At 35.1% G+C, this 72,089-nt stretch overlaps 1 pseudogene; it reads left to right on the top strand.

Annotated features, from left to right (window-relative positions):
* The first annotated feature begins 35,874 nt into the window (after positions 1–35,874).
* LOC118729670 lies at positions 35,875–58,297 on the top strand (annotated as a pseudogene).
* The last annotated feature ends 13,792 nt before the right edge of the window (positions 58,298–72,089 follow it).

Here is a 72,089-nt window from a genome sequence, read left to right as displayed (position 1 = left end):
AGTGTTTAATTTTTTAGATGTATATGACAAGGGAAATTCCACTGGCAATATTTAACCCCGCTATTGTATTACTTTATCAAGGTCCACCTCTTTTTCTTTAAAAAGTTTAATTAGTAGATAACAAATGCCCAAGACCTCTGCTGCTTTTCTCTTTGGAGTTCTGCCTTAAGATTTTTTAAAAATAACTTCAAATTACATCTGTAATTACCCACATACATTGCATATTATTTCAGTGAGCTTTCATTTAGCTGGCTTCTGAAGTGAAAAGAGAAATTTGGTATAATTACTGGAATAGTACAATCAGATGACACACATAAAAATAATAACCTCCTGGACCGGTTTAAAAGTTAAGCTGGTTGCTTGTTTCACGATTGTGCAATGAGTCTTCACCTAACTTGAAATCTATGTGGGTAATATAGATACATTTTATTGGATGTCAAATCTTGTTATTTATGTTGGGTGTGTGAAACCTCAAAGCAATTCAATATCACTTATATGGCACTCAATGAATTGATTAACATCAAAAGACACATCGATAGTGAATGGCTAGACATATAAGAAAAGCATTTTCAAGTAGCAGGAACTTGAATAGACTTTTATCTTACAGATTTTACTTTCCCACATGACAAGATGATAAATAATTTCTAGCATTTTCCCAGAAAGTCGGAGGTGAGGACTCCAAGGTTTGTGACACTGGGTCTCTCGGCTTTTCCCTTCTGACTACAAAGGGACTGTAGAGTTATAGCAATGTTAAATATTTTCTACTTGTTTCACATTGAACAACAGATAGAGGGGTCCCAAGGGGGAGGAAGCACTTTGTTTCCTAATATTTAATGATGCCATGACACTCTTTATTCTGAATGCATTTTGTTTTTTGAGATCCTATCTTTGGTTCCACATTATAATTTAAACAAATTGTGAGACATTTCTGGATAATTGTTATATATTCTTTGAATCCAAAATTGGATATTTCTCAAATGCTTCCTCTCCCCTCTTCCCTGACCATTACTTTTTTCATGTAACATATTTGCACCAAGTTTCTTTTCATTTCACTCATATTTGCACATCTTCCAGATCTCCAATTTGCTGATATGGTAGGAATGTTTCATAAATCCCCAACTATTTTAATCTCTTAACTTTTATTAAAAGCTACTGTTTGCTATGCTGTATATTTTAGATATTTTTCTTGATATTCTAAGTGGAGAAGGGAAAGCAGAGCTTTATTGGTAGTGTATCCTTTGTTAGCATATCTGGGCTGTTGCTTCCTAAGTGATGTGAAGTACATTGAGTACCTGTTAATTCCACTTAATTGTTGTATATAATAATATTCACAAAACGTAGTGCTCAGTCTATATTCCATTCATTCATTTAACAAGCAGAATACAGCAGTCTTATTTTTCTAGGTCCCAATTTATTTTATTATTCTCCAGAAGCTCTTTTCAATATTAAAATATATATATATATATAACAGCAAAATATTAGATTGCAACCAAATTTATTTTGCTCTCTAACTGGAAGTAGTAGAGAAAAATTCAAATATTCTAAAATTCAATATTTTGGCCTGTAATGTTATGGAGCACACAATCACTAATTAAAGGCTATTAAATTAAATTAGTGTCCAACTACTATTTGATAGTTACAAAATATTCTCTCTTCTCTACATTTCTATCTCTCTCTCTCTCTTTTATTCTGTTGCTCTCATACTTAATTTTACTTCCATCATTCTACCTCAATATGGTATTTTATTGAATTCTAAGGACATGATGATTCATTCTCACTCTAGCTAATTAAAAAACAACAACAAAATAAGTGATCAAAACTCACCATATAATGAGAAGCAATGCTGCCTGTATCAGTTGGGACAAATAGAAATAATGTAAAAGACTTACAATGGGCCATTTTTTTTTTATTTTCTTCCTCCAATTATGAATACACAAGAGTAAGAATTCTAATATCTATACTAATAAAAGAGAAACATGCAAGTTGACCATCCCTCTGCTACATCCACCAGCCAATCAGAGTGAGTATGCAAATTAACCCCCCAAAAAGATGACAGTTAATTTGCATATGCAAGCACTAAGTGAAGATTGAAGACATTGTAGAAAGAAGCTAAGCATTGCAGAAGGGAGCAAAGCTGCAGAGAAGCAAGCAGGGCTGTGGAGAAGCGAGGGAAGCTTTGCTCTGGCTGCAGGAAGTCCTATTCTTGCAGCAATATTTCTGCAATGGGCTTCTAGTTTGGTATAACATATAAAACTTTATAAATACTATTAAATAATACTTTTGTTCTTCTAGCATTTATAAGATTATGAATAACTTTGAGACTAAGATGTCTTATTCCTTTGCTCTCTAAACATTTTAGAGAATTCTAAAGTCCTGAAATTTTGGTCCCCATGTTGTCTTTTCTAATTTATTTTTGCTTTCATATTAGGGGGCCAGTGCCTTTTCAACAGGAGACACATTTGTCATAAGTACAAGCTGATCCAGTTTGGAGAAGAGTAGAGTTTTTGAGTCTAGAGAAGAGAAAACGCTTTTATATTTCCACGAGGTCAATGCTTTTTGAGAAAAGATGTGACTTGAGTCCAAGGACAAGCCTAAAATGTTATGGATGCTGATTAGATATTGAGATACCTTCAAGAGAGGTTCACTTTAGGTAATAAGTATATACAGGGTGCCCCCCCCCCCAAAGAAAAAACAACTATCAATATATACAGTTTAACAGCTGATAGCTCAAATTGAAAATGAAATTTATTTTAGTAAATAGAGCCTTTATAATCATTAAAAGTGGCTGTATTCATTTTTGGGGACAGCCTATGTTTGTATTTCAAAGGGGATAAACTTCTAGGAATAAACACTTCCCATGGAGACATTTATTTATATACCATTGTCCTTCACCTTTCCTACTCCAGGAAGACATGATTACATTAAGAAAATTAGGTTCTTGTCCTTTTCTAGGGAGGGAAGGGGACAATTATTCTCTATCATTGTATAATAGAAATTCATTTTCTATATTATAGCTATCAGTGCCTGAAGGGTGACATCTGGTGTCACTGAATCTTCCCAAATGGGGAATAATCAAGGCAAAAAGGAACCAATGTATTATGATTTTAAGTAACAAAATCTCTGATATCTGCCTCAGAAAATACATTTGCATTCAAGATAGTAAGAAAATACATTTGCATTCAAGATAGTAAAACACAGATATTAAAAATTATTTCATAAGAATGAGAGAATTAATTTTTTAAACTCTATTATTAAAATACAATGTTCAAATTTTGTAGCTTTCAAAATATTTTACTTTAATTTATTTGTATAGAAACAGATATGTAGATTAAGGGAAGAGGTTTTGCCTAATAATCTACAGAGCATTGAAGAAGATAAATGCCATGAATGGAACTCTGAAATAGAAAGAATTCTGAGCAGAGAACAGTTAGGAGTGGTGCCCCTTTACTTCTCGAAAGGTTATGTGAACTACATCTATTTTCTCTTAATGATTTCAAAATTGTGATGAAGGATACAGATAAATAATTAGCATTTATTATGAGGTAAGTGCTTAGATCATGTCTTAATTATCACACTAAAAGTAAAATGTGGTTATTATATTGCAGATCTAAAAATATCAAAATAATGAAATGACATTTAAAGAGATCAGTAAATTTGGTAAAACAGAGTGCCCTGACTAGTATTTGTTTCACAGTTCACATTTGTACTTGACTTTAATATTTGAAAAATGCAACATTTCATCTCTTTAGAACTGTTCACTTTCTTCTTCAGAGATCTGAAATTGTCTTTATATTTAAGAAAAAAATGTAATTTTGGAAATTTTATTTTCATAATTTAAATAATCTTTAAAGGATCTATTCAGCATCTATTAATTGTTGGATGCATCTAAGTTTATAAAAATAGAGGGGAAATAGTTCAAAACAATAGGAAAATATTTCTTTACACAGAGTTCATTTTTTTCTTTTCTTCTATGTGAAAATGAATATTTTATTAGAGTGTATATCTATTGGAATGTGACAGTAAAAAGTTTTATATGAAATAATGAGAAAATATTTTAAATTGAATTACTTCAATTGGATAGAAATTATTTTATCTGGAAGTAAATGCATATATTTGGTAGACAAAATGTTTGTGTCTATCATATCTATTTTCATTATTTCTTCTTTTCTATCATTCTGAAATTACTCATAATTTTAACAAGTAAAACATATGAAAACATAAACATCCTTTCACTCACTAATTTATTCTGCTGTTAAGTGGATAATTCCCTCAAAAATATATATGATTTATAATATAAATGATATGTATATATTATAACTTGTATTTCATTTATAATATTACTCGTATTGTTATAAGTCTAACTTATATTGTGTATATTTTATTTTCCTAAGAAAAGCACAATCATATTTTACTTTCTTATTTTATTTCCTGTGATATGCTATTAAGTCTATCCACTACTTTTCACTGAAATATTATACATTGGTAAATATCTTTAAAGCATTTCATATGTCCATGTACTTGTAACTATAACATTTAGGACACCTTTTCTCTTATTTAGTCAATACACTTGATCTTAGCCAAAAGGCCGAGTAGCAATTATTTCATCAATTATATACTTGGAAGTGGGATTACAGAGATTATGAAGGTTTATTTGCCCTTAAATTGAAAAAGTCTAACTGATTAAGCATACATCCATATAAAAATTTTAATATAGTTTGATTACTAAGAATATATCAGTATGGTGTTTGAATAGAGGGTGTTGTGGCTAATCTGATGAGGAACCTTAAAGAACTCTTCCCTGAGTAGGTTATCCTTGATCTGCCTTATGAAGAGAAGAAATCAAAGATTTAGCGAGTAAACGAGTATGAAAAGCATGACTCAGCTTAGCTATATCATGGAAATGTACCTCGTTCAGAAATAGTAAAGGTGAGTGGCAGAGTGATCGTGGTTACACAATGCCAGATGATAAATCTTCCAGTATATTATGACAAAATGTTCAGTGTTTATTGGATAGGCTCTTATGAGCAAAATGAAAGACATGGGCAGACTGTAATTTATGAAGCTTTGTGGGGGATGCCTTCGAGATGAAAGGAAATGGAGAGAAATGAGAGATGCTATTTTAATAATCCAAGTGAGTTACAATAAGGATATAAATGAATGGTGTTATGAAGAAGGAAACAATCTACTCTAAGGAAAGTCAACAATAACGAATCCAAGTATGATCAATTGGTTTCTAGTTGGTGCAGGTACGTGAAAGCAGAGAAAAAGCATTAGACATTGTGGGACTTATGAGAGGAAATACTATTATAATGTAACCTATGGAGTTTGACAACTAATTAGACAAATGAACTAACAAATAAATAGTTGGCTTAAGACCACTTAGTATAATTATAGAATTTGAATACCCAAGGAGATAAAAACCAAAAACATGAAAAAAAAATTGTGAAGTAAAAGAGGTAACCAAGAATTAACAATTTACACTATAGAATTTTATGAGATAATAAAAATAAAATAAAAAAACTAAAATAAAAACAGACCTTAGCAAAGTGTGTATGGAATTTTTCATTAATACAATAGAAATGGTCAAATACGTTTTTTGAAATAAGAAGTGGAAACAATTATGAGAAGGTAAGTATAATTGTAAATTCAAGTAAGATAAAAGTAATATGATGATAAAAAACATATAACATACAATTTTCCATCTTTTTTTCCATTATAAATCACATTAAATAGTATTCTGTATTAGTTTCAGTTGCACAACATAGTGGTTAAACAATTATATAACCTACAGAGTGGTCCCCATTAATATTTCATCATAATAAAAAAAAGTGATGTAATCACTCATTTGATAAAATAATTTCTTTATAAATTTTTAGCAGATAAATTGTTAGGGACTCTGGAACAGATGGATTATTGGTATGATCTGAGGAGCGATTGCTGCATTGAAGAGGAGACTCAGCAAGTACAGACTATTTAAGAGAATGACTAAAGAGAAATTAAGCAACATTTTTGTAAATGATTCAGTTTGTCTCTGGGTGTAAAGGGAGTAGACTTTTTTGCTTATTAGGTAGAGAGAGAGAAAGTATGTAATAATTATGCTAATATTACTTATCAAAAGCAGATTCAAGTGTAACTTGTGAAGAAAAAAGTCTCCATACATTACTATACTAAGCAAAAATATTGGCAACTATTTATTTTATAGATCAGGGAAAATTAAAGCATTTTATGTCCCATTATACATCTTCAGCTTTGAAGAGTGCATCATGATGTTAATCTAACTCTCTCTATGAATTCCATAAAGGACATATTTCTTAGTACACTGAGACAGTGAAGAAGCAATATCCTACTGCCTTTGTAATGGTGCCAACGCACAGAGTGTTTATCTCCAGGATGAGAGCTGCTGCTGCTATTTGTTCTGTTGTGATTTCAGCGAGGTGAACTGCCTGAGTGAGCACTTAAATACCATATGGTTTCATTATGTTGACAAGAACAACTGCTTCTTCACCGCTTTAAGCCCTGTACACCGGAGGAACCATTGCATTATAGAAAGTGAATGGATTAGTTTTTTTGTATTCACTACATGTTTAGGATGCAATATTCAAAAGAAAATAGCATCTTTGATTCATAATTCTGTTAAATAGCCATCAACAAAACAGAGATATCATGTTATGACAGTTGCTTTATGTGGGTTATCTGATTATGCAATTTTAAAGAATTGTACTCTGAGGACCTATAACTAAGATTCCTCCTTTATTTCAAATTTATATAAAAGTGGTATGATGTTAAGATGAAGTAGATTTTTATTTGTTGTAGAATACATTCTGTAAATATCAGAGAATTCAGTTACTTTTATTCAGGAAACTTTGGTTAATGTTTTATTCTACCTTATTTATCAAAATTATACTCAGTTGAACATGTGGAATACTTTTTTAAATAGTATCTAGCAATCTATATGTTTATGTTGACCAATGTCACGCCAATAATTTTAATAAAAAATAATGTCTAGCTTTATGATTCTCACAGTACATTGTTATCTAAATAAGTCATAACTTTAAAAAGCATTGGGTAAAGGAACCAGTAAGTTCAGGGAAAATAAGAAAGAAAACAAGAATGGAATACTTAATTTAAAATCTATAGCAAGAGCCCTAGCCTATGTGGCTCAGTGGCGGAGTATGGGTTCACATACCAAAGGTTCATGTGTTCAATTCCCTTCAAGTAGAGGTACCTGGGTTGCAGACTTGTTTCTGGTGGGTAGGGGCACATGCAAAGGCAACAGATAGATGTGTCTCTTCACATGGATATTTCTTTCTCTCTCTTTCTCTCTGTCTCTCTCCCCTCTCTCTCTTCCTCTGTCCTTCCCTTCCTTTCCCCTTATACTCTCTCTCTCTCTCTCTCTCTCTCTCAAAAATAAATAAATAAATAAATAAATAAATAAATAAATAAATAAATAAATCCAATGGTAAAAATATCCTCAGGTGAGGAGTATTAAAAAATAAAAAATAAGAAGAAGATAGCCCTAACCTGTTTGGCTTAGTGATAGAGCGCTGGCCTGAGGACTGAAGGGTCCAGGCTCAATTCTGATCACCGGCATGTACCTTGGTTGCGGGCACATACCCAGTAGGAAGTGTGCAAGAGGCAGCCGACCAATGTTTCTTCTCATCATTGATGTTTATAACACTCTATCCTTCTCCCTTCCTCTCTGTAAACAAACAAACAAACAAAAATAAATAAAATATTTAAAAAAAAAAAAGAAAGAAAGACATAAGACATTCCTTTTTTATACCCTCCATCTCATATTGGTTTTTCTGTTCTAGAACTCCAGTGCTTGTCTACATGCTCTTTATAGTTTAATAATATGTTATATTATTCAGGAATTTTCTTGGAAATTGTATGTGTTTCTTCTAATCTCTCAAGGAAATAGCTATATTTGTATCTCTCACTCTAGGAAATATGGTAATGTATATACATTTATTTTTTATAGAGAATTATTTGTTTCTTCTGTGTATTCAAAGGACACATTCTTAGGCCCAAATAGAGAACATTAAAAACAACAACAAAATCAATTTCACTGAGTTTCCTCCACTGTAAATAAAGCTCTTTGGACAAAGGAGGGGAAATTAAAATATGTCCACCTTCATGTAAACACTTTTTTACTTGTCTTACTCATTTTGTTTGCTTTTTTAAGGTAGAAAAAATAGTGGCTATTAAAAATGTATCTAAATGTTACATAAGTCTTGCAATTAAAGCATTATAATTTAAATGAAAAGCAAAGTCCAGGAAATGATTCAGTTTTGTGATAATTCATATTATTTTTATGTGGTAAAGGAAGCATGAAAGGAACAGCTGTTTGGCCCCAGAATTTTTAGAAGAAATGTTTATGTTCATGGTAGATTAATAGTGGTTAAATGGAATAGAATATGGTGGACAGATGTGAGTTGTTTTTCTTCTCTGCAAGATGCAATATGTCTTAAAATATTTTGTAAGACAATTTGGATAAACAAGTAAAGATGGAAAATATATCAGTACTTCTGAAACATAACATTTTAATTTTAAAGGAAAAAGAAGAGGTGATTCTGTTTTTAATGCACTACTCCTACCACTTTTCCATAGTGATATTAAAAATGGAAATAGCCCCAACTGGTTTGGCTCAATGGATAGAGCTGTGGACTGAAGGATCTCAGATTCAATCCCTGTCAAGGGCATGTACTTTGGTTGCGGGCACATACCCAGTAGGGGGTGTGCAGGAGGCACCTGATCGATGTTTCTCTCTCATCAATGTTTCTAACTCTATCCTTCTCCCTTCCTTTTTGTAAAAAAAAAAAAAAAAAACCAATAAAATATATTTTAAGAAATGAAAGTAAAATTGACTAACTTTTTGAATACTTTGACTCATTATTATGGTTTACCTGATCAAAAATATAATTTTGACACACATTTGTAATGTTATTTTACTAGTTTTGGAATAATTATATATGATAATGCATCTGAAACTTTTATCAATATTAGTCATATTCTGCATTTAACTTAGCTTTTATAATAACATACTGTTGAGTAAAAATATATGCTGCTATAGTTTCTGTATTATAAAATGTGCAGTGATTGATAAGATAGTCAGCCTATAACAAAGACTTACAAGTATATAACTAATTAAACAAAAGTGTTTAATGGGGCTACTTAAATGTTCTTCTTTCCTTTGGGCACGTGTGCACACACACACACACACACACACACATACACACACACCAGTTAAGTATGAAAGTGAGCAAAACTCATTTACAGCAAAACCATGATATTCCACATCAGATGAAAGATTGCTTCTCTCCCTATGATAGCAAATTATAAGTGGAACTCCCTATTGGCTTTATTAGCTGAATTCATGTCTGGATGTGCTCCTTTGCTATTTTCTCTCTACATGGAGCAGTTTAGATCGGATGTTTCATTTACATAATCAAAGATTCCTATGGCTCAGTTCTACACTCAGAACAGCTCTGTGGGGATGTGCTGAAGTGCCGTGCAAGTGAACAGAGAAGTAAATAACACAGAAAAACAAGTCTAAATTCTCCTAAACTCTGCCATGAACACATATTAGAAAGTACACACAAACACACACACACACACACAGGCACACACACACACATACACAACACTCTTTCATGCCATGAACAAATTTCTCTGTGACTTTCTAGGTGGCTTTCTTATCTAATGGAATAAGCCTGGTTCTGAAGCCTTTGGTTTCAGATCCTGCTCAGACCATTTTCTGTGTAATCATAAAGAAGTTATTTAAGTTTACTAATATTACATATTTAAACGATCTCCCAATTTTATTATTTTCATCAGATCATCAGAGAAATTCAGGGTTTGTACTGCCTGTCTCTGTTTTACATTTGAGGAAATTAAATTTCAAATTAGTTCTGCAAACTGACTGTGATCCCACATCAAACAAGTGACTCATCTAGCGTGAGACAATTTCTTCATGTCCCCTAGTTAATGTGACCCTGCAGCTCTAGCGTTTTAATAAAATTGATTTTGTAATGACACTTTTTTTTTCACATATGGGGAAGGCTGGCTTGCAGTTTTACAAAGCTTCCCTAAGTTATAAGTCTAAGAACACATTGCTACCTCCTGATCAATAATATTTAGCAACTCTGTAGCATATATACATTTTTATTTTTATTTTTATTTTTATTTTTATTTTTATTTTTTACCTACAGAGGAAGGTATCTGATTATGAATGTCAGCAGTGAATCCAACTGTAAAATTGCAATATTTTGCTAATACATATTCTATGCCTGAGTATTTCCTTATATTAAATTAGATTTATGAAAGAACTAAACTACTTCCCTTTACCTTTCATTTTGCCCACAGACAAAGCACTTTTGGAAATGACTACCTGACCAGCATGGAGCATATGAACAACAAAGATGGAAAGGGAAAACCAGAATGGGGTCAGAGAGATGTTGAGTGGAACAAACAAACAGGAACCAAACACGGTCCGTTCTCCAGCTGTGCATATCATCTCCATGGGGCCCAGTTGGGCCCTTTGGCTGGCAGAGACCTTGCCTCAGAACAGAAAGTACAATGTAATAATATAAGCTTTGGTTTTGCTTTTATTGAAAAAATTGAGAACATTACAATATTAAAGGAGACATATTTGACTTGGTATGTGTTTCCATAAAAGGCGCTGGATAAGAGGATGATTAACCTTCAGAATTTCACTTTCCTGGCACGAAAGGACACTTGCACTGATAGAACTTGTGTCCTGTTGTTGATTTTGTGCCAGAGCAGTTGAGATTGATCTCAGCATGCTCTGTGACTTTAACTTAACTGGTGGCAATGCTCTTTGAAAACCTCAGAATGTATCTATTGTACTGAGTCCTAAGCTTTATTCTATTAACCTTTAATGAAATCAATGAATCATAAAGTTCTGAAATTATTGTCACAAAGAAACTATTCTGTATCTAAAGCTATTATGTAGGTCCATGCATTATTCTTGCTGGCACACACACACACACACAAATAATTTTGTTTTTATGTATTGCGAGCATGTGAATATTTAATAAATGCATAAGAGGACAATTTATCTTTAAGCCATCTGGGTCTTAAATGTGACCCAAAATATATTTCTTGTTCATCTCCTTTCCAAGATTTCAAAATAATTTTCTATTAATATATTTTATCAAGATCTACTGTGAAAAACTTGATTTTGAGCAAAACTTACTTATAAAAAAACAGAGCAAAAAATTTAATATTTTATATTAAAAACTCATTATTAAATATAGATCTAAAAATACTGTTAGGTAGAAACTTGAGAAAACTTGCCAATAATTCAGTCCTCAATTTATTTTGTTGAGGATTGCTTAGTTAACATGGAGGTTAGTTTACATGACCTCCCTGCTGTGTTTTCCTTGGTAAATTTATTTCTTAAGATTAGTCACTTTAAATTTTTGTTTTAACATTCTTTTTATATGAAGTATATTCATCTATACTAATAGTAGACAGATATGTAAGTTGACTGTACCTCTGCGGCACCCACAGTCAATCAGGAGTATGCAAATTAACCCGACAAAGACGGGGGGCCTGTGGCCAGTGCATGCGAGCTCCAGTGCTGAGCAGCCGGGGTCCCACGGATGCCACTTGAGTATCTTATCCTGTCAGCCCAGCCTAAGGGTGGCTGGAGTTCGCAGTCCTTTTGGTTTCTGCAGCCCCTTTACCAGAAGCCGAAGCCAAGAGTGCAGGGAGCACTAGGAATGCTGGGAATCATTGTTCTGTTGGCAGATGTGTTGTGGGATCTCCTAGACACTAGAGCAGAGTGAGCCTGGAGCAAGTTACTGTTGTGGGTGGGGGTGGAGGGAAAGCAAAGGTGAGAGACATAAGTAAAGTCAGTGTCACAGAAAAATTAAAAGGAAAATATCCTGCAACTTCTAGGAAATCTCCACCAATGGAGCAAAGAACAACAACAACAAAAAGACCTCTATTATTCTGTGAGCACCAAATCAAACTGGGTTGGGGTCTTAGACAATTCGCTCATGTGATTGCAAAGATAGACAGAAATTCCCGGATTGGAGAGGGCTTCCATGAGGGCTTCCAGATTGGAGAGGGTGCAGGTTGTGCTGAAGGACCCACCCCACCATGCACGAATTTTGTGCACCAGGCCTCTAGTTTATGTGTAAGGATTAACATGTAATTTTCTCGATAGGGGAGCTTATAGATTAAATAAAATATATTTGAAACTATAAAACCACAGTGAAAGCACATTGGATATGTAATTTAGTTTGGTGTTCTTTCCACCCTCACATTTGTCTGCAAGTTTAAAAGAAGCAGAGACAATCAGAGGTTACTTAAACAGTGTTCTAAGTTTCTTCCTCTCTCATCCTCTAACACTTTGAACCTCTAACAAACTCGCCTAGGACTCATTTCCTCTTTATTTTATGGAGGTAGTTGTTTTGTAAGATGAGTAGTCTTCGTTTCTGAAAAGTTTACTTTTATTCTTACCTTGTGTACTAGGTATTGTAGGAAAAGAGAAGAAGAATTTTTAATTTTATTCAATTTATCTTCCTATCACATTCAACTTATAAATAACTGCCTTAACTTTTTATTTTACCCTGGAGGCTCTGGTGTGGTCCCTTGGGGTGGCTCAGCCTCCCAGCCCTGCATCCTTGCCTGGTACCCCATCATGGCCTGGCACTGCCCCCTCATCTGCTCTGCCATCCCGCCTGCAGAGCCATCAATGGGACTGGCCCCCCACCCAGTTCCCTCAGTGTCTGGGAGCTTGGCGGCAGCCCTGCTCCCCCCATCACTGCTGGTTGCTGTCTATGGGGTGATCAGCCCCCACTCGCACCCACCTTGGCCTGGCACCGCCGTTCACCTGGTCCACCATTCCACTGCAGTCCTGCTCTTGTCAGGCCCATCTCGGAGGCAGCGCCTCCACTGCTGCCTGCTGCCAGCTCTGCATCACTGATTCCCACTGTATTCCGTGCAGCCCCCTGGTGGTCAGTGCACATCATAGCAAGCAGTGGAACTCCTGGTTGAACACCTGAGGGGACAATTATCATATTAGGCTTTTATTATATAAGATATAAACCAGGGATTTTCTGACAATTGCCATGGAATTTACATTTAGTTAGAACAGCTGTAGAAAGAAAGATGGGGGTAAAAGACAGGAAGACATTTGCCATGGGCGCTGCAACAGATAGTTCAGCTTGTGAAAAAACCCTACTGCAATATTTATACCTCCTCCACAAGTGTCACTTTTTTCTATGCAGTCATCGAAGTATCTGTCCGAGTTCAGGTAGGAAAGTAGAGACAATATATGTAATGAAGGAATGATAAAAATTAAACCCTGAAAAACAATGGGAGAATCTGTTGGAATGAAGAGCCACAGAGAAACTGGACCTGAAGATTTCCAGAAGCAATAGAATTGAAGAGTGTGAGTTACTCAAAACTTACAGGAAATTTGAGAAACAAACACATTGAATGGTAAAATTTTACCTGGCCACTTTTCTTTTTTTCTATTTTGTTTTCTAATGTCACCTCTTCAGGCAAGTGTTTCTTGATAATATTATTTAATATCAATCCCCTCAGCCATTATATTTTATTATATTTAACCTAAATTTAAATTGAAAACACTATATTGATCTAAAATTATGTTGCAAGTAAGAATGTTGCACTTTCTTACTTGCTGAAAGCTCTACAATAATTAAGCTCTTTATAGGGCAGGATTCCTTACACTTATTTGCTGTATATCTTATGCCTAGAAATGTACATGTAACTATCTTATCTAATAAAAGATAATACACAAATTTACCATATCTCCTCCGCTACACCAACCAGCCACATTCACCAGCCAATCAGAGCAAGTATGCAAATAAATCCAACCAAGATGGCTACAGCCACAGTGAGCAGGAGGGAGGCTTGGGTTTCTCTGTCAATGGAAGAAGCCAAGCTTTCTGCCAGCCCTTGCCAGCCAAGCCTCCACTCAAGACTACAAAGTTTCAATCATAGAAGGTAAACAAATCCAAACAAAAATGGTGGCAGGCAAGGAGCAAGCAGAAGGCTTGGCTCTGCTCCAGGCTACAAAATTTCAATTGTAGAAGGTAAATAAAGTCTAGATATCAGGGCCTCTCTTGGGTACCCAGGGTCGTGCTGGCCTGAAAACTACCACAGGCCCCTCACCCAGGTCACCTCACACCCCAAAGGAACCCCCACCCTGATCTGGGACATCCTTCAGGGCAAACCAGCTGGCCCCCACCCATGCACCAAGCCTCTATCCTATCTAATAAAAGAGTACTATGCAGATTGACCATCACTTTAACACACAAGATGGCTGCCCCCATATGGTCAAAGATCCTGTCCCCATGTGGACACAAGATGGCCACCACAAGATGGCCAGCAGGTGAGGGCAATTGGGAGGGGCCAGGCCTGCAAGGGAGGGCAGTTGAGGTTGATCAACCCTTCAGGGGAGGGCAGTTAGGGATGACCAGACTGGCAGAGGAGGGAAGTTGGGGGCAAACAGTCTGGCAGGGGAGCTGTTAGACATCAATCAGGCTGATATAAGAGTGGTTAGGGGGTGATCAGGCTGGCAGGCAGAAGCAGGTAGGGGCAATCAGGAAGGCAGGCAGGTGAGCAGTTGGAAGCCAGCAATCCTGGATTGTAAGAGAGATGTCCAACTGCCTGTTTAGGCCCAATCCCAGTGGGCAGTCGGGCATCACAGTCGGAGATGGTGCAGGCTGGTCTGAGGGACACCCCTCTCCTCTGTGCATGAATTTCGTGCACCAGGCGTCTAGTTAGAGCATAAATATTGAAGTTTAATAGAACATCTTTTTAAAAATCTATAGATATGCATGACTTAGATAATAAAAATGAAAGGGAAATCCTAGATTCCAAAGATGACATATGTGAAGTATTATACATTAGTGGGGAAAAAATGAATAGTAAAAATCTTCTGACTGAAAAAAGTAGTTTGTTTTCTCTTTTAAACATCTTTATTGAAAAAAAATTGACCTACAATAAATTGTACATGTTATATTGTATATAAAATATAGTATAATAAAAGTAATAAAAACAGAAAATAAAAAATTGTCACTAAAATCAAAATTTTTCCTCTGTTACTTGAAACTAGCAAGATTTTTTTTTAAAAAAACGTTCATTTACCTGTGGTATCCTGACTCTGAGGTTGCTTCATTTTACCAATAGCATTTCTGTTGAACAGGCTATTAATGAAAACAGTACTCATTTTTCAGAAAATGTTGATGACGAATTTAAGCAAGTATGCTAAAGTATCAAGCTTACACCTATCAATTAGAAAATAAACAAATTTTAACATACACATGGGGCATGTGCAATATTCACCTATACTGAGGCATAATGCACACTTAAAAGTACTTAACAAAATGTACCATACAGACATTATCTTACCATAATTCCATTAAGTTCATATATATATGTTTTTTCTCTCTTTTTCAAACAGATTTTTGTGATCTTCTGGGAACTAAACTATGAAAATATTAAGTACAAAAAAGTTATAATTTTTAATTAAACAAAGATGTTATCAAATATTTAAATACAGTAGTTACAAAAATATTTTAAAGTAAAAAAGCCCTCAATTTTTCTTATTGTTTTTATTTAAACAATATTTAATATGATGATGAATTCCGTTGTCAGAGCAATACAAACATGTACTAATTTACTATTTCTTCTGGTGTATTTTTATAATCTAGATGCAAATTGCTAACTAGGTTTTAAATATAACTTGGTATTTTTCTATTCAATTCTAGAAAAGTTATTGAGTCATAGCCAGTGTGGTTCAGTTGCTTTAGCCTTGTCTTTTGAATCAAATCATCACCACTTTGATTCATGGTCAGGTCACATGCCTGAGTTGTGGCTTTGATCCCCAGTAGGGGACTTGAAGGAGGTAGCCCATGGATATTTCTCCCCTGCATTATTGTTTCTCTCTCTCTCTCTCTCTCTCTCTCTCTCTCTCTCTCTCTCTCTCTCTCTCTCTCTCCCTCCCTCCCTCCCTCAAGCATATATCTTTTAAAAAGGTATTGCATTCTCACTAGGTAACATACTATACAATACACTAATGAAGATAAAATGAAATAAAGCTTTGACTTTCAAGAAACATACTGACTTCTTGAAGCATGGGCAATTATATCAGAAATGTGAAAAATGACAATAATGTAATAATAATAATAATAATATATTAACAATAATTTTTAGTAGATCCTATGATGAATAAAAATTCATAGTGCTTGGAATTATATAGAATATGCACCAAATAAGTATGTTGGATAATAATGTGCTATGTCAGCCATTGGTAGAAAATAAAGTATAAGTAATAACTAACATATACAAAATATGTTCCCGATCTCTTCTTTTTTACAGATAACTTACTAAGCAGATAGGGAAAAACATAGCCCAAATAGAGGTGTTTATAGGGGTTTTTGTTATCTCACCAGTATTGTTTTGTTTTGTTTTTCTACCATGATTACTCTTACAATTATCTTAAAGGATATGTAAAAATATTCTACAAAAATATATATAATGACTTGTCATTCTACAAGTTGGGCTGGACAATACAGAGCAAATGAATGAGGTTTTTGTTTGTTTGTTTGTTTGTTTGTTTGATTTGCATTTATTTTTAAGGGTAAATTCAATGTGGGATATGGAGGTGTCTGCTTTTGATGCTTTGGACTTATTAGTGAAAGGTTCCACCAATATAATATACTTAACTGGTGGGCCATTTTTAAAATGTATCTTTCTGAGTTTAATTCTGAAATCTTGTTCAGGTCTGAGAAAGCAATGGGCAGCATTCTTTAATTATAGATAGCACTGTTTCCTGGACTCAGGAAATGACTTGGATATCAAAAGCATCTTCAGTACAAAGTTCAGCATTTCTGTCTGCTTCTTTCTGTGCATTTTTTAAAGCTGATTTCTGGGTTCCAAGAATAAGATTAAAAAAAAATGTCAAGACAACATAATACTGAAAAGGAATCTGAAATAAGCTGTAGGTTACCTAACTGAGCTAATACTTGTAAGACTCACTCATACTTATATAATAGAAATATTTTCTATGTTTCTTTTTTTCGAATGGATTTCCAACTTGAAATGTAAATTGTCCTGCCAATCATTATTATGGTACTGGTGATCACTTTTTGCTTTAATGCTGTCAGTAAAATATTTTCAATGATATCTGTGTCATGAAAGCTGAAAAGATTACTTTGAAGAGTGGTAGAACTTTGTTGCAAAGATATTATAAATAACAAGAGAAACTTAGCATCACCAAATTTTAATTTTAAGTGACTAGTATAACAGATATTTCCATATTCTGTTGTGAAAAGGACACATAATTAAGCATAGACGTCTCAAAAAATTCAACTATTTTCTCTTAGTTTCATTTTTCAACCTCTTCCCCATTCCATTACATTAACTCATAATTTTATGATTTTTTTTTGTTGGGTAAAACCTATACCATTTTATTACAGGATGGCAAGAAATATTCATGAAATAATAAAGGGTAACAAAATGGACTATGAACCAGCAGTCAGTAAGGAATTCATAAAATAATATTCTAGAGAGAGAGAAAAAAATTTGCATAGTAGTGAACTGTTCATTCTTTGCCTCTTTAATGTGTGAACATTTCTGCATCTATAATATTCCAGGAAGATAGGCTAATAAATTTATAAAAAATGTAGCAGAGGTGTTGGAAGTCTGAAATTGTTGGAGAGAGAGAATTAGAACATAGGAACCTCTGAAAGGAAGGGCAATGGTGAACAGCATAAATTGCCTGTTGAGGCTCTTAAAGGATTACATCATACCTGTGAAGGCCAATCAAAAAACATGTTCTTAAGACTTTTTGAAACACATTGAGAACTAATTTTTGAATTGAGGATATCTGAATATTATATATAAACAGTGGGGCAAATTTAGTTTAACAGTGGAAAATAATACAATGGTTGTAATGAAAATAATATAACAATTAATATATTATAACTAGAGGCCCAGTGCATGAAATTTGTGCAAAGGGGTGTGTGTCCCTCAGTCCAATCTGCACCCTCTCCACCCCCTCTGCAGGAGGCAATCTAGCTGATCAGGAGAAGGCACCACCCCCATCACCTCATTGTTGCTGCCACTGCTGGCCACTGTAGCCACCAAGGTGTTTTCATCAACATGGACTCCAGTCCCTTCACCACAAAAAAAAAGACAATTTTCTTTAGGCATTTTCAAGATGTCTCTTTCATAGGATATGACATTTCTTTCTTTTTTATTTTTTATCCTCACCTGAAGATATGTCTCTATTGATTTTTAGAGAGCTTGGAAGAGAGGGAAAGACAGAGAGAAATATCAATGTGAGAGGAACACTTTGATTGGTTGCCTCCTGCATGAGCCTTGTCCTGGGCCCCTGCCAGGGAGAAGCCTGCAACCTAGGTAGATGCCCTTGACCAGAATCGAACCTGGACATTGCAGTCAGCAGGTTGAGGTTCTATCCACTGAGGCAAACTAGCTAGGGCAGGATATGACATTTCCTAGCCCCTCCAGCATCAGACCTTCATTTTTTCCTCCAGGAGTATGGTGAAAAAAACCTAGCTCATCTTCTTGGATTCTTATTAGGAAAGTTACCAAGAACACTGCGAGTGGTGTTCCAAAAGCTTAGCCAATGGGTGCTCAGAAAAACGGTTTCCTCTGCAGCTCACTTACAGAGGCAGGAATGCCTGTGTGGCCTGGCTGGCAGGCCCTGTTGTCTGCAGACAGGGCCTGTTCTCTGCTCTGTGCAGGCCTGTCCGCTTGCTACTGCCACCACAGCTGGCAGGCAGGCCCCTGCTCCCTGCTTTCCGTGGGCCTGTTCCACCCTGCTCTCTGTGGGCCTGCATCATCTGTGTCTTGCCTCACCACGCAGCAGTCCCCTCCTGCCCATCTGCGTACACAGCCTCTCCTGAGCTGTCATGACTGTTATGATGTCCTGGCTAATTTGTATATTACCTCTTTTTAGATAGATATGGATATGATATGGATATGGATATGGATATGGATATAGATATAGATATAGATATAGATATAGATATAGATATAGATATAGATATAGATATAGAGATATATAGATATCTAATATCTAATCAATTCTGTGTTTTCTATACTCACAACTGTAAGTCTACTTTTGCCCACCCTGTATGCTTGTTAAAGCATAGGGTCAGTGTTACCGTAAGGAAGAGAAATCTAGAGGCTCTGTAATTTCTCATGGCATTCCATGAAAAACTCCCAGGGATCAGTATCTACCAGTTAGGCAATAAACCAGAGGCTCGTAGGACCCCGTTCTAAGAGTTGTCAGATATGGACTTTTAAATAACTATAACAAACTTTTGTAACAACATAGAATAAAATTTTACCAGAAACAGAATAAAAGGTTAGAAATAAATATAATGAAAAATCCTATAAATTATAGAAATTAAAAAGAACATGACTGAAATACATTAATAAAATATGTAAAATTGCTAACGTGAGTACTAATTGACTGGAAAATGGGAAGCTAGAATAAAGCAAGGAGGTGGGGGCAGAGGAAAGTCCTTAAAAGAGGTGCATATAAAACTCAGAGCAAAGCTCTATTATGTGTCTGTTGGATTTCCAAAAGAAGAGATAAAGAGAATGGAGACAGAAATAATAATTGGGGAAATAACTGAAGAGTTTTCAAAACTGATGAACTACCTTAAGTCAGAGATGCCACAAGTGCTATGACCCCCCCACAAGGTAAGATAAATATAAAGAAAATCTCATTGAGATGTTGCAATATAATTACTGAAAAACAAAGCCAAGATAAAATGCTGAAAGGTGCCAGTGTTTCATTGCTTACAAAGGAGCAACGATAAGACTGACATTTAACTTTCCAACAGCAATCGGAATTAAAATATAGTGAATGGCATTATTAAAGCAATTAAATCATTTAACTGGCTACTTACATATTGCATATATTCTCTAAGATTGAAAATGAATTAATGAAAGAAGATTTAAGAGCAATGAAAATGATAATTTTATAGATATTAAAAAGATCAAAGATTAATTATGAACTACTTTGTATCAGTAATTTTAAAATATGTAGGAAATATACAATAAACATAATTTAACAAATGCTAGAAGTAATGGAAATTTAATTATATATAGAAACAAAATACAGGTAGTCCTCCGGTTATGTGTGTTGTTTCATTGTTACACATACTCAATATATGTATATTGTTTCATGGTTACGTCTCCATCTCCTATTTATTTCTAAAAAAAAGTTCTGTCATTTTGACGTATGTACATATGTTCTTTATGTTTTTTATTATTATTTATTTACCACAAGTAAAGGTCAAGAATTGTTATATTTTACTTTTTTAATATAGTTTATTATTAATTTTCCAAAGAGAGGAAGAGAGAGGGATAGAGAGCTAGAAACGTCGATGAGATAAAAACACCGACCAGCTGCTTCCTGCACACCCCCCACCAGAGATGTGCCCGCAACTAATGTACATGCCCTTGTCCGGAATCGAACCTGGGACCTTTCAATCTGCAGACCAATGCTCTATCCACTGAGCCAAACCGGTTTCGGCTATTTTAATTTTTTTAGTGTTTCACTTCATTAGTTCTGTGTATGTGCTCCATGTGAATGACGTAGGTGCTTATGTAGGTGGGTTCCAATTTACGCAAACATTGCATTATGTTGCACCATAGGAACAGATCTCCAATGTAACCTGAGAACCTACTGAATGTAATACTTTTTCCCCCCGTAATTTATTTCCTACCCTTTGGCACGCAATTGTTTTAAATATATATATATATATATATATATATATATATATATATATATATATATATATATATAATTTGTTTTGGGATCACACAGTCAAATCAAGTTAATATTATAAAAGTAATGGACCAGAATATTATTCTGCAACAGGAAAGGTTTTCAAAATATCTGTATACTAGACTATAACCTAGAGCTGGAAAACTGATACACTGTTAAGGTACAACAGTGAAAGCATACTGCTGGCCTTGCCAGCTGAAAGTGAATTGTTCTGGTGGCTTTTTAAAAGAGGTATAGAGAAAATGAATCCCCCAGATCAATAAACAAGTGTTGTGATATATAATGATTTGCTCTGACAATGAAATCATACCAAGAACAGCCACTTCAATTGGAGTCACCACCTGGTCAAGTTTTCAATAAGGCACTGTCATCTTCTGAGACCCAGTTGTCTTCTGCAAAGGCCAGCACAGGTAAATTGAATCAGAATGTGATAGGAATCATCACTTCTGCCTCTCCCAAATTCTTGATGTGACGTTAATCTCCATAAACCCTTCTGATAAAGTTATGTTACTTTTGGTTTACCTATTTCCTGAGTAGAAGCAGTTCTAATGGCTTTCATTTAGGCTTACCTGTTTGGACTACAGTGAGGCAAGCAAGACACCGAGAGACAAATTTTACGAGTGACACATATTTCTCCTTAAATATCAGGCCCTTGGCCTCCTACTTGCCTTACTCTAATCCTGGCCCTTCATAAAGCCTTTCTTCCATGGCCCAGATGATAAACATCCGTGTGAAGGATGCTTATTTCAGGTAGGCATTTGTAACTGCAGAAATACTACAGGCAAGTCCTGAGGAATAATTTTTTCATATGAGAGACCCAAGTTAGAATTATACTGATCACCTTATCTCCACAAGGCCCCTTTCAGACTTGCGGACCCTTAGCCTCATTTGAATATCCATAACTAGGGTCAGTTCAATGTCCAAGCCCAGAAATCCTCAAAAGGCTGATTATTTTCCATTCACCAATGTGCCAGACTAAGGTACAACCTTGGAAAATGGCTGCAGATACATTTCTGAAATTCTGAGAGGAAGACAGTATAAAGTGTTGGCAGTGTAGAAGGTCCTTTCTCACATGGAGACACAGCCTTCCCTTCAGTCAAGATTCTTTGGGTCTGTGAACTGATGATCATGTCTGAGAAATCAGGGTTATGGCTCAATGTTTTGATAAATTAAGTGAGACTCCTTTCATTAGACCTGGAGATTTTCTGCTTATGAAGATCAAATAAGGCTTTTTTAGATTTGCATTCTACTTTAGTTCTTCAGACACCATGAATCAATTAGCCAACACTAATCTCAATGAATCAGAGAATTATTTTTTTCATTCATTTGCATCGATAATCTATTATAGTAACCATATCCACTGTAACTGCAGGAATTAGTTGACAACAATTGGCCCCTTTCACCTAGTCATCCAGTTATCTGAATAAATAATAATTATTATAAGTAATAATAATTATTAACTTTACTGAAATATAAATGCCTAGTTAAATATTTAATGTTAAGAGCCATAGGTCACAGTTCCTTTCTTTTTTTCATGCCATACATCAGAATTTGTCCCCACAGAAAATACAGAAGAAATACCACCTGCTTAATATTTAGGCAAAGGTTCACCAATCTGTATCAATCTGGAAAAGTCTGCTGTGTGTTTGTGAAAAACCTCAATTAGAAATCCTTTGGGAAACAAGCTTGTTTTATTGTTTTACTTCAAATAAAACAACTACAACAAATACACTATTCTGCTGACTTTTAGTGATCCTTAAGTGACTTCATTTTAATTATAGATAAAAATGTTTATTTTCCCATATAACAATAACTTTTGTATTATTTTACTGTGTTTTTTTTTAATGCATCATATATTACATGTGTGCATCCACATGCTTAACACAGTAAAGTTGCATAAAGCTGACAGGAAATGACCACCTTCACTAAAGTTCGGCTATACATGCATACATAACCTTTTTATACGTATGACCTTTTTATAGCTAAATTATAGAAGCAGAGAAATGTTAACAACTGCAAATTTAATGAAACATATGGGAATGTTTTCCTTGGAGTGAAACTTTCTACCAAAGCTGTTTTATGGCCAGCTCCTTTTTTATGATTTAATTTTTGTCAGCATATTACTAAATGAACATTTTTATTACAATGAGTTTTGTAAATAACTCTTAACTGAATCTCTTAGGTTGTAAGACTCTATATAGTGTGTCAGTCAAGTACTTAAAGTAACACCTTCTGGAACTGTATAAAAATTAAACCACATATATTTATATTCTAAATGCTTTATTTTAAATTTACACACTGAATATTTTACACATAGTATTGTATACAAATATATTATTGAGAAAATTTTGTGTAGAAAAAATGTAATAATTTTCATCATAGTTATTTATAACTTCAAAGTAGTCAATATGTTGACATTATATAAGCAAATCTTTCTAATGACAATAATACATTTATCAATAAATCCATGAATACAACTCATATATTCATGAAATTAAATGCTACATGAGTTTCACTACCTTCAAACATTTGTTTAATCATATTAAGGCATAAGCACTACATAAGACTATGCATTTAATTCTACCTATATCCTATATTAAAAATAGAAAAAATGTATCATTCAATATATATGATACATTAGATAATATATTACAAATAACACTTCTATAATTTATTATAAATTATATATATATATATATATATCTTTAGTAATTTTTTATATATACATATTTTGAAAAAAAAGAGTAAGAAGAAAGAAAAGAAGAAAACAAAAAATGTGGGAGGGAAGGAAAGGTAGAAAGAAAACTAGTATTTACTCATATAGAACAGAAATTAAATTCTGAAGATACTTTCTGTATTGTTTTTTCATATTTTACTTAAAACTCCTGAATTATAGGCATAAGTAATTTTCTTTATAGTATATAAAAATTATGCAAAAACAATGTAAACTTTTAAAAAGGGAATTGAAAACCATTTAATAAAAAATAAGTTCTTATTTTTTTAATTGAATGATAATACACAGCATGTCCTAAAAAAATACGCATTCTCACTGTAACAGCTGATAGCTAATTTTTGAAAAATAAATGTATTCTAATAATAACTGCCTTTAAAATTATTCAAAATGTGTATTTACATTTTTGGAACAACCTATATTTTATTATTGAACAGAATAATGAAATGCATAAGCACGAGTCTTCATACTTAATCATAAATTTGCTCTTTCAGTGAAAAAAAAAATCTTAGTTCAAATGTAATGCAAATAAAATACCTCAGTTATAACACAAAACCAATCTATTTTGAATTGTTTGAAATTATCTCCTTTTCCCCTTATTGACCCATCCCTGCCCACTCCCGCCCCCCAACACATGCCCTTACCCCCCAATGTCTGTGTAAATTTAGATGAGCTTTGAGCATAGGGAGCAGTGGATAAGCTAAAATCATTGCCATTCATTTGACTGAGTTGCAGCGATGTTTCCCTCATGTTTCCGCATGCCTTTTGAGTAGAGGCAGCGAGTTTCTTTACCTCAGACTATTTTACTTTGCTAGTTATGGAGAAAATAGTATTAAAAGATTAGGCATCTTGTCTCACTCTGACCAGAACTGGTTTGTATGTGATCTATTATAATAATCTCACCCATAACATTTCCTTTATTATATTACACATAGTGTTATTTCAGATGAGTATACATTAAATAACACTTGCAAAATACAAGATGTTTCTCACTTCCACATCCATAAAATAAGTGTTTACATTTTGTGTTTCAGAAGGATTTCTGTGATTTTAAACTTATTTTGCTTCAAAAATTTTCTCTTATACTTTAGACATGCTAATGTAAATTTTGACTTACCAAGAAGGGGGATATAGAACTCAATATTTCCAAAACACTTTCAACCTTTAAACACAGTGTAGTGAAACTTTAATTACCATAAGATGGAGCATTAGTATTCTTTATATTACAAATAAGGATTACAGTAGCTCAGCCTTTACGTTCTAACGTGCTATTATGCTATTTTCAGTATTTAAATGTTAGTATTTTGGGGGCGCATAAAACATTTCTGCTCCATTAGCTGTTCTGTAATGTATTTCTGCTTACTCCTACCAACCTCTGACGTTTGCTAATTGTTCCAGGATCTCTTAATCACTTGTTTCCTGAGAACATACCCACTGCACATAGCCATTACCACCATCACCCCTTCCTCTAAATGCTGACTGTGAACCTCTAGGAGGGAACCCTCTGAGGTGTGTAGAACTCTCTTTTTTGCAGAGGTACAGTTAGATGGAAGAACTGCATCCCTTCTGAGTCAACAGGAAGATAAATTATAATGGATGTAACTCAGAGCACGTGACCAAACCTAAGAAAAACGGTGGTCTGTAAACACCTCTTTAAAAATATGAAACCAGAAGCAAGGAAGTAAATACAATTCTACCAGTCTCCATGTATATAATATATATATATGCAACATACCACTGAAAATCTAGGAAATAGCAGATATGGCAGTAGTCAGATATCTTACATGCTATCTTTCTTTTTCCTGCTTCAACTATTTAATTCCATTGATAAAATTTTACAATTTTAGAATTTTAAAATATAATATACAAGTATTTTGGAAATTATACCAAAATATATGCTGAAAAACATCACTGCCATTTTGAGTTTGTGCAAATCTATAGAATGTTCCTGGGTGACTATATCCTCTAGTTTGATTGTATATTTAAAGTCAATGAGCTTGTATGCCCTGCACAGTAGTGAGTAGTGGTGGATAGTAAATGACTACCAGGGCCTAAAAGAAGTGATTTGCATACAGGATAACTTAAGAAAAATGAGTCCACTTTTCTTCATCCCTCTAATCTACTACCAAGGCTCCTTGTTGCTAAAATAAATAAGAAACCTGAGAGTTAACTTTGCCCACACTTCTTAGAATCTTAGGATAATAGCAAGGTGGAATAGGGGAAGAATGGATCTTTAGGGACAGTAGGAAAATATTCAGTCCACTCTATAGATAAATATTTAGGATCATCTCTTATGCTTTTCTATATAACCTGTCCCTAACTCAGAGGAGTCACCAAATTCCAACACAACCATATTAATAGTAAGTGAGCCAAATACCTACCTGAAAATTAAATGTTAACACAAGAGTTTTGTATAAAATTGTGGAATAAAATGGGGATCAAAATACTAAAAAATGTAGAATATAATTCCTGCAATTTTTCTACCCCTCTTGCTGGCCTGCCTAATTACCCATCATTTCTGCCTTTTTCTACTCTACTGAGAAATTTTTCCTTAGCATCTTCTAACATTTTTTACTGTAACATCTACTTTAGCTGATCATGTGACCATCACCTGTATTCAGCATCAGATTCTTTGTGTTCTTGCCTTTATTAGATTTCTAAAGTTTTCTTTTGAACAATACTATTGGGAAATAGAGTAATATGATGTATAGCATTTAATATCCTTTGGTTACAAACACTGTGTTCCATGTTAAAGTAAAAAATGTCCACAATACTCCACTTTTCTCTATATGTACATATCTAAGCATTGTGATGCTATTTATATATAGTTCCTATTATCAGTAAAATTAGTCTTTTTCTGTATCCCTTAAATATGGGCTAACTTTAAATCTCCAATAACCCACTGATATTTACTTTAAGCAATGGACTCCTCATTGGCCAAATATTTAAGTTAAAAGGAGATATGTTATAGTAAATCAACAGGCATGCATCTTTGAAGGCTTCAATTAGGATGATGACCTGTGCAATTTCCCCATAAATGTAGTATTGTTTTTGGTTTACTATCTTGCCTGAAGAAAAGGGAAACTTAAATGCAGTGATTTTCATTTGGGCCTGCTTAACATAATGTTTCTTATTTCATAGTTTAAGAACCAAAATGGCAATTCAGCCATGTAGCAAACATAAGATTTGACTATTCATTTCAGAATTAGAGAAATAATTCGAGGAGGAAGCCATAATCCCACTGATACTACTTGGGCTAAGATTAAGAATCCAAGTATAAGTTAATTGCCACAAAACTCTACACTGAATGAAAATCTATAGTAGCTTTTAGATTGGCAAAAGATCAGCTAACATTCAGAGTCTATCAATATATATATATAACAATTCTTAAAAGGTTATTAGACTAACCATTACTGTGCACGAGTTAGTTTTCTCATCACAACTCAGCAGACCTATAGGTGTTCTTGCTATAAATGTCAAACAGTACCTTTTAAAGTTAACTTCTATTTAATTTCTAGGAACTCTGAGATTATTTAATCATTGTCCCAAATCCTTGAGCTTAAAACACGTAATTAACTTTGTGCTTATTAGATTAATTCAGTAATTGCACTTATGCTGTTGCTGATGGTTAACTATTGACAAGTGACCTCTATATCTCAGGTTCTTATTATTCTTATGATATCAGTCTGCCAGTGTCTGGGTATTAGCACCTTCAGTAATCTCTGATATATAGAGCTTCTCAAAGACAACGGAGCCACCCTTACAAAATTTGGTAATAGAAGGACCTGCTGGAAATTATTCTAAAGGGCAGCTGAGCGATGTACATTCAATAGTTCCATTTCACAACCCCATATTCCCATTTCTGCATACTCCATTCTTTTTTATATCATAAGAGAATTCCAGCATGTTTATCTTATTTGCTAATGTCATTATTGAACCTGGCTTTGGGTAGCCCATCTGGTAGAATAATATTACTTCCTGTCAATAAAATTAACATATCAAATGATGAGTTCCCCCCTTGACCCCTTTTCAGTATATTTTACCAAATCAAGGCTTTGTGTGTCTCCTTTGGGCCATCAAACTAGCATAATTTCCTTTTTTTTAATATTTTTATATTTATTGGTTTCAGAGAACAAGGGAGATGGAGAGAGGCAGAAACATCAATAATGAGAATCATTGATCAGCTGCCTCCTGCATGCCCCCTAATGTGAAAATCCAGGTATGTGCCCTTGACTGGAATCAAACCTGGGACCCTTCAGTCTGCAGGCCAACACTATCCACTGAGCTGACTAGTATCATTTCAACAACTGTTCCCAGCCTTAAGCCAATACAAACTGTAGAAATCTTACAATTCTTTCAATGTCATGATGATTTTTTCTTTGATCAAGACTTGTGCTTCTCCATCAGAGCTTTATTGGGTTCGACTGTCATCAGGACCTTAAGTACAATGAAAGGGAGTGCAGGTGTGGGTAAGATTAATTAGCCTCAGTTTGTGAAGACAACCATTGAAATGCTTGTCTGCAAGGATTAGATTTCTGGATAGAGAGGGGTAGGGAACAAAAGAAATTCAAGAAAGTGAGAAGCTTCAAGGTTCTTAAATTCATCCACGTCTTCCCTCAAATTCCCTACTCCTCCACTAAAGTGAGGACTTTCTCACAAAATGCCTGGAGAAATATTGTAGATAGTACATTTAATTGGTGCTGCAATTGTGCAAGGTTTTCTAACTTGTTGCTCAACTTAAGGGTTTTCCCCTGTTATTATTGAAGCTGAGATACTCTTTTGAAGTTTCTATAAATAGCTCTGATTTCTATGCATATTTTAATTATATATCAATAACTCAAGTTTTCTTTCACTGTGTTTGCTCTCTAGAACAGTAAGAAGAAATCAGGTGATTCTCTCTTTACAATCACCTTAGTTGCCATAGTAACTAAATTCTACAAGAAGTTGTTCTCTAAATATTCTGCTTTCTATCAATAATTTATTACAAGATACCACTGATGATAACTTGAGCCATTTTGAGACCTTTTATACTATGGCTTAATCCTGTTTGTTCCAGTATTATGGCTTGAACATGTGTTTGCCTTGAATATTTGAACAACCCAATAAAAATGAGTTTATTGTCTCCTGGGTTCTTTTTAATATCAATTATTATATCAATCATAGTCTTAACTGCATACATAATTAAATAAGGATAATTACAAATAACTAATTTACAAAGAGGTGAATAGAGTGAGAGTAACCATAAACATTAATGGAGAAAACTAAAGCTAACAATAGTGGCTCCAAAAATCATCAATTGGTATTGATAGCCAATCATTTTCAGAGCAGATGATTGGCCAAAGACATGTTCTTTGTTGAGAGTAATATCAGAAATCTAAAGGATGGGGGAAACATTTAAGTACACAAGCATTCCATTTTTTTAAAAGCTTTTACATTATTTCCTAATGAGCATTATTCTTTTTCCCCGAGATAAGACTCAACTCTTTTAGGGCATTTACTTTAGAAATGTGTTATATCTGACTTTTTTGTGGGGATCTTCCACCATTTAAAAGGCTAGCAATAGGTTAAAATCCTCAGGCTTAGTCACTCTTTAGACTTAGCATTCTAAGTCCAGAATTATATCTTTAAACAGATGAATCTTTATTCACTCAAATGGATGTCATAAAATCAATTTATTCACTAATGGATAGGCATTGATTTTTAACTCTTAACTAGAGTTGAAAAAAAATGGTGCTACTCTCAAGGCAGTAACAATGAACATATTTGTCAATTCTGCTAATTGCTTAATTCATTAACTAGAAATATTTGCTGAATATGTATTTGGTATCAGAGATTCTCTTGTCAGTAATAATAGTTACCAAAACAATCAAAATCCCTTCCTTCATGGAATGTCCATTCTCATGAATATCTGTGTTCTGTTGAAATGCAATGGAATCTGGAATCTAAACAGATTCACACACCCTGTCAGCTGCTGCCCCTCACATGTAGGAAGTATACAAATAAGTAAATGGGTAAAGATTTTGGGAGTAATGGACATATCAAAGGCATAAGTAAGCTTCAATACAAAAACACATAGAAATCAGAAGCAATATCCAATAACATTAAATAACTCGAAAATTACAGTAAGATACTTAAATACCCCATGTGTTGCCTAGCAAGTATGGTTCAGTGGTTGAGCATTGACCAATGAACTAAGAGGTTGCTGGTTTGATTCCCGGTCAGGGCACATGCCTGGGTTGTGGGCTTGATCCCTGGTGGGGAGTCTGCAGGAGGTAGCCGATAGATGTTTCTGTTTTGTGGGGATTACCCACCATTTAAAAAGTTGGCAATCATTCTCTATCCCTCTCCCTGCCTCTCTCTTGAAATCAATAAGAACATATTTAAACAAATAAATAAATACCCCATGTGTCAACAAAAAGGACTTAACACTTTGGTATATTCATTTTAATTATTTTAAATATGTAGATACAAGTGTCTATCTACAGATACATATGTAAGTGGGTGCATAGGCATATAGGTAGGTAGACACATTATAGATAAATCGATAGATAAATAGATAGATAGATACCCTTCCATCAAAATGCATAACATATGATACTTTGTTTTTTTCCCATATATGGCATGCTATTGTATATCCTTCATAATAACATATCTTTCATCTTGCAACAATAACTAATTCATGTTTTTATACATTTATCTATTGTAAACTGTTCTGAACTATATACTTAATACTATATATATATATATATATATATATATATATATATATACTTCCAGACTCAATTAACTTCTTATGTTAAGACTCAATTCTCAACATTGAGAATGCATTGCAAAAAGTACAAATTGTAAAATTGCCTACTAGCAATTTTCATCCATGTCACTCAGCAGGCACATTGGTGTATCACAAGAACTTTTAAAATGGACAGTACCTGACTATTTAGGGCACTGACCTCTTTTCCCTTAGATTGTCAAATAAAGAAAATGACAACACAACAGCCAACAAAAACAATAGAAGTCTAGTGTGAATGAATCAAAATTATAACTATTTTCTGTCAGGTTGATAAAAATTTATTTATTGGTATGCCACAAAATTTTATGTGTAGTGAGCTGAAAATGGTTGAAAATCACTGTTACCTCCCATAAGCAAGTTTTAAGATACTTATCAACTTACTTGGAAAGAATTGGTATCTTCATAGTTTTAAGTTTTTTTCCCCTCTCAAGAAAAGTTTATGTACCAGAATTCTGATTATTCTAGTTCCACATTTTATTAAACAAAATAGTAGGCTAATTGCTTCATTCAGTAGGAAGTGTACATTTATCAATTAACAAGGGGCCCATTGCACCTTGAAAGGAACTGTGGGCCCTAAGGCTGTGGTGGGCACAAGAGCTGGCCTTGGCCCCTCCTTCAAATCCCCGCCCAGCCTCTCCCGTCACAGCCCCTGGTCCCCTATCTGCCAGCAACCCCACTCCTGCCACACACTGATGGCGCTGGCCCCACTCACATCCACTGACAGTGCTGAGCTATAGAGACCAGTGCCAAACACCAGCAGTGGGTGTGAGCAATGGGTGCTGCTCAGATTGCCCCTTAGGAACAGGGGGAGGTGGAGAAGTCCTCAGGGCCAGCAGACACTGGTCACTCCCATTGATGGTGCCATGATGGATGCAAGCAGTGGCTCCAATGCTGGCAGTGGGTGTGAGCTGGCTGGCTTCAGCAGCAGGTGCAAGCTCCGGGCAGGACCATGGCACGTGAGAGCAAATAATTTTCAGTAACCACCAGAGATTTGCTCCAATGACAGTGACTTGTGACCTGCCTTGGTCTGGTGCCCCCACTCACCTGCTCCACCATCCTGCCGCAGCCAATGCCTGCCATGTTCCATGCTCTGCCACCTGCTGTGGATGCCCACCATGTTCCACATGTGCCCCTGGTGGTCAGAGCATGTCATAGTGACCGGTTGTTCGGTTGCTTAGCTTTTTGGTCTATTTGCATATTAGGAATATATATATATGCTGTGGATTCCATTGATTTATTTTACTTTAACCATTTACCTAGGGAGAAATGTATGTTAAGTATATACAAAAGTTTTTAACAGACATTTGGGTATACTAATTATTTATAATGGGTGGTAAATATATTTCAGGACATGAAAATGAACAAAGGGGGCACAGAAACAACAATATTGAAACTTCTTTCTTTGACCTTTCAAAATCAAACTGGAAAAATTACCTTCTAATTAATGCTTACTCAAATAATGAATCTTTCTTTTTTTTTTTTTTTTTAATGTTCTTCTATTTGTCACTTTGAATTTTCCGAGGTGATGGCATATCCTCAGAACACTATTTCTTCTTAAATGATACCAAGAAAGTGCTAAATAAGTACTTAAATTTAGTCTCTTGATTGATATAAATTAGTAGCAAATAGTTATTAAGCACTTACCCATGGGAAACACTGTAATAAGAGCTTTATATTTTTTGTGAAATTTATTCTGGTGATAAGGAAAATAAGACTCAAATAACTTAGTGAAAATCATCATACTTCCAATAAAGAAGAGTACTTACTGGAAGCCTGGCATTTTTTATTCTAGTACCTGTGCTTAGACTCTACTCCTTAATATAGGTTTAACAATATAGTCTCAAGGAAATAAAAGAAAATCTGTGTATGGTATAGCAATGTGAAAAATAAATGCATTCTCACATTTCTGTCCAAGTACTCTGTACTACATGAGAGTAGAAATGTAGTAATTTGGCTATTCTAATCACAGAATTTTGAACATAGCTTGATACATATTCTCAATCAACTTGAATCATGGCTATATACTAAAATTGAGTCTCCAATACACACTCCAATATTTTGTAAACATAAATAATACTGAGCTGCACTCAGAAGACTTAGGTGTGTGTGTGTGTGTGTATGTGAATGATACACAACTGCATTCAGAAGTCCTGCATTGAAGCTACAGGCCTCACCATCTAATTATATGACCTTGGATGAACAATGCTGCTTCTTGGCCTTAAACATAAAGTAATACAGCAAGGCATTTAAGAGCAGAGTAACAAGAGGAAGTAATGGGAAAATCTGATTTATAAAATGTAACTACTTATAATTATTACTACATTATTGTCTTCTTAAAAAGTTTAAAAATTGTAGCCAGGTATTATCCCAAAGAAGGTAGGAGATACACTGAAATGGGACTGAGAGGAGACTCTTCTGTGGGGAGTTTCCAGCAGTGCTGGAAGGTAACATCTGTCTAATATTCAGAAGAGTCATACAGCTGCCAGAGAACAGCAAAATGGATGAGTTTGCTAATGAGCACTAATTAACCTGTTTAGGTGGAAAATTTGGTTTAATTCAGCAGATCTACCACATGCTGACAGACTGATTTTTAACACTAAGTAACTTTCACTAATATAATCGATCAACATTTGAATCTCCAAGCATTTATTTGGTTATATGAAGCAGCAATATGTCTTATTGTTGATTTGGTTATTGTTAATACACATTATAAAAGCACTCTGATAGGGAATACTTAAAAATGGAATTCAAATAATTTCTGGAGAATGATAGTTGTCTATAATTCCATCTTCACAAAGATAAATGTTATTAACAATTTAACACCTATTTCAGATGTTTATACAGAAGAGAAATTAACACCTACTTCAGATGTTTTATACAGAAGACAAATGTCTTTGCTAGAAAATGGCTTATTTACTCAGTTTTATGATGACTTTTTAATTACGGAAGAAGTCTCTGAATAAATTTTGGACATTTGAATCGTATTATTCTCCACCTCTGTATTTTCCAATTGCATATATTGGTGAATTTAGTGCTTCTTTGCCCTCTGTATTTCATACAAATTAGAACCCGAATTCAGAGATAGGATTGGTCTTAGGTTTCATTTCCTTGACAATACTCAAGCTTGACCACATTTTAATATGGTAGGACTGCAAGAGTCAAATGATATCTGATTGTCTCAATTTATGATTCTATAAGCCATTGATGCTTAACAAGATATAGCAATATATTTAGTTTACTTCCATTTACTCTATTTACTGGGGTGGTATTTCAATTCTATAATTACTTTTTAATTTGTTTGTTGGCATTTTAAAGAGGTACTTCCTGTCATTTACTATTTGTTTCCATGTGTTATTTGGTACAGTTCATAGAGGAAAGTCAGGACAAACACTTGCCTTATACTCTATGTATTAGTGTTCATTACATTGATTTGCTATGAATGGTGACAAAGTCATTTAAAATTCTTTTAAATAAAAGAGTAATATGCAAATCAACCAAAAGGACGACAGTGCTATGGCACAAACTGGCTCCAGGCCAGCCAAGGCAGGTGTGATATGATTGGTTGGGAGGCCTCTGCCATCGCCTACAATCATCCTGTAGGGGGAGGCCTAGGCCACCAGTTGGCAGGACCATTAATGGGGGAGGGAAGACTTCGTGATCATCCCAAACAGGAAGGCCCAGGCCACTGACAGGCAGGGCCTCCTTCTCTGGCACGATGGATCGTGGGGCTCCCAGACTGCAAGAGGGTGTGGGCCTGCCTGAGGGACCCCGCTCCTTTCTGCCACCACCACCTTTCCTTCGCCCCCCACCCTCATTCCCCATTTGCCATCAGCTGATTGGAGCCTGCTGGCCAGGAGAAGGGACCAAGATGTTAGCCATTCCTACCTGCTCGCCAGCTCTGCCCCTGTTTCAGGTCACACTCTGCATGTGGCACAACTAACATGGCAGGGCCCTTGGCTTGGCACTGCCCACATTCCCCACAACTCACCCCTGGGTTTCCATTTGCCATCAGGCAATTGGAGCCTGCTGGCTGAGGGGAGGGACCAACAGGTGGTCAGTGATCCTCACAGTGGCTGGTCAAGTGGTGATTCTGGTTGTTCTGCCATTAAGGTCATTTTGCATATTACCCTTTTGCCAGCCAACCTGCCCTGATGGGGCCCTGGATTGGTGTGGGGGCCCACACTGGGTAGAAGGGCCAGCCTGGGCAATAGACTACAGTCATTCTGGTCTTTGGTCATTCTGCTATTTTGGTCACTGGGCTTTTATTATATAGGATATTTTCTTAACTAATACTGAGTTATTCAAATTCTGATTCAAATTGTTTTTATATTTGGTTTTGCATTTTGTAAATGTATTTTAGTTTTATTAATATCTTTGGATAATTTACAATTATGAACACTTATAATCTAAACATGCAACAATATAAAATTATTGATATGTTATGAAGCAACTTAAAATTATATTTAGGGGTTGAGAACCGCTGCTGTAGAGCCTAAGACCATCAGAAAACACAGATATTTACATTACAATTCATTAACAGTAACAAAATTACAGTTATGAAGTAGCAACGAAAATAATTTTATGGTTGGGGGTCACCACAACATGAGGAACTGTATCAAAGGGTTGTGGCATTAGAAACGTTGAGAACCACTGGTCTAGAGCCTTCTTTGTTTTCTATCTATGTTGTCCCTGTCCTACTCAATTTAATTCCACTCCCAAAGGTTTCTTGATAATATTTAGTCATGTAACAGAATGGGACCTCTACTGGTAAGGTTGAAATGCTCATCATAACTAGATAGATAGAGCCACTTCAGGCCTTGTTACCATAGTCCCATTGCCACTATTAGTTAGGATAAAACCCCTTCATGTTTCAGCTGTTCTACTCCAGTCAGTCCTAGATACTTTCCTAGTAAATATTGGTTGTTTATTTTTGAGGTCTTATCTCAGATTTGTGTAGTACTGTTTCTCCTCAACAGATGTTGAAGCCAGGACACAATCTGTGGGGCTTGTTGCAAAAATGAAAATAATAATGAATTTGAAGACAGTGATAGCTGGGGCATTAAATCAACTCTGAGGCATGTGCAAGTATAGAGGGCCTCCTGGGAAGGCACATGGACATTCTTTATATTTTCAGCTGAGCCCTAGAAACTGGCAGAGTCCTTGTCCTCCTTTACACTCCCAGCAAGAGGGTGGGCAGGGTGTTTTTCAGTTTTTGACTTACCTTTATCTAGGTGTCAGCAGGGGCGGGTCTAGATATGTAAATCTAGTAATGCTAGGGCCTACTTAACAATGAAAATGAGTTCCTTTGATCCTAAGTTTGGGTGTTACTTCCTGGATTTTTGGGATATCAAATAAATCTGCTGTGTGGCTCAGGGTGCATTCTGCCTCTCCATCAGAGAGCATGGCGCCCACTTAACTCCCAGCTATATGAATCTATTTCTGCCTCTTGGTCTCTTTCTTTCTTTAATTTCTTAATTCCCAGCTCCTCCACTCAGGAACCTGACTGTTTCCTTTTCCGTGATGGAGATGGACGCTGGACGCAGAAAAGAGAGAAACACTCCCCACATGCAAGCAATAGGTAACATGTCCATGAAACAACCTGGCAGACACCATGTAGGTTTTAAGGTTGTGGGTAGCTCGATCTCACTAACTGCTATTGTCATTCATAAGGACATCTATCAATTTCAAAGTGTTCTTTTATATTTTGCCCAGGAGATTTTGTTTTGCTATCTAGTTGTTTTGTCTTTTCTTTAATGTAAAAATTATCACAGAATGAAAAACTATGTTCCTGTGACAGTTGCTATCTTCTAAAAAACACCTTTTTAATTTAAAAAATTCTAATAAGATTTTTGGGAAATTTAGTGTACAATAAACTTTTAAGTGACTACATATTCATATTTTAATTATTTATATAACAAAATTTGTATTTTGTGAAAAAAAAATGTTATTCCACCATTGAAGAATTAATATATTATCTAAAAATGGACATGGTTTAGACGAATATAATCTATATCTGTATAACCACACTTTAATAGTTCAAATCTCCAGTGGATCATTTAGCATAAAAACACCTAGGTTTGAGCAGCATAACAAAATACAAGGTCGTTTGTTGCTAAGATAATATGTAAATGTATTTGGTTTGCTCAGCAGCTTAAGAGGCTCTGGTGAATGGAAACTCTGAGAGGCTGAAGCTGATAAAGGACCCACTATCTCCAATAAATGTCTCACAAGATTGCCCTGGAAGTCTATCAAGCCAAAACAACAAAAAAACCTGGAAAATTGATTATAAAAAGGTATTTGTTTGGTTAGATAATGATATTTACTATATCTGTCATATTCCATTGGCTATAACTGTATCATGTGGCTAAACCAAGAGAGCTTAAAAATTTAGTTCAACTGCATGCCCTAAAATAAAAGGATGTATTTAATAAATAGTCAAGGTATAAATTTAAAGAGCTGCCAGAATAAATTACTACAAATTGAGTGACTTACATTTATTTTTTTCAGTTCTGGAAGCTACAAGTCTGGAATCAAGATGAAGGAAGAGCTGTGCTCATTCCAAAGGCTGTAGGGGGGAAAAAATCTTCCTTGTCTCTTGTAGTTTCTGGTGGGTGCTGACAATTCTTGGTATTCCTTGGTTTATGGCAGCATAACTCTAATCTCCACCACTGTCTTCATAATACCTTCTTCTCTGTGGGTCTCTTTGTGTTCTTGTGTTTTGAGATTTCTCTTTCTTTGTAAGGACACTAATCATTGGAATTAGGGTCTGTCCTAATCCAATATGATATCATCTTAACTTGACTCAATCTGAAAAATCACTATTTCCAAATAAAGTCATCTTCACGGTTACCAGGGGATAGAAACTCAACATGTCTTTTGGGGGGATAAAGTTCAATCCATGATAGTCAGATAATTTCTACCAAATTGAATAGCAACTTTAATCTTGGTATCCTTTATTGTAAACACAATCTCTCTTATATTCAAATAGTGATGACAAAAATATCCTACATAATAAAAGAGCAATAGGCAAATTAACCATCACTCTGCTAAACCCACAAGCCATGCCCACCAGCCATACCCACTATCCAATCAGAGTGGTTATGCTAATTAAGCACAACCAAGATGCCTGCAGCCACAGAGAGCAGTTGAGAGGCTTGGGTTTTGCCGGCAATAGAGGAAGCCAAGCTTTCCACACATCCTGGCTGGCCTAGGCCTCCATTCAAGGATACAAAGTTTCAATTATAGAAGGTAAACAAATCCAAACAGAAATGGCTGGACCCATGGGGCAAGCAGGGGGCTTGGCTCCGCTCCAGGCTACAAAGTTTCAATTGTAGAAGGTAAATAAATTCCAGATACCAGGGCCTCCACTTGGGTTGCAGGGGGCAATGCTGGCCTGCAAACCACCACAGGCCCCTCGCTCAGGCTGCCCCACGCCCCAAGAGAATCCCCACCCTGATCCAGGACATCTAATAAAAGAGTAATATGCAGATTGACCATCACTCCAACACACAAGATCAAGATAGCTGCTCCCATGTGGTCAATGTATCTGCCCCCATGTGGATACAAGAAGGCCACCACAAGATGGCCAGCAAGGGAGGGCAGTTAGAGGTGATCAACCCTGTTGGGGAGGACAGTTAGGGGTGATCAGACCAGCAGAGAAGGGAAATTGGGGCAAATAGGCTGGCAGGGGAGCAGTTAGACATCAATCAGGCTGGCATGGGAGTGGTTAGGGTGAGATCAGGCTCGCAGGCAGAAGTGGTTAGGGGCAATCAGGAAGGCAGGCAGGTGAGCAGTTGGGAGCCTATAGTCCTGGATTGTGAGAGGGATGTCTGGCTGACTGTTTAGACCCAATCCCATGGGGTTTCAATTATAGAAGGTAAACAAATCCCACTGGGATCATGTCTAAACAGGCAGTTGGACATTCCTCCAGGGGTCCCAGATTGGAGAGGATACAGGTTGGGCTGAGGGACACCCCCCAACCCAGTGCACAAATTTTGTGCATCGGGCCTCTAGTTATTTCAATAATAGCATAAAAATGTTCTTAGATGTGAATATTTTCTTCAATAAACTAGAGTTCCAATTTTATCTTTTTATGTAGACTGAATTGTCACATTATACAATTTAAAAGTTCTTTTCCTGGCCTTTAATGTCCTACTGAGAGAATATGAATATTTTCAAAAGTTTAAAATTAAATAAGTTTCAAAGAAGTATATAATTACTGATGAAATAATGATATTGCTAAATTACATTTTGTGGTATGGAATCCTACTTCTGAGTTGAGTTATTTTGAGTTTGAGAAAGGAAGTTATTTTTCACATTTTGATAGACAGAAACCATGATTTAGGGTGGCTAGCAGAGAAACAGCATTACTGAAAATGATTCCAATTATCAGCTTCTTACTAGGTGATAATTTTTCCTTGTCTGGGAATGGATCCTTAACACACCAGACTTCAATCATGTAGTTTTTCCTTACTGTCTAGATTAACCTTTTGTTTTTACTTCCAAAGCAAAATATATCCAGTCTTTTTCTTGGCCGTTAGGTCATTTAGGAGATGATGAAAAGAATAGCAGTAATTGTGGAGTGTGTACAAGATGACTTTTTAAGTGACCCATAAATACTGTTCGATTTAAATGAATTGATTTTCAAATTCTCAATTTCTGCCAAAACCAGTTTGGCTCGGTGGTACAGTGTCGGTCTGCAGACTGAAAGGTCCCAGGTTCGATTCTGGTCAAGGGCATGTACATTGGTTGCGGGCACATTTCCGGTAGTGGATGTACAAGAGCCAGTTGGTCGATGTTTCTCTCTCATCGACATTTCTAGCTCTCTATCCCTCTCTCCTCCTCTCTGAAAAAATCAATAAAATATATTTTAAAAATTCTCAATTTCTGTATATGTTATACATTGTGTCTTAAAAACAATGAGTTACAGAATAGATGACTGTCCAAGAATTTATGCCAGCTCTTTCCTGTTTTTCTTTAAATATAAGCATCACCTATTTTATAAAACAAAATTCTCAACTATTCTAAATCTCACTGCCACGCATTGCATCTAGTGGACAAATAAAAAAAAAATTGTCACGTTAAAAAAAATTACATTCTTCATTGATTTAACACCTCTTCTTATTTCGTGTGTTTATCATTTTTTTTTTTTTTAGCTTCTAAAAGTCCTTAAGGAGGATATAATCAAGTTGTAATCTGACAGATACTTTTAAAATAATCACATTTCACTGTAAATATTGGCTGAAGTTTGAAAAAGAGTTCAAATAAATATGTAACATTGATATAAGAAAATAACGTCTATTCTTATAGCCTTATTTATTTTAGCAAAGATTTATAGCAATTATATTTTTGAAAACTAAAAGTGAATAATTGCCTGAATACTAAAAGCTGTTTCGTTCTAATATTTAAAGGCTAATATGTATGGAGTTTAAATTTTTTAAAATATTGAAATAATAAAGCAAACTTGTAAGCTCCACCTCTCAGGGTGTGGGTTGCAAGTAAGAAAGAGGAAGTGCCATGGTAATTTGGCCGACTGCAATAATGTTACCAGATCTGGTTTTGTCTTATATAAAGTTGAGGTAATACTTATATTAATTTATATCAGTGAAAACAGCAGAGTAAGAAACTCAAAATACCCCTGCCATGAAAAGAATGGGAGGAAGAAGGGGGAAAACTGGCAAAAGCTGTAAATATCAAGTTGCAGAACTCTGGAAACTTGAGGGAGGAAAAAGCAAGTTTTGCAGTATTTTTAGCTCACCACAGTCCCATTTCCCACTCCACAGCTCACTGGCAACCTTTAAAGTAACAGCCTGCATTGCTGGTAACAGAACAGGAAGGGACACAATGAACCTCATTTTCAAAGACTTGTCACCACTTGTTCTGTCTAATGGCTCCCTGAAAGACTGGCTGAGAAGGATTGCCTTTATTTTGCCAAACTAGACAAACCTGCTCCTAATGCTGCCACTCGGGGAATGTTGGAAGAAAACATGCACTGTAAATTATCACTTAACATCATTAATAGACATATAACAAAACCAATTGTGCAATAGGCTAATTGATATAAGCAAGAGTTATGTTCCAACAATAAGGCATTAAAGTTATAACAAAATGATGTGAAATGAAACAACATTATTTCGGGACATGCTGCATAGATAAATGTTCCAGTTAGTAAGGCATTGGATACAAGTTGAAGCAAACAATATAAGAAACAAAAACTTGAGAGGAAAGGCTGGGAGATGAGATGTTTTAAAGAATAAAGGATTTAAAAAGCTTGGACAAATAAGGTCAGGGCTGTGAGCATCCTCAGGACAGGCCTGAGGAAGCCTTAATATCTTAACTCGCTAATCCTTGAAGCTAAGTGAAAGCAAGAATTGAAGGACAGAGCAGAGCTGTAATCTGTCTGGGATGGGTTAAAGGCATAGTACACAAAGAGCCACTCTGCAAAGACTGGGAGATATTCTTATTCCAAGCATTTAAGGTAATTTCTTTTCCACAAATAAATGGCTTTAAACAAATGGAAGCAAGATTTCTCTTGTTTCAAAAAGTATATACACTTTTAAAAAATCACTAAACAAATAAACTATAACTAAAACATGGAGAGTAAGAATCTGATTTTGAGAGTATCCACGTGATAGATAATATTCAAAATGGCAAGTTTTCCAAAAAATAAAAGACATGAAGGAAATAAGAAAGTGTGGCCTGGACACCAGGGGGGAAAAAAATCAAGAGGAAAGAAACTTCCTGAGAAATCGCAACTGTTGCGTGTACTTCGCAAAAACTTGAAATACCTATTTTAAATATGTTTAAAGAGCTGAAGGAAACCATGTCTAAAAAAGTAAGGGACTACATGTCTTATTGAATTCCTAATTATAAACAATCCTCTCTCAATAAATAGAGAGTATTACTAAAGAAACAGAAATTATAAAAAATAGAAATTCTGGCCCTGACCAGGTGACTTGAGTGGGTGGAAACGTCATCCACTTCACCAAAAGGTTGTAGGTTCAATTCCCAGTTAAGGCACATACCTAGGTTGCAGGTTCAGTTCCCAGACCAAAAGATGCTACTCTCTTACATCCATCTCTCTCTATCTCTCTCTCTATCTCTCTCTCTATCTCTGTCTCTATCTCTGTCTCTGTCTCTGTCTCTGTCTCTGTCTCTGTCTCTGTCTCTATCTCTATCTCTACCTCTATCTCATCTATTGCTATCTCTCTCTTCCCCCTTTCCTCTCTCTCTCTAAAAAATCAATAAAAACATATCCCCAATGAGCGGGCATTTTATCCTTATCCTAAATGATCTCATATTATAGTAAAGAAAGAAAAATAATAAATAAAAAGTAATCATATAAGATGTTATAAGCTGATAATTGCTATGAAGTAAAAGGGGAAATAAAATATGTCAGTGGAAATTGGGAGGACTTGGCTAGTGGATAATGAGACGTGAAAGAAGCACAGAGTTTCGGACTTCTGTTTCTGGATCGCATGCCAAGGATCACTCAGATGAGCTGGAAAAATTTCCTCTTCAGGGAAGGAAAAGTTGATGTTGACTTGCTAGGATCCTTGGTCATGATCATGGACAATAATGCCTAAAGCCTAGTGTACCAAGTTGGCAATCTTGATGCCAGTATAAACTCTTCACTGTCTGTCACACTCAGATGTTTACCACGCCCTCTAGTTTACGTGTATACATTTCTCTTTTGTCTTTGGCTTTACTGCCTCTGTCAGCTACTGAAGTTTAGCAAAAGCATCTTATGCTTTCCTTCCTCTCTTCTCATTGCTTTTGTTTGCCAGACTATCTTTTAGTCAGAGTGAATAAAAACACAATTTTGATCTGAATGTCTCTTTCCATTCATTTTAAAAGCATCCAGTAGCTCTAAACTGCTCAGGCTGTTTTAAAAGGCTTTACAAGGCACCCGTTGCTCTGCTTCATTTCTGGTCACAACCCATTTCACACCCTTCTCTCTCACATTTACCTCATGCTAAGACCAAATCAAATCCTATTCTCCATTTCAGTCTTTTTGTCACTGTTCTTTTTTTTTTTTTAATCAGGAAAAATATTCTCTTTATGCTTGGAATAACTTATTTTCTCAATTTTTGTCTAGTGAATTGTAATAAACATCACATTTATTCATTAAGAGGGGCATATTAAATATAAATAATCAATTTAATTAATTTAAATAATCAATTTAATTAATATTAAATTAAGTATAACTATAAATTACTAGAGGTCTGGTGCACAAAACTCTTGCATGGGGCTGTGTGTCCCTCAGCCCAGCCTGCACACTTTCCAATCTGGGACCCCTCGAGAGATATATGACTCTACTGCCCATTTAGGCCCTATCCTACCGGGGGCAGTTGGATATCCCTCTCACAATCCAGGACTTCTGGCTCCCAACTGGTTGCCTGCCTGCCTTCGGGATTGCCTTTATCTGCTTCTGCCTGCCAGACAGATCAATCCTAACCATTTCCCTGCCAGCCTGGTTGATGCCTAACTGCTCCCCAGCTAGCTGGATTTTTCCCATCTACCCTTCCCTGCAGCCTGGTTGACCCCAAATTCCCTCCTCTGTTGGCCTGGTCACCCATAACTGCCCTACACAGCAGGCTTGATCACCCCAAACTGCCTCCCTTTCATGTCTGATCACCTGCAATTGCCCATCCTGCTGGCGTGATCACTCAAAACTGCCCTCCCTTGCAGGCCTCGTCCCTCCCAACTGCCCTCCCCTGCTGGCCATCTTATGGTGGCCATCTTGTGTCCACATGGGAGCAGCCATCTTGTGTGTTGGAGTGATGGTAAATGCATATTACTCTTTTATTAGATAGCTTAGAGGCCTGATGCATGAGTGGGGAACAGCTGGTTTGCCCTGAATGGTGTCCTGGATCAGGGTGGGGTTTCTCTTAGGGTGTGGGGCATCCTGAGCGAGGGGCCTGTGGTGGTTTGTAGGCCAGCCACGCTCCCTGGCCATCCAAGTGGAGGCCTTGAGAGGAGGCAGGGAAGGCCAGGGCAGGTGGAAAACTTGACTTCCTCCTGCTTGCTCCATGGCCACAGCCATCTTGGTTGGGTGAATTTGCATACTTGCTTCTGATTGGCTGGTGGATGTGGCTTTTTATTCAATGTCTTGAATAAATATATTTCAGGGCATTGAATAAAAAGGGAAGGGCAATTAATCTTAAACAATACAATACAGTTGGGTGTTGCTTCTGGATGGATACTATATAAATAAAATCACATTTATGCATAATTTTACAAAATGCCTTTCTCACCCAATTATATGTTTGTAAGACTCATCTGTGTTACATGTAGCTATTGTAGCTATTGTTCAGTAATTATGTTATAGCATATTTAATCACTATAAATATTTCCCAATTTATTCATTTATTCTAATATTTCTGAACATATGTGTTTTTTCTCCTTTTTAATTGTTATGAAACTTTCTGCCATCAATGTCTTGAATAAATATATCCTAAAATTCCAGAGATATGTGTATTTGGTTCTCTAGTTATATACCTAGAAGTGGAATTGCTGATCATAAGAATATACCTATACTCAAAGGTTTTCCAAAGGGGATGAATAGATCTATAATACAGACTACAATGTATACAATAACTCATTGATTTTTGCATTTCCATGAGAGTTTCTGTTAGCAGTTATTACACATGTTCATTATTGTAGATTTATAATAAAAATGCAGTATGTTTTTAACCGATTGAGATAAAATTCAAATACCATAAAAATAGCCCCTTGAAATATACACTTTAATAATTTTTAGTATTTTGAAAGATTTGTACAACTATCGCTACAATTGTAGAACATTTTTTATCAGCTCAAAAAGAAACTAAACACCCTTTGGCAATCACACCACTGCACCGCTAAACTTGATTTATCTGATTTCACACATTTCTATCCATTTCTTTAGTCAGTAAGGAATTATATAGAAATTTAAAACAATATATTTGCCTCTATAGTGTAAAAGGCAGAATTATATATAACTAGGATTTATTTTCTACTTAAATTCTACTTTCCAGAATGTTTAAAGATGCTCAAGTGTTTCATTTATCTTTATCACATCATTATTAAACAGAAAGTCCATTAACAGATATGATAAAATTTGCCTACCTCATTTTTTCCTTAGTCTTTTTTTTTTTTTTTTTGTCTAAAGGAAGGTAAATAAGTAAAAAAAAAATAAAAGTAAGGAAATAAATATAAGGAAGATAGGAATAAAGGAAGGAAGAAAAGAATAATGATTCTCCCTACTCATGTCTTCTAAACACTGGTATAACCTTTGTCCACTACATTATTATGAAAATATTTAATAAATTCTTTCTGTTTTATAAAAATGAGCTAGTTACATAGGTAGTATGTATGGAACCACTCAACAGCCTACCCCCCCCCAAAAAAAGGAAGTAATATGGTGATATCTTATGTATAATGTATCTTTATTTTCCTTATTCAAAAATTTTTATTTTTAATAATTTTTTCTTTTTATTAAATTAAATTAAATTTATTTATTTATTTTTATATATTTTATTGATTTTTTTAAAGAGAGGAAGGGAGAGAGATAGAGAGCTAGAGCGTCGGTCTGCGGACTGAAAGGTCCCAGGTTCAATTCCGGTCAGGGGCATGTACATTGGTTGCAGGCACATCCCCGGTTGGGGGTGTGCAAGAGGCAGCTGGTCGATGTTTCTCTCTCATCGACGTTTTTAGCTCTCTATTTCTCTCCCTTCCTCTCTGTAAAAAATCAATAAAATATATTTTTTTAAAAATAGAGTTATCATATAACCAAGCAACCCCTATTTTAGTTATCTACCCCAAAACTTGAAAACATTTATTCACTAAGATATCTGCAGCCCTATGTTCACTGAAGCATTATTCATGGTGCTAAGACATGGAAGCAACCCAAGGCTTACTTTTGAAAAGAATATTAAATGTTGGACATTAAAACTAGATTAAAATAATTAAAAATAATACTTCTGTGGCCTAGTTTCCAGATAATTTATACAGAATTGAAGGATATTTTCTCAATCCCTTGCTTCCATTAAGCCTGATGTTTTTAAAAGTGTCTGACACTAATTTAACAGTTATGAAGTCTCTTGACTTTAAATGTTTCTGCACACCCATGATTTTTATACAGACAAAAATAAAATAAAGTCTCAGGTCTTTCTTCCAATGCTCGATCTATCAAGGACCAGCAATAAGTGACAAAAATTAGTTCACATCATTGTAATCTACTCTTTGTATGATTAATTGCTTTTGCATTGAATATTTTTATATTCCTTATTCAGCATTAAAATAGAAAAATGTACTTCCCTTTTAACATCTTACTTAAGATGTATAATTGGCCCACCCTTTTACATCTTAATTAAAAATTTTGTAGATTTTGAAAAATGCATTAAGTGCTATAGGTGGAAGAAGAGACAGCCCATATGCATTTCTTTTTTTTTTTAATTTTTATTGTTACACTATTACAGATGTCCCCATTACACCCCACCTTTGCCCACCTCCATCCAGCCATCGCACTACTCCTCCCCTCTGCCCATTACCACACTGTTGTCTGTGTCTGTGGGTTTTGGATGTATGTTGTTTGGCTAATCCCTTCACCTGCTTTCATCCAGTCCTCCCTCTCTCCTCTCTCTGACAGCTGTTCATGTTTGATGTATTTATGCCTCTGTTTCTATTTTTTTTTAAAAAATACATTATATTGATTTTTTCTTTTACAGAGAGAAAGGGAGAGGGACAGAGAGTCAGAAACATCGCTGAGAGAGAAACATCGCTCAGCCACTTACTGCACACCTCCTACTGGGGATGTGCCCGCAACCAAGGTACATGCCTGTGACCGGAATCGAACCTGGGTCCTTACCGTCCCCAGGTTGACGCTCTATCCACTGAGCCAAACCAGTTAGGGATGTTTCTATTTTGTTGGTCAGTTTATTTTGCTCATTAGATTCCGCATTAAGCGAGACTATGTTGTATTTGTCTTTCTCTGACTGGCTTGTTTCACTCTGCATTACACTCACCAGGTCTATCCAGGCTGTCACAAAAGGTAAGAGTTCCTTCTTGTTTTTCACATCAGCCCCTGTGTATTTCTAAAATACAAGTGATCAAGTCATTTTTTCCTAAGGGAACTACATGACCATGTTACAAATAAACTACAAAGTCACATGTTTACTGCTCATTTGAAAATGTAAGTTTCTGAACTAATGTTTCATCCAATGTACTAAGCTACTAATATGCATTAGTATAACTACAACACATATGTTACTATCACAGTTATGTCCGTGTTTTTTAATAGAATGTATTGTATCTTTGTCATCCTGCATGTGTTAAGAATCTAAGCACATTTAGGAGGCATTTGTGTCTCCTCCCTGTCATTTTTCTGTGATTAATTCCTAGCTCTCCTAGAGCAGCTGTGATCACTCTCACACGTGCTTCCTTTATTATTTTCTGACATGCATTTCATTTTATCTGTCTACAGTGCACTAAAAAGCCTTTTTTATCTGTTATGGTGATAAAAATAGTTTAACTCTATATTATCTCCATTTAACAAACACATGAGCATATGTAGGCACTATAGTTCCACCAAAGTACATTTATAAAAGATAACTTTTATTTCACCCAAGTGTTTTTAAACCTAGGATAAATACATTAATTTTTTTTTAGTATTTTAAGAGAGGGGCTTAGATAAGATTCAAATGTCTAAGGAAATATTAATAGATAAAAGTCAAATGAACATTGCTAATGGTTCCATCTATGTTTAAGTCTATTTTAAACACAAAATCTTCATAAAGAAAGAATAGTTTTCCATTTATTATTTTTTTCAGGCCCAGAAAAATAAGTACTTCACAGGAAAATAAAAATGAAATTAACACATTATTTTCTGACTGACCTATGGTTATTTTCTTACTATCTATTTCAAAGAATATATCACAGAAGTATTGAATCAGAAGTATTTGACTTAACCCATGAGGAAACAAAAACAACATATGAGTAAAAATTAAACTCAGTATTTACTCAAAGTAAGAATAAAATAATGTATTCATATAATAGTTATTTTTTTCTCAAAACAAGTAAAATTAAAGATATGAAATTAAAGGTAAAATAACCAAGTTTAAAAAATATATATATATACAATATATATATATATATATATATATATATATATATATATATATATATAAAGAACTAAGGCTTCATATTAGGTCATGTATCAATTTTCACATTGAAACTGATATATCATTCAAATAACTAAAAAATATTAATGGGTTTCCTCACTGTGTCTAGCACCATGGGAAGCTGCAGATATGCTAGAATATAATTTCTAAAGTTTCTCCTAATAACTTATAATTTTACTATTAAATTGTTTAATGCAATCCCATTTGCACAATACAATGGATGCATGTACTCGAATTAATTAAATATTATTATAAGACTAGAGGCCTGGTGCATGTAAATTCATGCCCAGTCCATCAGCCCGGCCTGCCCCTTCTCACATTCCGAGAGCTCTCAGGGGCAGGAGGTGACTCGGGGATCTGGAGAAGGCAATGCCCCATCACACCTCTGCTGCTGCCACTGCCAGCAGTGCAAGCCTAGGCTGGCCCTGGTTACCTGAACCTCAGGCAGCCCTGGACAACTAGGCAGCAGCTGTCCAAGGAGGCTCGCCTGTGCCTTGGGCCAGCTCTGGGTGGCTGGGAAGCTGAGAGGACTGCGGGACTCTGGAGGCAGGCACATGGAGTGGCTGGGTTCACCTTGAGATGGGCCCGGCCTTGCCACATACCTGTCACCCCAGCAGGGCTACAGGGACTAGGCACCACCATCTTGTGGCTGTGGGCACCACCATCTTTTTGATGGTGCAAGACTCAATTTGCATATTCCCTCTTTATTGGCAATAATTAAATATTTGATATTATGTAAAAAATAATATTTCTAAAAGCAAAGTTATACTATCTAGCAAGTTTGGAAATTTGGTTTCAGTTAGTTGTGTGGTTCAAGAAATAGTGTTAATTTCTTCCATTGGGATTCATTGATTCAAGTTCTTACATTCTTTTTTTTTTTTTTTAATATATTTTATTGATTTTTTTTTGCCCCCCTCTCTCCCTCCCACACATCCCCTCCCTCCCCAGAGTTAAGTTTGTACATTCTTGATGGACTCAAAGCATAAAGCCATGTCACTTATATGTGGTTTTCTCTGGCAACCTCTTTGTATTGGCTTAACCTTGACTTGTTAAAATCAGACAATAGCTATGCTGATTTGAAATTGGCATTTACAGATTGAATATGATTGTGGAGAAAATAAATTACAATAGAAAAATACTCCTTTTTTTTTCACAGTTTGATGTTGTTCAGATAAAAATTCATTTTATCAGATGGTAATATTTAAAAATATTATTTTAATAAAATGGGTGATCAGCTCCTTTGAAATCATATATTCATGATATTTTTTGTATTCCCACTACTTCATAAAATGAGAAAATAAATTCTAATTTCAAGTAATATATATACTTTCTAAAACATATGTAGCATCTCTTTAGGTTTGTCATTTACTATAAGATGTTAATATTTAGGTTTCTGTTCACAATTACTAAAAAATAAAAGTCTCATACCATATTATATAAAACATTCTATAGTTTATGATATTTTCAACTAGGAAACTACAAGAACTATCCGATGTAATAAAAGGCTAATGTGCAAATTGACCAAACAGTGGAACAACCAGTTGCTATGATGCACATTGATCACCAGGGGCAGATGCTCAATGCAGGAGCTGCCCATGGTGGTCAGTGCACTCCCACAGGAGGGTGCCACTCAGCCAGAAGCCCTGAGCTGGGCTCATGGCCGGCAAGAACAGCAGCAGTGGTGGAGCTAAGGATGTCTGACTGTTGGCTTAGGCTCACTCCCCTGAGGACATCCCCTAAGGGATCCCAGACTGCAAGAGGGCACAGGCCAGGCTGAGGCACCCCAGCCATAGGTACATTGGGGGTGACCAGGCTGACTGGGGAGGACCATGAGGGGTGACCAGGCAAGTAGGCAGAGGTAGTTAGCGGTGATCAGGGAGGCAGGGGAGCAGTTAGGTCATTAGGCAGGCAGGCAGGTGAGTGGTTGGGAATCCAATGGTCCAGGATTGGGAGAGGGATGTCCGACTGCCAGTTTAAGCCTGATCCCTGTGGGTCCTGGATTGAAGAGGGTGGAGGCTGGGCTTAGGGAGCCCCCCTGTCTCATATCAAGGAAAGGTCACTTTGTCTACACATTTCACTTTAGCTTTGATGCTATATATAAATACCTTTTTCTTTCTACTGTTTTCAGTCCAAATCAGTGATATTTCCACCAATTGAATATGTACTGACCACTTGACATAGTCAGTTGAAAAGTCAACTTAATAATATTAACCTAATTATTAGTCAGCAACTATTTTCTAATAGGTCACATAACTAATAATACAATTAGTACTTCTTGTTGTTGTTGTTGTTGTTGTTGTTGATAGCATTTTAGAGGGCCAAAGCTCAAATACCTAAGTGATTTAAACTAAAATATTTAAATATGTACTCTGAAAATCTAAATAAGTAACTTCAAGGCTAATTTAATTTCCTATTACATAAAAATGTTGATATAAGTAAGCTTTGGGACCACAATAGTTTTCTTCTTTGACCTCCCCAGGAATACAATAAGGTCAAGCTTCCAAAAAAGCCAATGTATGGTATTTATGAAAAGTAATAATACCTTAAAGGAGCAAGTAAGGATTATATGGTACATAAAAGGGGGCCACAGATAGACTAGAAACTCTCTCTCTCTGCCTCTTCCCTTTCATATCAGAATTAAAGTATCGTGGCAAGTCTAGCTGTAATCTCAATAGAATCCAGTGTTCATAAACAAAGTTTCACTGTGTTCTTAGGTAAATATGAAGACACATTTGTTAGATATTCCCTTAACTTTTCCAAAAATAAGATGTAATACACAATTTTCTAAAGCCTGCTTTTTGTCATTCAGCAGTACATTATGAAATTAGTTCTGTGTCCTATTAATAATGATTAATAGTAAATCTGTCTGCTTATTGATTACAGAATAGTCCACAATATATATATGTAGCATACTTTATCAGCTTTCCCCACACTGATTATATTTTTGATTTAATGAAAAATGTCTAAATTAATTCTACTATGTATGCATTCTGGTTTAAAAAAATTGCTACATTTTACATTCTCTTAAATTAGATTGGTTATATTTTGAAATATAATATGTTTTCCACATTGCCTTCCAAAATAGCTACAAACTCTTCACACTTCACTCACCCATGTATAAAACTATCCTTTATCCCCACTATTGCCAAAAAATAGGTATTATGTAGATGTATATTATAACATTTTAGTCTGATTAATATTAACTCTTATTAATTATAATGAGTTAGTCTTATTAATACTAACTAATATATCATTGCTGCTATTACATGTATCCATAATCATCTGTAAACTTGATATGATTCAATGTTAGTGTTGACTATTTGGTTGGTTTTACAATAAAATTCCTCTGCATATATCTTGCCCAATTATCGTTGGGATTTAGTTTTTTTAGTTTTTTTTCCCAACATTTAACTGTTCTTTGTATTGTATAAATGCAAAAACATTGTCAGATCTATTACAACAAACCTTGAACATTTATCTCTTGACTTTTTATGTATATACTGAGTTTTAAAGTATATATTGAATATATTACTTATTTATAATGATACTAATTAATATAATTATTATTTTCCCAAGGTCATTTCACAACAAGTTATATTACTTGCTACATATCCTGTGAGTTTGACTTTAGGAATATTTCTGAAGGTCAAACAGATTAGTCTAATTGAACTTGTCATTAGATAGATTAGGCCATTTTCTGGATCAGAGATAAGAAAAATAATATTTCAAATGTGCCTCTGATTACTGTTCTTTCCATCAATCACAAAAATGTATTGTCATCTTATATTACTTTATTGTTAATCTTACAATGGCTGTAAGAGTCTCATATTAGCACATAAAATTCTGGTCTCTTCAGTCAATCTGATTCTTTATTTTGAAAAAAGTCATTTGAATTATTTTAAAGATGATGCAAATGTGCTAAAAAAAAACACAATAAACATAAAGTATTTGAGAATAGACTTTTTCTCAGTCTCTGCAAACAAAAATTTTGAAGAATATAGATGATTATTATTTCTCACCGAAAAGCTCATGTTAATAATATTTAGTTATTCATTTTCTATATGCATAATAAAATTTAAATTTTTAGAGTTAGCTTTCATAAATCATTGCATATTATTATTTAGATAAATATGCCTAAAAGCACATAGCTGTTTTTCAATAAACACAGGCACAATGTTAAAATATATAATGTATCAGGACATCTCAATAAGTGTGATAATGTGTTTAAGATAGGATTGTGCATGCAAAATTTATCTTGTCATACATAATACTCCAATATAAACTGAGAAGTATTATGAAATGTTAATACATTAGACTTAAAATTATTGAACTTCAAGAAAATGATAATGTTAAGCTATGAAGAAAATATGCTTAAGCATGATATATTATTTGCCATCCTATATAATAAAACCCTAATATACAAATTGACCTAACAGCAGAACAAATGGTGGATCGACTGATTGCTATGATGTGTACTGACCACTAGGGGACAAATGCTTAATGAAGGCACTACCCCCAACTGGAGGCAGCTCCAGCGTTGGGTGTCTGCCTCTCAAGAGGGAAGTGACTGGTGGTGGCAATTGGTGAGTAGGGCTGGTGAGTAGGTTGTGCTAGGCCAGTAGGTGTTGCCAGGACACCAGGCAAGTGGGTGCCAGTGGGGCCCTCTGATCATCTCACCTACGAGTCGCTCCAAAGGTGGCCCTGATCACCGGCCACGCCTACCCTATATATTGGGAACAATCTCTTAGATTTAAAAATTAAAACCTGGCAAGGCTATTCTAACACTGAAAAAACAGTATGATGTAGTGATGACATGCATGGACATAGCTTGCACATTTTGTGGTCAGCCCTGATTCTGACACTTATAACTGTGTAACATAGCCAATTACTTAACTTCTCTCTAATTCAGTTTTTCTACCCATAAGATGGACCATGTGATGTACTACTTTTTATAATCAGGGCAACAAAATGTAGCTGCCCATACAACAGTAAGATGCCTTTCACCTGTATGAAAAGTATGGTCACGGGTGCATGCAGCATCCTGGACTGCAAGAGAAATGTCTGCCTGCCAGTATAGGCTTCACATCCCCTGAGGGGTCCCAGGTTGTGAGAGGATGCAGGTTGGACTTAGTGACATTCCCCCCTTGCAAGAATTTCATGCACCAGACTTCTAGTATTCAAATAAAAACAATATTGTGGGTAGGAAGTAAGAATGGCTGAATGCTTTCATGTATGTACATACAATATATACATAACCATTATACATAATCTATATATATAAAAGGCTAAGCAACCAACCAATCAGTTGCCAAACAGCCAACTGGCCAGTAGGTCTGATGTGCACTAACCACCAAGGGGCAGATGCTCAATGCCGGAGCTGCCAAGTGCCAGCAACTTTGCAGAGTACCCTTTCACACTCAGCGACCCCTTGGGGGATGTCAGGCTACTGATTTTGGCCAGATTCCTGCAGGCCATGCTGAGGGACCCCATGGCAGATTGACTAATGAACTGATTTGAGAAAATGGTAAAAATTGAATATAAACAGAGTACATTTAGTTATATATTAATCATTTCTTGAGTCGCATTAATGTGCTATCCAGTAATTACTTTTAGGAATGAGCATAGATATTAATAGCATTTTTCTAAAGTATAATAATTTTATTTCTAATCTGAAAGATTCATGATGAAAATTAATTCACATTAATAAATTAAAATTACTAAGTTATTTAGTGGCATCTATTTAAAAAATAATTCTTTTTGGAATAAAATAATAGATATATATTCAGTTATCAAAATATCTAAAGTTTTAAATAAATCCTCATTTGAAGACATTTTTAATAAGTGACTGATATTTATCTTGTGAAACTTCAGTGAATGTTCACTTTCAAAGAGAATATATAACAAATATCATATTCAAAACTTTTAAAATTACTTACTAGCTGTAAAATTCAAAATTTAAGCTGCTTCAAATTAGTTATTTTAGAAGTTTATGATATCAAGAATAGGTATAATTTGGCATTTTATCTTAGTTTGTCCCAAAACTAGATACTTTTATTTAAAAATATATAAAACAAAATATTTCAAAACCGTTGGCATTTTAATAGGGTTTCATTGAATCTATAGATTGCTTTGAGTAATATGGACATTTTAATTATGTTAATTATACCAATCCATAAACGTGATATATTCTTTCACTTGTTTATATCTTCCTTTTTCTCTTTTTTCAATGTCCTGTAGTTTCTGGGTCTTTTACCTCCTTGGTTAAGTTTATTCCTAAGTAAAACAAAAAAAAAAAAAAAAAAAAAAAAAAAAAACCAAAAAAACACACACACCTTTTCTTCTTCTTTCATGTCTCTGGGAGAGAAACCTGGTGAGTATCTACTTATCACTTTGGAAAATGTAATGTCAAAGGGATGGTGAAAATACTTAATGCCCGTGTCAGTCTATTTAATACTGGGCAAGCAGAATTTATTCAAACCAACACACTGTTTCAAAATTTATTTCTTAAGAATGTTCCCCACATTAAAATTAAATTTAGATAATCAAACAGACTCCTAGTAATGATAATTAAACATGTATATCATGTTTAGCTTTCAATACAACAGATATAGTTTCTACTAAATATAATTGCTTTTATATATCATGTATGTTGAAACTAGTTTTAAATAACTATAAGCATCTGAAAATCAAGGTTTGGGAAGTATACACATATTAGTAGTGGGCTCAGAGATTACACATATCTAAATGTAATTAAGTACATTGTCACTGACCTTATGCTATGTGTGTGTGTCCATTTATCAGAGCTAACCCACATGAACACATTCTATGTATCTTTGCATGAATAGATGAAGAGTCCATGGCTCACAGAGTTTAAATAAAACTTTCCAAGGTCATATAGGTTGTAAGAGCCAAAAGAAAAATCTAAAGCCTTCTGTTCACTTGTAACATTCTAGCCTTTTAATTTTTATTTGTTTGCCCCAAACTACAAAAGCTAAATAGAAAAGGGAATATAAGGAAGGTCAGTGAAAGGGGACTTGACAATCATAAACACACCTTTTTTTCTCAAATTTTAAAATAAAATAAAAATTGAGCACACATCCGTTGTACTTTACAAAAATATCGGGAAATAAAAACTTCTCATGGTAATGGTGTGTCTATAACAAGATAACTTACTATTTAACTGACAGCCATCATTTATTTTTTTCTCAATTGTTTCTCCAAAAGCTCAGATATAACAGAGATACAATGTTTTTATTATAGCACATAAACTTAAATTTCTACATTTCTCACATGTTGAGTCATTTCAATCTGTCATTTTCCAATTTTAGGAGTCTTCTTCACATGTTATAAACTATTTTAAAAACTCACTACACAGCATATACATTTATGTAAGTAAATTATTACCTCATTTGTGAAAAGTACCACACAAAATCATGCCATTGCATTATTATAGGTTTTAATCCATACATTTAGATTCAATAGTATATATATTATTGATTTTTTATAGAGAGGGCGGGAGAGGGATAGAGAGTTAGAAACATTGATCAGCTGCCTCCTGCACACCTTCTACTGGGAATGTGCCCACAACCAAAGTATATGCCCTTGACCAGAATCGAACCTGGGACCTTTCAGTCTGCAGGCTAATGCTCTATCCACTGAGCCAAACCAGTTAGGGCTATAATACTTTTGCCTCTGGTATCTGTCCGGGAAATTCTTTATTATACCGTATCTTAAAAATCACAGGTAAGGTATCCAAAGAATAAGTCTTTGTGCACATATCACTTCTAAGGTAAATCCCATCAAGAGAAAATGTCTTTCATTAAATATAAACCTCTAGAAATGTGCCTAAGAAGCAAAATCAGGTTCTTATACAGCATTAGGACGAGGGTTAAAGAGAGAATGCTAAGTGGCTTTTTAGAGAGACTGATACATTCATCTGATATGATCTCACATCACCCTTGATCTGAAAGATTAAAAAGTAACTAGCTCATTTCTGATTTCCTCCTGGGATACTCCAGTATCTACACCCTTTCTTTTTCAATCTGCTATAACAAAATTTATTTTTTGTTCCCTACTTGGAATCTTCAAACACCAAACTCTTGCTAAAAAATAAGGTGGCATAGTAAACAAAACTCAGAAATGGCTTTCTTAGTTCTTGTTAGCACTATATTTTGTTTTCTTAGACCATAACTTAAGACAACTTATGAATTATTTGGTTAAGAAAGTTCCATAATTCCCCTCTCACACAATCTCCACAACAATCTCAGATAAAGACATAGGCTTGATTTTCCCCAATTTTTCTTTTTTTCTTTTCTTTCTTTTCTTTTCTATTTTTTCCTTTCCTTGAATATCACCACATATTTGGAGTGGTGCTTTGAGTTCTAGTAGGCAGGCTGACTGAGAAAGATCCTTGTTTCTTTCCTTTTCTATTTTTCCTTTCCTTTTCTTTTTTCTTTTTCTTTTCTTTCCTTTCTACTCTTACTACTCCCTGTGTCAATTTTTTTCTTAATATGAAATTTTTATATTGTTAGGACTTTTTATTTCTACTTTGAGCTATTTTTGTATTTTTGAGGCTCTATAATGGAAGACAGAAACTTCTATAATAATTATGGATTGACAATAATTTTCAAACTAATATTATTTTCTTGGAAATAAAGAATAAAATACTAGTAATTTTTAAAAGGCTAATATTCTTTTCTTATTGTCCTCTTTCTTTCAATTAATATTACCTGCCTTTTCTAAGTTATGAACATATGAGGAAAAATAGGCACTTAACTCAGCATGGCTGTATATTTAGTGAAAATTTGAAAGACAGAATACATCTAAATTAATGCAATAAGCAGACTTCTGCAGAATGTAACCCACTAGAATATTTTATGTATCTTCTTCATTTCATTCATTCATTCATTCATTCATTCATTCATTACCGGTACTTCATTTCTTGCTGCTGAAAAGATAAAATTTGTTAAAAATATATTTTTATTGATTTCCGAGGAAGTGACAGGGAGAGAATCAGAAACATCAATGATGCAAGAGAGTTACTGATCAGCTGTCTCCTGCATGCCCCCTATGAGGGACCAACCCTGCCCCCAAGGGAATGTGCCTTACCAGGAATCAAACTGGCCTACAGGTTGATAGGTTGATATCATCCACTTACTCACACCAGACAGGCAAGATCAAGTTTTTAAAAATTTTCTTTCAATTTTGTTTGGGAGGTAGATTAGGCATCATTTCTGTATTCTTATTTTGTTTAATAGTATCATCCTTGTTACAACTATCGATGAAGACCAGACACTATGAGTGAATAAAAGATAAGCAGTAACAGTGGCACATTTGCTCATTATTGTTAACTCATTAGTTCTTTTATCTGACATTGGTGAGTTTTTGTCTTTGATAAACATATATTCTCAAAGCAATGTTAACTTCTGAAAAATCTGATTTTTAGAGAGCGATATTTATGGGCCTGTAAGAAATTCCTATCACCTTGGGACTTGCTTTAAGAACAGTCGACAAAGTAACCAAGAACAAGAACTGCATTCGGGAACAAAATAACTACAAGACTTTGCACAGACAGTGGTAGCTAGTTTAGCTTCATTGGCACAAAATATGTTGTATTAAGAAAAAGAAAAAACAAAACAAAACACATTTCAATGTTCAACATGTTTCACAAAGAACACAAAAAGAGTATAAATAAAATTCCTTCTCTTTAGTTGGAAGGTCCTTAAAGACCAAAGAAACCAAAAACAGGCCTCCTTCTTGGACACTAAGGGAAAATAGACTTCTTAGGGACCATAGAAGGCTCTGCTCAAAACAAGATCTTTCTGAGACACAACTACAAGTCAGGAAGATTTAACAGTAGCTCAATACAACACAACAAGAATGTCTGGCTACAGGAGAATGAAATCAAGGACTGTGCTTAAAGTTCAGATAGATCTTTCTCAGTCAGACTTTCCTACCAGAACTCGAAGCACCATTTCACATACCACCTCCCCTGGTAACAATCATGGGCAATGCTATCATTTGCTTCGACCTTTTGGGTACGTTGTTTTCCCATCAGACAACAACTACTGTTTCTTAGGGACTATATGTGGACAGGGAGAAGCCGTCACTGGGGACTATTTGCCTCTTACTGGAGAACAGAATCAAATATCCTGAGGATTTTTTCTTCTTAGAGGAAACCATGACTGTGCCAGCATCAATAGAATGCATGGATTGTATGATGAATGTAAAAGAAGATATAACATGAAACCATAGAAAACTTTCACAAACTGCTTTAACCTTTTTTTACTGCTCGTAGCCTTTGTGGATGAGAAAATATTTTGCTGTCCTGGAGGTTTATCACCAGATTGTCAATTTATGGAGCAGATTCAGAGAATTATGCAAATAACTGGTGGACCTGATCAAGGTATTCTTTGTGATCTGACACCAATAAAGATGTCTTAGGCAGGGATGAAAATGACACAGGCATGTCCTTCACATTTGGTGCAGAAATGGTGGCAGAATTTCTCCATAAGGAAGATTTGGATCATACAGAGAGAGCCCATCAGATGATTAAAGATGATGCTAATTTTTTGCAAAGAGGCAGTTGGTCACTGTTTTCTGCATCCACTTATTGTGGAGAGTTTGGTAATGCAGGTGCCACGATGAATGAGGACAAAACACTAATGTGCTCTTGTCAGATTTTAACACCTACAAAGAAAAAAAAGCCAAATGCCAGGCAACCCATAACACCGGGAAGGGCTATAATTGCAAAGCAAGTAAAGAAATCAATGTCTTTTTGACACTGCCTCCCTGGGGTTTGTAACACACAGTATAAAAACTTCATTTTGAAAACTGTAATGTGCATTGGTCAGCTTGCTCAAATAGTGCTTGTAGGGTCCTCCCTTCCAATTTTTAGTTACTGAATGGCATTTGCTCGATATAATGAGAGACCTAGCTCCAAAGGGGGAAGAAAAAAAGAAGTCTTATTTTTAAAATTCTCTCTTTCTTTTCCAAACAACTTTAATGATGGTGTTAAAGCTGTATACCCCAGGACAGTTTATCCTATCTAAGGGATAATTGTACAATTGACCTTTTTGAAAATTCAGTAAAATCCATGAATAATGTAAATGCTCATTTTCTATAGGATATAAAGAGAGCCCTAGGGTGCTCAATCTGGACATGTTATTGTCCTAAAATTCATATTGTTGATACAATCCACTGTGAACATTTTTTTATTACTTTACAAATTTTTTCAAAGAGAGTGCTTATTTCTCTCATTGTCTTGTCATGTGCACCCCACTGGTGCACAAATCCATGCACTGGACCTCTAGTAATGTATATTTTATTAAAGCAAACTTTCTCCTACTGTATAGTTAAAATGATAAGTAAAGCCATTATTTAAAAAATTTATATCACAATTTTAGATAGACATAAACACAAAGTGAGTGTGAGCCAGAGCTTTTTATCTAGTTGACTAAATTTGTTTTATTCAGCCTAATATATTTTTATTCTATTTGAATATGTTCTTTTGAACCACTGAATAAATATTAATAATAACTAAAATAATATTTGATAAAAGACAAATTTGGTTTTTACCTGTTCAATATATAAGGTCCATCTTAAATTAAGTGTAATAGAGAAATAGGTTATGATATAAAAGTGTTGCTGAAAGAGTACTATTTGTAAATGAGAAATAGGAAGGCAATAGGAAGACGGAAAGGCATCATGTCTGCTTCATGGGAACAGATGACATAAAGGAACTTTTTCTAGACAAAACACTGTAGATAAACCAGACAGAAAAAGGCAAGGGTGGGGAGAAATCAGGCATGGATTAGTTTGGGTTGTTTTAACTACAAAGGTGTGGATTGCTTAGATCCTTGTGTTATTCTTGTCTGAAAGCCTGGACCGTGGCTGCCATATTCCATTTCTCATTGTCTTGGTAAGAGGAACCTCCCTTGCTGGTATTGAAATTACAATGAGAAAATCTCCATGCACATATGACTTAGTTAGCTCTACCTTCAGAAGAAGAATAAAGAAAAGGTTGGGTAGAGTTTTCCACATAAAAAGATGCTATCTTATGGAGGAGGAATATGACTTATGTTTGTAAATGTGTTGACTAGAACTTGAGGGCCAATGAGGTCTCCCAAGTCTGGCCCTCTTGCTTCTCTGCATGAGAAGGCTTTAGTAAGTGTAACCTTGTATTGGGGGAACAGATTTTCTCACTTATGGTTCTTATACATGATTTTAGAAATGCAAAGTTGGGAAGACATGGATTCTCTCTCTCTCTCTCTCTCTCTCTCTCTCAATGCACAGTATGGAGTTCAGAGTAATCTAAGTAACCTTTGATTCAGAAGCACCTCCCTGTTCTCTTATCTTTACTTTGAAGGACTGGGTTTACATATAGAAGTGAACTAGCTTATTTCATGCACATAAGTAAATGATTGAACAGGTTGGAGAGTAAACAAATTGATAGTTGTCCAGTATCTTCAGAATTAGGGAACCAGTCTATGCTAATTGGAAGTTAGGTAGTCTCTTCAGCAGGATTAGCTGAAGTGTGGTTTCATTAGAGATTCTACACCCAGATCCATGTATTCTTCATTTATTGCAGGAGTGTTTTAGAAATGGGATACATGTTTTCCCTAAAGAAAATATAGAGAAGAGGTACAAGTTAGCAAAGGATAAAATGTTTTTATCACAGGAGAAAAACAAGTCTTAAAATGATGGGTGTTATAAAAGTGTTTCCTTACCCAAGATAGGACCATTGTGATGCTCAGGGAGATAAAGACTAAGAAAATAGGGTACTGAGAAAGAAGTGGCATTAAGATAGAAGACATTGGGATAGCCACATTCAGAGAGATCAACCAGAGTCTATTTTAAAAATTGTTCTTTCTCTAGCATATAGCATGTACTTATGTTTTAGGTGATGAATGGGACCAAAAGTCCTCCTCTGTTCCTGCCTATCCTTTGCTAAATGTGTAACATACTAAATTATGTATAGGGTCTCTTTATTGGCTATGTATAATTTGCACAATTTTCTTCACTATTGCTTAATTATAATGTCAGCTTAACTGACCATTTTCTGATTTTATTTCTTATTTTACTAACCTTCATGCCTTTTCCCTCCTCCTATAAAATAGTTTTCCTGAAAATTGTCTCACACAAATTGTCTCACTGATATAGCAAGAATAATGAAAGCTGTATTACAAGATACTTGCATACCTAGTAGAGAAATCATATGTTCTAAAGTTTTATGCTATTTAAGTACAGCATAAAGGTTATAAAGTGAACTTTGAGTATACTGTTCAAAGAACTTTTACAAAATTAAAGCACATGTTCCTACTTTTATTCACCCTTGTCCTTTTTCTGTCGTTACCTCCCTGCAGTACTAATGACTATCCTATTTTGAATATTTTATGAATGTAGTAATTTCAATATGTTCCTTTTTGTGTCTGACTTTATTCAGGCAACATTATGTTGTGAGATTCATCTGTGATGTTCTTTTATATTTCAGATGCACATTTAATTATAGGAATAGACCTTAGTTATTGCAATAAGTTGTTCTACTGGTGACAGCGTTTAAATTAAATTAAAAATGGAGACCAGATTTCAGAATTCCCTGAATAGACAAAACCATTTATATCACATAAGCAGAACTAAATCTAGCTTAGTTCATGCACTTAAGTAAAACTTAGCTTAGGTTATTATTGTAAATGCCTTTGATAATAATAAAATAAACTTAAGTCATCTTCTTAAAAAGTGTAAGATAATAGATTTTAACTAATCCCCTGCTGTCTGGGCCCCCCCCCCCTCCATTGTAATAGACAATCACTGTAAAGATTAAACAACTTCCTCATTTGCACTTTATAATTAGCCAGCATGTAATGTCATGCCTCTGAGCTTCATGTTGGCTTCAGATTGAAAGCTCCCAGTTCACAAACGGCTCTATATGCACATAAACTCTTACTAAATACTAATTTTATTGATCTAGTGGCTTTCATGTTGTTATTTCTAAATTTTTGACAATAGGGATTTGAATGTTTCCACTTAAAAGCTTTATTAATATTGCGTGGAACATCCATTTATTTACTTATTTATTTATTTATTCATTCATTTTTAAATATATTTTATTGATCTTTTACATAAACGAAGGGAGAGGGACAGAGAGCTAGAAACATCGATGAGAGAGACACATTGACCAGCTGCCTCCTGCACGCACCCCACCAGGGATGTGCCCGCAACCAATGTACATGCCCTTGACGGGAATTGAACCTGGGACCCTTGAGTCCGCAGACTCACGCTCTATCCACTGAGCCAAACCGGTTTTGGCGGGTGAGTTTTTTGATGGTTTGTTTGTTTGGTTTTTGTTTGTTTGTGTGTTTTTTTTAGTACTTTAAAGACAGTACTATTTTCTAGGCTGTGAGGATTTAATTAGAAGTTGCAGTCATTAGATTCTTCTTCTGAGGTAATGTCATAAATATTACTTTCTGCCTGCTTTCAAGATTTTTTCTTTATCATTGTTTATCAGTGGTTTGTCTATGAGGTAACTAGATTTAATTCTCATCGACTCTGTCCTATTGACATGCAATGATATTCTCTAGTCTATAAATATATATATTTCACCAAATGTTGAAGTTTTGTCATTTTATCAAATCTTGTTTCCTAATCCATAGAGAAAATAAGTGTTATAATTCATTCAAATTCTTGCCATTACAACTGAAACTGGGATCAGGTCTCAACTCCTCTTTGATTTAGAGTTCTCCAGATTTTTTGGAAGTTTTATACTGTTAGCTCTCTCTTTTTCTCCTATATTTTAAAAATGTCTAAGTCTTTGAAAAATGCCTGAAATATTAAAGACATAAAATATTCACTGAATAGTTTAAAACTTCTTACCACCTCATACTTAAGATTAGTTTTTAACCTGATCAAGTTTTCCATCAAATATTCTTTCATTAAAATTAATTTAACCTAGCATCTGATCTCTTTTTAAAATTAAAATATATCTCACAAGTCTATAGCTTGATAACTTATAATAAATTAAATAAGCCTATAACTATTACTTCAATGAAAATAATTATTTTTAAAAATAATTTAAAACCACTGTCTTGTCTCTTCCAAATTGCTACTACATGGGGTAGACTAAAGAGAATCACAATTTATTTGTTTTCTATTTCCATTAAATATTTCAGCTCTTCATTTTGGGAGATGTCTATTATTTATGTGACCAATATAACATAGCAGAAATTAAACTGGTGTCAGATTCTGGGCCCAGGGCATGAAAGTTATAGCTTATGCTTCTTATCTTTTTGATGAATTCTTCTTGGAAGCCAGCGACCATGTAAAAAGTTTGACTACCATGAGACAAGCATATTATGAAAAGTCAAAGCTATAAAAAAAAAAAAAAAACACCCTAAAAATGAGAAATAATAAGAGTATGGATGGACAAGGAAAACTGGGTGAAGAGAAGATCTGGAAAGGAGATCTTCCAATATTAGCCAGCCATGTTGAGGCCACATGGTACAGAATACCAGAACCACATTGTTAGCTCTTTCCTAGTTTCCTAACCCCCAAAATTAAGAGAAAGATTAGAACCTTCTTTGAGCCACTGTGTTTATTATATTATATTATTATCACTGAAATGAGAAAATAAATAACTTGATCATTATTTCTAACTATCCTAAATTCTAGTATTATCACTTAATCTGGTCTTTTTAAAATTTAAATTATGTAACTGAACTACACAAACATGTTTGCATGTTGGGTTTATTTAACTCAGTTTAGCTATAAGATCTATATGTGTATGTCTATATATATATATAGTTATTTCCTCTTTTTTAGTGTATACAATGAAATATAGTAATATACACTGAGTGGCCAGATTATTATCATCTCCGAACGCATAATAATCTGGCCACTCAGTATATATTCTATATAATAAAAGTCTAATATATAAATTATCTACTCGACCAGGAGTTCAACCAGCAGGCAGGCCTACTAACTAAACACCCATGTCCCCTCCCCATGGCCAGGCTTGCCCGGACTCCACCCATGCACTAATTTATGCCCCAGCCTCTAATAATTATATATATATTTACACACACACACACACACACACACACACACACTGAGTGGTCAGATTATTATGTGTTCAGAGATCATAATAATCTGGCCACTCAGTGTATATACACATACCCAGTAGATTAATATACAAAATTTAATGGCAACTTTCCTATGATGAACATTCTACTTATTCCACATTTTGGATTTTTATGAGTAAAATTTCTATAAGTATGTTTACAAATAGATTTTCTTGGAATCTTACATGAGTTTTTGTTTTATTATAAATAAGAGTGAAATTACTAGGTCTTAAGAAATGTACCTACATTTTCAATCCTAGTAAGCAACATTGAATGCTTCTGTTGACATTGTGTCAATGTATACTCCCACTATCTGTGCTTGAGAATGTCACTTATTTCTAATTCTTGCCAACATTATAACTTTTTAAAATTGATCTATTCATATGTGTATCTCAGTGACTAATTATTTTTTCATTGATAACAAATAAGAGTGGTTACCTTTTCATATTTTATTGGCCACTAAGATGTTATGATTTGTAGAGTGATTGCTAAAGTCTCTTGTCCATTTTCCATTGGCTCTCTGCCTTGTATTTAGAAATTTTCAATAGGAAATTATTAAAACATATATTAGACATAAGTCTCTTGTTGGTTATATATGTTTCAAATAGCTTCTCTCATTCTATAATTCATATTGCATTCTCCTATTGGTAACTTTTGATTTAAATATTTTCTTAATTTTAATGCATCAAACATTTTCAATTTCTCATGTTTAGTATTTTTGTATCCTACTTAAGTATCTTTTGTAACATGAATCCAATCTATCTTCATATATTATTGCCTATATGTCTTACTTATTTTTTTTGTCACATATAAATCTATGCCCAACTTAGTTTTTGTTAAGTTTTTTTTTATGCTTTTCATATGCTAGTCCTTTATTGAACTAGTATTGAACTAAAATTCTGTATTGAAAAGAATAACCCTTACTATGTCTATAAGGCTATCTTGTTTTGCCTGCTCACCAGATCCCAGTTCCACCCTGCTTTCTCCACCACCCTGGCTCCCTGTTGGCTGGGTGATTGATCTGAGCCAGCAGGCCAGGGCGAGGGGACCAAGAGGTCGGCATTCCACCTGCTCACCAGTCCCCAGTCTCACCCCACTACCATCCATCCCAGTTCCCAATGGTTCCGCTTTGGCCATCCAGCTATCTGATCCTGTGGACTGGAGAGAGAGAACAAAAGGTGGTCAAGGCACCTCATGACTGGTTGATTGGTGTCAGGTCATTATGTTGTTATGGTCGCTGGCCTTTTATTATATAGGATAGTAAATTTAAATTTGAGGTATACATAAAATATTTTTTTTTATATATTGTTACAGGGATCATGCTTATATATTTTTAAAAGTACTTGTTGAATCCCTGAAATTCAAATAAAACTAGGCATTCTTTATTTTCTCTAGATATGGTAATCCTACATACAAATAATCTTTTTAAATTATTTAATTATTTTTATTTTTTTATTTTTCATTTTTTTTATTGTTTGAAGTATTACAAATAGTAGTACTTATGTCTCCTTTTTTTCCCCCTTGACCTCCCCCAGCCTCCCATACTCCCCCTTATATAAATAAAATTATTAACCCAACTCATGAATCACCCTCTTAGAAACAATTATTGGTTCAGAAATAAACCTGCAGTTAAGATGAGACTTTGATTATCCTGGGTGTGTTTTTATCTGTGATTTCTATCTATAAAATGATCTTAGCCTTAACTTGCTTATGGACATTTTGTCTAGTGAACAAAAATAAAAATAAAATTAAGTTGACTAGGATGTGAAAATGTGGAGAGAACAAGAAGAAGAGATCCAGTTTACTGATGGCTCTGCGAGTCCCTGAATCCAGTTGTGGAAATAAACAAAGACCAACTTAATAAACAAAGACCAACCAAATGAGAAGAGGCAAAGGCAATTCAATTCAGACTTGCTATAGCAAGGAAAACAGTCACTGTCACTTGAATTTTGGCAAAGACCCCAAGGCAGATATAAGAGTGAGAAAGCTTTATAGTGGGGGGAAAAGGAAGGTCATAGGTGTGTCCTAACTGGAGGTTGTTGGCACAGGGAATCTGTCAATGAGCTAAGTAGAAGTGAGGCATCTTATGTAATTGGCTTTCTGATTGTTTCTAAATTGGAAGTGGAGCCCAGCTGGCTGGTGTGGCTCAGTGTTGAGCATCATCCTATGAACCAGGAGGTCACCGTTGGATTCCTGGTCAGGGCACATGTTTGATTGCTGGCTCATCCCCCAATAGAGGGCATATAGGATGATCAATGATTCTCTCTATCATTTATATTTCTATCTCTCTCTTCCTCCCCCTTCCTCTCTGAAATCAGTAAAAATATATATATATATATATTAAGTTGGAAGTGGAGGAAAAATAGGGACACTGCCAGTGATTCATCAAGTGCTGGCCATTTGGGGCTGATGGTTATAGGAGTTATGGTTTGGCTTCCTGGACTGTGGTAGAGATAGCAATTTGGATCCCACAAGTCTGATTTACAGCAAGTTGGCTTCCCGGTCTGGTTGCTTTTGATAATAAGTTAGTTTCCTGGGAAGCTAGCTGCAGGTTTTTGGGTCAGAGTTTTATTTTTGTATATTATCTGGCTATTGTCCATTTCTATATTCAGCCTTTCACAGTGATATATGAATCATAGATTTTTTAGTAATGTAAATTAATGAATTTCCCTTTATGCATATTCTAGTGCAGGTGTTGGCAACCTGCGGCTCCAGAGCCTCATGCGGCTCTTTTGAAGCATTGCTGCGGCTCCCAACAGCAGGGCCGATAGCAGGGCGGGGCAGGGCAGAAAACTGTATCACTTCCTCTCTGTGGAAAATCAATAAAATATATATATTTTTTAAAAAGAATTTTGCTCCTCACATTTCTTCTTCCTAAAATATTTTGCATGCAACCTCCTCCCTACCCTATTTTACCACTATCATTTTTATGTTAGTCCTGGCAGTGTGGCTAAGTGGTTAGAGCAAAATTTCCAGTCAAGAGCCCTTACCTGAATTTTAGGCCCCATCCCAGCCCCTATTGCGACCCTTATGAAAAGCAATTAATCCATGTATCTGTCTCTTTCTTCTCCTTCCTCTCCCTCCATTCCACTGCCTTTAAAAATCAATGGATAGAGCGTCGGCTTGGAGACTGAAGGGCCCCGGGTTCGATTCCGGTCAAGGTACGTGGTTGCGTACCTTGGTTGCGGGCATATCCCCAGTAGGGAGTGTGCAAGAGGCAGCTGATCGATGACTCTCTCTCATCAATGTTTCTAACTCTCTGTCTCTCTCCTTTCCTCTCTGTACAAAAATCAATAAAATATATTTAAAAAAATAATAAAATAAAAATCAATGGAAAAGAATAACTTTGAGTGAGGATTAACAAATATAAAATAAAGTAAAATAATAAAATAAAACTAAAATGTAAAATTAAATTAATCTTCATGAATTTTTGAGCTCTCAATATAAACAACTGTTCAGGGAAATTTTTACTGACCTTTAAGATAACTTCAGATACCCATTATGCACTATTTTACTAGTATAAGCCTAAACTTCTCTATTAAATACCACACCACACTTGTAACCAACATTTAAACTGTTTATTATTGATAGCCTTGCTGGGTACAGTATTCTTGGATTCAGACCCTTCCTTTGCATGACTTTGTATATTTCATCCCATTCCCTTCTGGCCTGATAAGTTTCTGTTGAGAAATCAGTTGCTAGTCTAATGGGGGTTCCTTTGTATGTAACTTTCTGTCTCTCTCTGGCTGCTTTTAAGATTCTTACTTTGTCATTGGTGTTTGCCAATTTGATTATAATGTGCCTTGGAGTCTGTCTTCTGGGATTCATTTTGCTTGGGACTCTGCGAGCATCTTGGATTTGTGTGGGTTTTTTCTTCTCTATTTCAGGAAAGTTTTCTGTCATTATTTCTTGAAATACTTTTTCCATGTCTACCCCAGTTTCCTTTCCTTCTGGAACCCCTAATATTTGAATATTATTTTGTTTTGTATTGTCCCAAAGCTCCCGTAGGCTCTCCTCCTGCTTTTTAATCTTTTTTTTCTAGAAGCTGCTCTACTTGGGTATTTTTTTCCATCTTATCTTCTAGCTCACTGATGTGGTCCTCTGCTTGATCTAGTCTACTCTTGATACTTTCTATTGAGTTCTTCATGGTAGTGATGTCATTTTTCATTTCTTCTTGGTTCTTCTTCAATTCCTCATGGTTCTTCTTCAGTTCCTCATGGTTCTTCCTTATTTCTTTTTGGTTATTGTCAAATTTCTCTTCCATTCTTTTTAGCCATCCTATGATCATTATTCTGAATTCTTGCTCTGGTAGGCTGCTCGCCTCTGACTCGTTTACTTCCTTTTCTGGTGATGCCTGCTTTCCTTTCATGTGCGGACTATGTTTTTGTCTCCCCATGGCCTCTCTTTTCAGGATGTCTGGTTATGTGGTGCTCCTTCTCCTTTCCGTGGGTGACTGAAGAACTCCCTTGAATCCACGTGTTTGAGCCGATTCAGGCATCTCAGCTGCTCGATGGATTTCTCCGCTGTGGGTTTTCCAGGCCTCAGGGCTACTCCTCCTTTCCTGGTAAGATGACGCAGCCTTCCCTCCGAGAGAGCTCGCTGGGAGAGCTCGCTGTGGCAGCCGCAGTGCTGGCCGCTTGGTCAGGAAATCCTGTCCAGCGGACACTTCCTTACCTTCCTTGAGAATTCCACTGTCCCTTAGCTGCCAATCGACATTCCCTGAGCGACTCAGATGCTACTTTTATCTGTTCTGGGACCAGAGTCAGAACAAGTCCAACTGTTCGGTCGCCATCTTCAAGCTCCGCCTTTAAACTGTTTATTATTAAATATCTGTTCATTCTGCTAGGAAAGATGGGGCCCAAACTTTGTGTTAACTGCTAACCTATACAAATATTTTACATAAAGATGGTGGTTAGTGGATGAATTGAATGAATAAGTGGAAGACTTTCAATACATTGTTTTGAATTAAATAAATTAAATTGTATGCCTTAAAATGTTTTTACTGGACCACACTAGTTATAATTGTAATTAAATATAAATAACATAAACTAATTATAAAACACATATATTCTTAATATAATAACTAATTAAAATAACAATATTAAGGGCTTCATTAGAAATATAACTGAGCATTGAAGACAGAATTGAAGCATTTTCTAACTCTGGCCTCTCAATAATACATATTTGGTATTACTCTCTAATAAGTCATCCACCATTGTGCCCATTTGCAACCAGCATAACAAAGTCACAAACTCTCTTTTTCATATGTGCCTATTCAATATAAATCAAACTTATCTTAACATTATCAAATATGTTTGGAATTTGCTTCTTGGTATTTTTCTATTACATTTCTGTGCTATTTTATTTCATGAGTTTGACAGTTGAATAGTAGTCAATTTCTCAGAGGAAATTAAATTGGCTAATTGAAATAAGCAAATATTCTAGAAAAATTGATTGTACTGTACAAAAAGCTATTCCTAAAGTGTTAACAAAAATCCTTATTGGCAGTTCATCTTGTGGTAAAATTGCATAACATGTAATGAACTTAAAGCAGTCATATTTTAGAGCAAATAATTAAAATGTAAAAACTATCAAGACTACATTATAAAATTTCCAAAAACCTCCTAATATTTAAATTAAAAAGGGGCCTGATTTTTACCTGGAAAAACATTCTGTGAGTAAATTACATCTAGAAAACTTGTACTTTAGAAAATTAACCTTCACTTGAGATGCTAACACCAAGATACCCATGAAAAACATACATAGTGTCAAAACAAGCTAGAGGAAAATCATTTTTTTTTGGGGGGGGGGGGGGGGAGGATTCAGAGTCAAATTTATAGAAAATATTCCATTATTAACTTTTGGTAGAGAATATATTTGTATATTTTCAGAAAACAACTCTGGGACCAAGTGGATTTCTGCAACAGAGAGGAATTGACAGGAGTGCTTCAGCCATGAAGACAGAAGAGAAATGTCCAGAAATGGAAGACGCTGACAACGTCTTGCCATAATTGCAGTCAGCAGTTGTGCATCATTGAAGGATGCCCAGAGACGGTTGGACCTGCATCACCACAATTTGTCCACCAACCAAATCTGAAATATCATGGCTGACATGTACACATAAGGAACTGTTTGACATTGAAATTGGGACTCAAAAGAACTGTTGGCCCAGAAAGGAACTCACTATAGACTGATTCATTTGCCTCTCAACATAACCATATGGCTTGTCTCAGTTTCGCTTCAAGTATTTCTTGTATCATATGATTTAACACATCTAGGGGAAATAATGAATAACATAAATTGATGAACAGAAACAGACCTGGAGACAGAGAAGCAGTGATCAGACTGTCGAACCTCAGAGGGAAGGTAGGGGAGAGTGGGGATAAGGGGGAGAGAACAACCAAAGGACTTTGTGCATCCATATAAGCCTAACCAGAGATCATGGACAACAGGGGGGGAGGAGGGGGCATACGTGGGAAGGGGTTTGGGATAGGAATGGGGGGATGAGGACAATTATGTGATACCATAATTAATAAAAAATTAAAAAATAATAAAAAATAGAAAACTTTATTTGATTAACTACTGGGTACTTCTCCATATTACTATTAAAATTCAATAATTCAGAAGTTTTTTTATATTATATTTTGAGGGGAAATGGAGAAATAGAGAACAAGAGAGCAAGAGAGGGGGAAGGGAGAAAAGACAGGAAGAAGGAAGAAGATACCTTTACTTTTCTAAAAAAAATTACTTTGAATTATAGTTTACATGGAACTAGGAAATTATCTAATTTTGTTTATGAAGGAAGATAATATACATTCAGCTTAAGCAACTTTTTTTTTACTATTGTTTAGTTCTGAGTATTAATCATTTAGTGCTATTTATAAACTATAATATTTATATAATTATAATATTTATAAGTATATACAAACAAACATATAGTGTTTAAAACATAGGCACCCTGCCCATGTTGGCATGGCTCAGTAGTTAAACACTGACCTATGAACCAGGAGATCACCTATGATTCCTAGTCAGGGCATGTGCCTGGGTTACAGGCTCAATTCGGAGTGTGGGGTGTGCATGAGGCAGTCAATCAATAATTCTCTCTCATCGTTATTTCTTCTCTCTCTCCCTCTTCCTTCCTCTCTGAAATCAGTAAAAAATATTTTTAAGAATAGGCCCAAAACAGTCTCCTGTGCTAAGACCTACATCAGTAAACCAACTTATTACATAACCTAATTGCAGTTTCAGCCTCTGCTAGGAATGTGACTTTTCACTGCTTAATCTGGAATTACCTGGTCAGCACTAGTGAAGTAATCTTCCTGATAGATCGCTGCCTTCCCCCAGAGGAAGGTGAACATCCGCTCTTTGATGTAACAATCTATTCTCCTTGTCTCATTCCTTTCCTCCTATAAAAGTCTTCTATTCTGTAAAGATCTTCAGAGCATCTTTCTATCTGCTGGATGAGATGCTTCCCAATTCATAAATCAGTGAATAAAGCCAATAAGATCATTAAATTTACTCAATTAGATTTTGTCTTTTAACAATATTTATTAATAAACATAGTTTCCATTAACATACATTTGGGAAAATTGGTGCTAAAGTGACAAAAATACAACAGGAACATTTTAAAATTTTCTATAAAATGAAGAAAAACTATTGATTTGATTTGGAACTTGCACTAGTCTTGTCTCTAAGAAATGATGTCTTGCCAAGTGGCAAAACACATTTCTTTTAAAAATAAATCTTTATGGTTGAAAGTATTATATGTGTCTCCTTTTTCTACCATTGTCCTCTCCAACCCTCCTTTCCCTCTCCCCCAAGACTTCACCATCCTGCCTTCTGTGCCCATGGGTATGCACATAGGCACATGAGTTCATTGGTTGATTTCTCCCCCATCCCACCCTCTCCTGCATTCCCTCTGAACTTCCTAGCTTATCTTTAGCCATAGTTAAAGTAGTTCATAAGCTAATGCAAACAAAGGCCAATTAATAGCAACTACTGTAATTTATATGAAGCTATAGACTTCTCTTGACAAATTTCTTCTCATAAGTTAAAAAAATGTACTTGCAATTTTGCCCACAAAAGTTAATTGCTCTCTAGTTCCAATTAGAATGACACATAATTTAAACTGAGCTGCTTAATGTGTTGTTCAAAAGAATAAAAGGGAAGACATATAACCTGAGGTGACCATGACTTAGAATTCGTTGTCACAATTGACACAGAGAGCAATAAAACTAGAAATTTTCCACCTGATGATGATTAGAGATGTCATTCAGGGTAAAGTATTAATTTCTTTTGATGCCAAAGTTCAAGAAGCACCATGTGTTCTAGTGTTGACTAATACTAGCTTTAGGGAAGTTTCCTAATTAAAAGCTCTTGACAGTAAGCCTTAACATTTAGCAATAAATTATGAAAGAAATAGAAGACTAAAAACCAAGCAAAATGAAAGAAAACATAA

This window comes from Pipistrellus kuhlii, unplaced genomic scaffold, assembly GCF_014108245.1.
Source record: "Pipistrellus kuhlii isolate mPipKuh1 unplaced genomic scaffold, mPipKuh1.p scaffold_m20_p_3, whole genome shotgun sequence".
NCBI lineage: Eukaryota > Metazoa > Chordata > Mammalia > Chiroptera > Vespertilionidae > Pipistrellus > Pipistrellus kuhlii.
Note: the sequence above shows the minus strand (reverse complement) of the source record. Positions and strands in the feature narration are given on the sequence as shown.